This window comes from Leiobunum rupestre, chromosome 4 (assembly GCF_980474605.1).
Source record: "Leiobunum rupestre chromosome 4, qqLeiRupe1.1.hap1, whole genome shotgun sequence".
Lineage (NCBI taxonomy): Eukaryota > Metazoa > Arthropoda > Arachnida > Opiliones > Sclerosomatidae > Leiobunum > Leiobunum rupestre.
Window position 1 is genome coordinate 5434711 of NC_143387.1, and position 72089 is coordinate 5506799.

Sequence of the window (72089 nt, forward strand, 5' to 3'; positions counted from 1 at the left end):
GTAATCTGCGCACGCGTCGCCTAGGTTATCAATTTTTACATCATTTCAACTTTTTCCGTACGATAAAACTTGATAAGATATACGTTCAAGTATCTTTCGAGATAAGCGTAGATAAATGAACAAGTTGGTCTGGACACAATATGTTGATATACGAAAAAACAAATCGTCGCGAGAAATATCATAAATACATTGACTTTTCGACGACTTTACCCCCATTTCACCCCTTAAATCCCGGATTTCGATCCCGAACCCAAACCCGAACCCGGGACTGACGGGTCGACCTTACTTTCCATCTACTGGGGGGGGGGGCTTGAGTGCGCCCATCAACAGTGGGCTACGCTGTCGGGAGCTCGTCTCCTGGTAGGTCCACCCAAGGCAGACAGGCCGCTGCGGGCGTCAGACTAAATTCAACCGCTTCCACCGCTTGCCTAGCGGTTGAGAACTGCCGTATGAATGTTCGGGACAATATTTTTCAACTTTGAAATTCTTCGATTTTTCGCAAATCACATCACCTTAACCTTACCCCGCTTTTTTGGAATAATATAAAAAAACGCACCTTTTAATTTTGTTTACACTAGTATATTCCATTTCTTCATCCAGTGTCCAGGCGCCCCGCCAACGGCGTTCGAGATGGGGATCGCCTGGATTTTAGCTAAGGCACTCATCAATATTCCGAATACGTTATATGGCAGTGTAATTCCTCTAGTCTTGCGGTGTTCGACCCATGTCATCGCTGGGGTCGGGCTGCGTGCTGCGGCCAGTTGCTTCATTGCAACCCACCTCTTTGCCGTAGGTGGCGTCCTGTAGCTTGGGCAAAGGGTGTTCTGGTGGCTGAGTTAGACTGTGGTCGCTCTAGGCCCAGCTTTTCTAAAACAAAACGTCACTTTGACCCCTGAGTCTGGGGTAGTCAGGTATTTTCTACTGACCGGTATTAATCAATCGGCTCGCCTTCTAAGGTCAGGTCAACTGGGCTCCGGCTGCCTCGTGTTGGTCGGGTCCGGGTATATTCGTTGAGTACCCTGGACCTCAAATTTGAGGTCCCGTTGTTGGGCTCCATGGTGGGTGAGGGACGAGGCGGACGAACATTTACACTTTCACCATACATGAATCAACTCCTCAAAACCAGCCTTCGGGCAACCCAGCCGCGGAAGAGTTCCCACTGAACCTGGCTGTCCTAGCAGCTGTCAGTGGTGTTTCGGACACCATTGAGGCGGTGTTTGCCAACTCAAACAGCCGCGTTACCAAGGATGCGCAAAAAGAATTGCGAAATCAGTTCAACGTTCTTCGGGAGATCATCGGCAACCAACAATGTCAAATTTCTGAACTGAAAGCCGGAGTTGAAGAGAAGTCTGACTTTGTCTCTCAACTCTTAGCAACCAAAACCAACTTTGCTACTGTTACCCAACGCGGCGCGGTACCCACTCAACACACTGCTCCCAAGCAACTTACTTCCGGCAGTGCCCCCCGCCGACCGAAGCCCATTCCACGCACGGACCAGAATGACATGGCCGCTGTTTCTGTGGACAGCCTTGATACCACAATTCGTAAAGAGCTCGACCCACGTAAGGCTCATATTGGCATTAAGTCGGTCCGCAAAGGCCACAATGGATTAGTCGACCAATGCTCCACAGCGGAGGACGCCACTAAATTTAAGGACTCCGTGGAGAGATCCGACGCACTCGAACATGTAGTGAAACTACGTAAACCTAGTTTGGCTAAGCCTAAACTTCTGCTCCTCGGAGTTGAAAGCAGCATTCCACTTCGCCAGGATCTGACTGCTAAATACCCTCTCTACGGAAAGGGTAAACGTTCCAACAATTGGGTACTGGAAACTACTCCTGCAGTCTACAAGGCCCTCTTGGAAAAGGGCAAACTCTTCATTGGTTGGACCAACTGTCCAATTAAAGAGTACATTTACGTACCTAAATGCTTTAAATGCTGCTTGGTCTGCTTGGACTGTCCCCTGAAGGATTCTGCAACCCAATTTTGCACTAACTGTGGAGAGGAACACTCCTACAAGGACTGTAAGTCCAAGACAAAGTGTTGCCGTGCTTGCACGGATCACAACGCCAAGAATGGTACGAAATTCCGCACCGCTCATCAGTCCATCGATTCTAACTGCCCACTATTTAAACGTGAGGTAGAACTCCGTAAATTACGCACTGACTATGGGCAACCCCCCGTATAGGTGGCTCCATTCGTATTTTCTTCCGCACTCCCCATGATTTCTTGCGCCCAGCTCAACCTGGCGCACTGTCGGGCTGCAACAGCAGCAGCTCGGGAGTTCGTTCAGAAAAAAATATTGATATCCTGGTTTTCCAGGAACCAATGGTCAGAGACTCGGAGGTCTTGGGCTTCCCCCTGGCCTGTCGCCTCTGTCATGCAACCGTAACCAAATGTGGTATAGCAATCTTTAACCCTGCTTTTGACGTAGTGGTCCTCTACACTGATGAACATATTTCTGTTGCCCAAATCGCAACCGGTGCTACCACTCTCATTGTATAAAGTGTTTACAGTCCGCCACCTGAGGACATTGGTCCGATCTTGGACAAACTGACTGAACTGACCAAGTCTTATGCAACTTCTAGGCAATGCATTTGTGGCGATTTTAACGCTAAACATTCTCTTTGGGGTTCCCCGACGACTGATAACCGTGGGGACTCTGTAATAGAGTTAATCAATCAGACGGACTTCTATATACGCAATGACCGCAACTCTATCTCTACGTTTTTCCACAGTGGTCGTTCCAGTTGGATCGACCTCACCATGGTGTCCAATGACCTAGCCCCTCTTATATTTAATTGGGAGGTCTTGGATGAGCCCTCCCTAAGTGACCACCGCTACATCACCTGGTCAATCGGAACTTCCACGGTTCCATCCGCTACCGAATATCGCAACCATCAATATAACCTTAAGGGGGTGGATTGGATTGCTTTTGAGGCTTCGGCTAAGGAAGCCCTCTTTCCACTTGATCTCCTGCCTCTTTCCACTACGGTGGAACTGGACTCATTCGTTGCTACATATACAGCTACCACGCGTCAGGTTTGTGATACGCACATGCGTTCCAAAACTGGTCGCCGGTTCAACTCTGTCCATGGTGGACCCCTCAACTGACTGCTCAACGAAGCAAGGTTCGAGACCTTCGGCGGAGAGCTCAACGGATCAATGATCCTCTCCTCCGCGCTCAGAACAAGCTTCTTTATAACAAAGAAACAGCTGTGTACAAAAAGTTATTGAACACTTCTAAGCAGGCGTCTTGGCGCGCCTTTTGTACTAATGTCAATGCTTCGAACCCATTTACATTGCCTTATAAAATGGCTTCGCACAAATTGCGTTGCAAACAAGCCTTACAAGCTGTGAAACGAAGTGACGGTACTCTTACTGAGACCGCTGATGAAAATTGTGCTGAGATTCTCGATGCCCTGTTTATAAGTGATGATTTGAGCAATGAAACTGATGATCAGACTTTTATACGCGATGACTCTGCTTCGGCTCCTACCACGCTCAACGACGTTCCCACATCTCTCCCCGAACTTGAGAATATTATTTACTCCATGCCACCTCATAAGGCTCCTGGCCTCGACGGGCTTTCCATAGAGATCATCCTGGTGCTCTTTCGAGGTATGCCGCTACTCTTGCTGAACCTGTTCAATGCTTGTCTGTTGCTTCCGCACTTCCCTTATGAATGAAAAATTGCTCACGTGATTTTGCTACTGGAAGAGCAGGTTCAAATGTTTCAGCAACGGTTCAGCAACTCTACGTCACACCGGAAATTGAAAAAAGCGTACAGTAGAAAACCGGTTCCAAAATACTGAAACGTTTAATTTGTTGCAAGCTACTTAATGTAGCCCTTAGCTTTGTGATAATTTTGGTAGAATTTCTTCGATGGTCGATAGTTGATATTTGGCGCGTTTGAGAGCGTCATTTAAATCTTTAGAGTCTAGGCAAATACGCATATTGTTCGATGTTTTAATAACCAACAGGCTTGAGATCCAATCAGTAGGATCCGTGAACTTTTGTGTAACACCTTGTTCATGAGTTCATCCAAACGTGCTTTAAGAGGTTCGCTGAGGGCTACTGGAACATCCTAGGAGTATGTTGTACTGGAGGAACGGATTTATCTATTTCGAGGTGGCAAAATCCAGCTAAACATCGTAGTCCCTGGAAGACGTCTGCGTATTCTGAGAAAATATATTCTTCGGTCAATGGACTTGGAATAATAGATGGCTTAGATCCAATAGTCTCCGTAGATACTTCGTAAATGCGTTCGAGAGGCTGAACATCAAACTTGATTAGACCTAGGGCTTCAGTACTTCACATGTTGCACCGGAGAGTAAATGCGTTTTGTAATTATTGGTAATTAAAATTTAAAGATGAAAATGCGTTACTTAAAGCTTTTTGCGTCTAAAATTCGTTTAAACTTTTGGCGTCTAAAATCCTTGGTTCAGAATGCGCGCTTACTCCTGGCCGCAGGGCGTCGCTGATGCTAGGATTATTCATGTCGTGGTTTCGGTGGAGTTTCATATCTCGATATGCGAGGATCTCTGGCGAGACATCTCTCTATACTCTACCATGGAACTAACTAAGCGTAATTAGTTCCAGGACTCTACACTCTCTGTTTTTACCATAGATATAAGAAATGTATATAAAGGTCTAGATAAATTTCGGGGCGTCTAAGCCTAACAGAAAATACGGAATTGACACCTAGCAGACACGGAGGAACGCACGTGACCAAGAGCGCGAGCTCTCTTAGCATTTTAGTACTGTACTAAGTGCTCGACCTTTCCGTAGGTGACTTTTAGTATAATTTTTAAGCAGTAGACAGGAGAAAATGGCTCTCGCGACGATAGCATGAGCTTTCTTACCGATAGATAGCGCCTTATAAGGATAGCTTGCAGAAATTACGCGTTTCTGCTAGCTGTCACTTCCGTATTCACTCTCTTTGAAATATTTTATCTAGACCTTTATATACGTTTCCTATAACTATGGTTTTTACTCTAACCAGCCTATTTATGTACAATTTTAGTCCTAAATAGCAACTCCGGAGTGTCTATTTCGACTCGCTAAGTAGTTTAAAATAAAATCAGGTCGGCTGTCTGCTGTTATGATAAATCATTATTCGGAAAGAAGTCAAGTTATCCGAGAATAAAATTTACAATTTTAAAATAATGTAAAAAATCTGAGATTGTTTGATATATTCAAATATTTTCTAGCAGTTTTGAGCTTTAGAGAATAGAGATGCCCAATGAAGTTTGTGAAAATAGATCATAAAGTGGGAATTTCTTTAAACCAAGGCTTAGTGCTTCTTCAATCTGTCAAAGTATGTGTGGCAGTAATGTACTATGAGATTTTTTTATAAATAACTTTTGAAGTTAAATAAATTGTTAAAGACCACTGAAAATGTTCAAGAAACTGAAGAAAAAGCTGGAAGATGAAACTAATGTTGATATCACACCTGGCCTTCCACTTGGGTCATCTAATTCTTCTATTAACCTCTCTGGTCGGTATTTTGTTTTATTTAATCCAATCTTTTTACACCTTATGGATTTCATTATTATAGAGTAGTATCACCCCGTAGCTTTGGCCATGGCCACCATTTTAGGCGCGTATTTTTTCTATACAGGAAAAAGCATGGGTGACGTTGCGTTATGTAGCACTGACACTACTCTATTGTTATTAATAAAAAATTGCTATAGTTATGAATAGCATCCACTAAAAGTAGTCAAGATAAAATTATTCCTTGATACTTAATTGAAATTAATCTTATCTAATAAGAATTTTGCCAGTTGTAGCTCGCAAAATATCCAGTTACGCATTGCAGTTGCACAAATGCATGCCACCATCTTATGTGTAATTATTTGTGAGTGTTTTACCAAGTTGAGAAATTCACAAAACAAATGAGGTGCCATTTATCTCCACCATTGGATTTGTTTTGGCTGCCTGAGATAGTTATTTCAATTATTTTAAGCTATTGAAATATTACAATTTCAAATCATTTTAAACAAAATACCATTAAATGAGAGAAAATACTTTTATTTTGTTATGTAGTTCCCCTTAATAAATAATGGAATTGTTATTTGCAACACAGAAATTGCTTAGATTGGCTATTCTTTTCTATTATTTGCCCACAGCAATAAATGTTTATGTTAATATTATCTTAACTCAAGCTCCTGCCGATTTCTAGCAACCCTTTTGTAAAATATTGATTTTTAGCAACCCTTTTGTAAAATATTGATATTGATCGATTCTAAATTTCGGGATAGAAAATGGTTTACATGGTTTTATTAAATTCTTAACAAATTTTGGATCAATTAAACCCAGTAAACTATTGCCGTTAATTCTATAATCTGAAGAACGTAAGAAATTTGATATTCACAAATGCAGCGGTAATTATATAGCAGAAATTTATATAGAAACCCCAAAAACCAACAATGTAAAAAAGTTGGAATCCTAGCTTTATTTTCCGAGCTATCTTCCTTAATAAAAAAATATTAGAACACCCTAAAAAGAGGGTCAGTCAGTCAGAATGTATAACAGTTGAGTTGAATTAACGTGTATCAGGACTGGGTCCTGGGTTTTTTTTATTTCATGGGGTAATTTTTTAGTTCTTAATAAATTAGTTGATTCATCATTAAAAACGGTTATTAATTAGTGTGGTAAAAGTGAAGATTGGCAGTGTTTGTGTGCAAATGAAAAAGAGATTAAGAAATAAGTTATGTGTAACAACACTGTCGTTGAAGAAAACTTGTAAGCTGAGATCTTCGATTTATTGTATTATTGGATTTAAGTGAACTTTTGGTTACATAAACCTTAAGAGCTGAATGTTAAATTAATGAATGGAAGTTAGTCTAATATTGAAGTTGATTCTTCAGAAAGTTTGGGTCAGGACTTGGTTAAGTCGCAATAATTGGGATGATTTAAAAAAAAACCTGCTTTTGGTCTACTCAATTACAGGGGACTAGCGGAAACGACTTAGTAGCGGTGAAATATTTTGCAAGAGTCAATTAGTCTATTGTAATATGTTCTAAAGTTAATAAGTAATAATTTGAAATAAGTGAATTGCACTCCTTAACAATTATAAGAAAGAATCATTGACAGTTCCAAGAAATAAACTGCTATCACATGTCAAAAAAGTTGCGCTTTTTATGTTTTCTATTTTATGCTCCTACCAAATCTCAAACCAAATAAATTTTTTGTGTAGCGGCAATGGGAATTAAATCCTGTAAATTTATCGTGTGGGGCGTGATGAAAAATAAACTTTAAATTACAATTGTTTAATTTTGGTTCTAATCTCTTTAAATTTTTCATCAAAAAAGTGAATTGAATGTTATATTACATTTTGAAAGTAGTGATGATTTGCAGTTTCCATTTTTTCTTATAGGTTCGGAAAGCAGTCCAACTAAACTAGATTCTTCACAAAATGATTCCGCAACTGATTATCTTCCGGTTCTTCCAACTAGTCAAGCTAAAGACGTTACCCTTAATAGTGAAGATATTAGTAATGAAAGATTAAAGGTAAACAATTGAAATTTCAGGTGAAAAGTCAATATTTTATGTCTGTGATTTTTACGCAGCCCAAAGGTTTGAGCATCTCGGTATGCGCAGGTTGGAAACATGCGATCCATCCAATATTTCAGTTTAGCTTGCGCATGTCCAAGCTCTGTGTATTAATATCTTCCTAGTGAATTGCTGAATCAGTTTTATTGGTGTACTAGTGAAGTTTCCAAATAGTGGATCATTATTAATATTTAGCAAAATTGAGAAGTAATTTATTGTTTTACTAAAGAGCAAAATGAAAATTAGGGGAGAGCCACCCATGACGCATTTTGTTCTGTACCAAAACCTTCAAATTGAATGAAAAATGTGTGGATAAAAAATAATTACTCTGTCGGAAAATTGTTGCACCATTAAAATTCTTGAGTCTTTAAGAACTAGTACATGTGTAATTTTACTTAAAGGGTCTTCAAAGTTCGGTGGCAAAAAAAAAGAAAATTGAGCATGCTTTTCCTTCCCCCCAACCCATCACTCGGCCTTGGCAGAGGCGGATAGAGTTAACCGTAAATTTTGCACTTTAATGACTTTACACACATTTTGCCAGCGAACTTTGGAGCCCCGTTAATCTCCCAATTGAAATCTGAGCCACTGTTGTATTTTTGTATTATTTCCCTCTTCGTTGATGAAATTGAGGTTACCAAAATGTAATATCAAATACTTATACATGAGTTAATAAAACCTTACTCTTTGGATATGATGTAAGTTACATAACTTCATGAAGAAAATAGCGTAATCAACTTAAGAGGCGGAAAAATTAAACTAGGGAACCAAATTTTTTAAATGAGCAGAATTTCTTGCACATTTTTTTGAAAAACTTTAGCTTAGCTCCTGGTCACGAGATTTGGTTAACCTTTTTCAATAACTCGAAGAATATTATAAGTTTTTGTTTACGTTCCACTAATTGTTCGTTTCAAGGGAAACAATTACATAAAGGCATACTTTGAGTGATAGGGCATTTTTTATCTAATTAAATTGCTTTTTATTCTGATTTAGAATTAAGGTATCATTAATATTTCTATTTTGTTTTAAGAATCCTTCTAATGGAGATATTTTGACCACTAAACTCAAGGCAAAAAGTGAGAAGATATCTGTCTTAGAAAACACTGTTAAAGGTGAGAATGCGTGTTAAAAACCCAATTCAGTTTCTAAATAGCTGCTAGTAATATGAAAGGCTTTCTCATGATTGCTGAACGTTTGTATTATATTTTGCTTTTAATATTAGTTTTGCATTTATCATATTAAATATTCTTCAATATCATTGTTTTAAATAGGATAATGTTTAAATTTACTTTTTTATCTGGATAGTAAAGTTGTATTAAAACTAGCCTTTTATATCTTTGAGTTCATATATAATGTCGATTCAAAAACGTATTCCCTTTCAAACTTGATTTATAAATTAATTTCTCTCTAAAATAACATTGCTAATGAACAAACTCTTATAATTTATTCCCATCCTGAAAGAGAACTTTCTTGATAGTGATATATTTTAGTTGCCAATAGAGCCGAACTCCCAACTCTGCTCCTTCTTTTTTGGCACTAACATGCATACTCGTTATTCTTCTTTTACTAGTAACAATTGTAAATATCTGAGTTAAAATGGTAATTGAAATGATAACCTTACAGGCCCCTAATATCCCTTTTCAATGTGGAGCATGGTTGCTATTGAGCCCTTTGAATCTGTTTCATTCCATTAATTTCCATTTATTCATGATCTGGAAGCAAATAATATGTCCTTACTACACTTATTAATTTCACCCCCTTTTGTGAAATTAAAGCTCTTAAATCTTACAAAACTGAATCAAAATTCTGCTGTCGGAGCTCTGCTTTGGATTTGACTGCAATGGTTTTATGAATAAGAAGAAAAAAAAATATTGGGTTCTCAAACTTCCATGATTTGTATTTTACAAATATTTATTGAATTTTGTTGAAATTTCAGAGCTTACGCAACAACTTCTTGTTGAGCAGAAACGCAATCGTCATTTATTGGAAACTGAATCTAATGAGAAGAAAAGTAGGAAGGAAAGGGACCTATTGTCTCAAATCGAGAGCCTAACAACGGAGAAAGCAGACTTAGAAACTAAACTGGGAGAAGCTATGCTTAAATCGGAAAGATTAGCTGCTCAGCAGGAATCAACTGAAGAGTTAGATGGTTTCCAGAGCCAAGAAATGGCCAAAGTTAAACATTTAGTAAGTGCCTTAACTTTTTTTAAATTACATTGTTGCTTCAGCTGCGTTACACAGTGTGTAAACTCTTCATCTTCATCCCATGTATAAAAGGGAATTTATAGTTTATATATTAATATATATGATATATAGACTAAGACTTCTAGATATCAATGCTGGTGATTCTAAAAATTTTAAAATTAAATAAAGCTGATCTTACAAAAATTTGCTTCACATTGGTTACTCTTCCCCATTGAATTTCAATGTGTACCATTAATTATTAAGTGACTTAATAATATCTTCATTAAGCATTAATTACTTATGTAAATCAATCAATAGCTGCATTCAGTAATATAATGCTCAATAAATTATCTGAAAAGCTATTTTCGTTGAAACCATTTCTTACTTTGAATCCTTTTTATGCTTGTTAATTTTGTAAAATGTCGTCTATCACGGCGGTTGCAACTAGCCTTCTTCCGTGCTGCAATGTTACGTGACCATTGAGCAATATACTTTGTTGCTCAATGGACAGGCAACGTGACGTCAAAACCAGAAACGCCAAAAACTGTGCAGTACGAAGCTGAACTCAATGTACAGTCAACGGTGAGTCTGTTGAGCATTGCTGAGCGCGGCCAATGATCAGGTTTTTATAAAAAAAATTGTTTTTCAGTGTGTATAAAATGTTTAAAAAATATTTTATGATATTTTACCTGACATTTTGGGAATTTGATGATTTGATGCGTTTGAGCGGGAAACTATACGTATACACTTGGAATGGCAAAGGAAGCCTATTCTAACTCTCAGATTATTCTCATAGTACAGGCATGTTTTATAGGGGAGATCTTCCTCGCAGAGTTCTAAAGTTAGATTGGACGCCAATTTATTTTAAAATCTAAATATATCTTCGGGTTTTAGTATTTGCATTTTTAATTTTATTTTAAGCTGTTGAAAAGTCAGCAAGATCTTAGTCAAAAACAAGAAGAAGTAAAACGCTATTCGAATGAACTTCTAATAGCAAATCAGAAAGTCCGAGAATTGGAATCTGAATTTCAGAAGTCCAAAGATGACATTTCTTCAGTGAAATCACTTCAATTGGAAAAGCGACATTTAGAAGCAGAAGTAGACAGGTTGAAGCAGGAAACATTAAAAGTAATTTAAGTTTATTTTATTGAAAGTTTTTAGTCTTAGTAAAAATTTAGAATGATTTCATATATTCTTTAGTGCTAATATAAAAATGAGACTTAAAATTTGAATACCTTTCGCAATTTTTCAAAATTTTACCAGCTGTGTTGAAGTACAAATTTTGCTGATGCAATTTTTGCATTAAATATCATGGCAATGGTAAAATTATTGATGATAAGATTAAGTTTACAACACAGGATCTAATGTTTTTTTAGGAAAAATGTACCAATATAGTTTTTGTAGCTATTCTATTTTTAATTAAGAGGTTAGAATCTTTGTTGTCAGGCTCCAAAGGTTTCAATACAGGCGTAATTGTGTACTGCGGCCCAAATGGTGGTATCTTTGTAATGGCATGTTCTAATGACCATTATAAAAAATTGGTTTGCCAAAGCTACATGTTCTTTAATCATTTAATCATTTGTGGGGGTCCTAATAATGAAAGGAATAATATGATTGCATAGATTAATGAATATAGTTTAACATAGGGAAGCTTCCTCTCTAGCAGAGTAAACAACAAGACAGAATTTTAAAAATTGGTTTTAAGCATTAAAATCCCCTTGCTCTCATGATTAGGTTTTGTAATAACCTAATAAAGTTATAGAAAGAGGATAGATGGTCTAGCTTTCCATTGCCGATGGGATGAAACTGGGGATTCATTCTAAAAGATATCCAATTATTTTACGCTTATATTAATGGCGCAAACTGACGTCCCTAAGCAATGCTATTAATTGATATGTACTTATATCAGTTATGGCTAGTTGATTTATTGCCTTAAAGAATACTTTCTAACTTATAATACATAATATGATACTAATTAATTTTATACAGATTTATTAAAGTTTTAGCTTTAAATAAAGAAAGCAGATAGTTAATATAAAAATAACATCTTGAAATTAAAGTTGGGAGGTAGGGAAAACTGCTTTGGAAGACTTCTCTGAGAAAATGTTAAAATTACGTTGGGGATGTATACTGTATTATAGAAATACGGTGGTGCTCCTTTCGAGTAACAGGGAAGTCTCTTTGTTAGATTACATTACTGATTTTGGGAAATTATTCATCAATTTGGCAGGAGAATACCCTTACCAAAAAATAAGTTGGCTTTTAGTTTGTATTTAGTTGGTATACACATTTTAGTTGGTATTAAGTTGGTTTTAAGTTGTCAGCATTTTTCAATAAACTAGTTAAAGGGGTAATAAGTGGATATTAAGTTGGCAGTATGGTTTTAGTTGGTAATAAGTTGTTTTTATGTATGGTTTTAGTTAGTATTTAGTTGGTATTTGTCCCAAATACAAACTTAAAACCAAGTTCCTAGACCAATTAATTTTGGGTAAGGGTAAGTCATCAAATGATTTAAAATGAAGTTAAAACTAAAAAATCAACAACAATTATTCATGGTATTGGTATATTTAAAATAAGTTGAAACAGAAAACTAGCGTTGACCCCAAACTCATACATAACTTTACGTTGTTAACCATTCCCGAATATAATTCTCGCACCATACGAATTCTACTTATATAAACCAAATCCTTGAGGCACTTAAGGAATTTAGGTGTCTCAAATGTTTTTTCTGATTGTTATATGGACTAAAAATTTGGCAAGAAATTGATAATTCCGTAATAATTTTTGGGCAAGTGAGGTATGTTTTCAAAACTTGTCATATTACAAATGTAGATTTTAATTAAATTAGGTTAATTTGTATAAATTCAAAATTTTAGTTAATAAAAAAGCAATAGACCCATAAAAAAAGAGGGGCCGCAGATGAGGCTTAAATGAGACCTCTGGACAGAACATCCTGTTTGTGACGTTTTGAACCACGTGACCGCCATTGAAATATACAGGCGGAAGTAAGGAAACGGATTTTCCGTCCAAATGCTGAGTTGCCAGGTAAAAATGTTAATTTTAGGCCCCCCAACTTTCATCATGGGTCTATTACAAAATAAAATAAATTTATCACCAAAATAATGCAAAGCTTTATCATTCCATTTTAAAGTTTAACTTAAGGTACCAATCCTCTTGCACTCCCATTTGTAGGGCTGTTATATGTTCTATATAAATCAGCCCTCAGTAAATGACCCAATTTGTTTAGGATTACGGAACTGCTATCGTCTTCCATCTAAAATTAGAAAAATATACCCCAAGTCTGCTTTGAGGAACGCATATAGTTTCCAGCTTGTAGAGCTAGAGAAAACAGAAGCATTTGTTCTATCAGAAAAATTACACTCTAATTTTAATAGCTTCGTAATTATTTTCAGCCTAGCGAGAAGTATTTGTAATTTTTAAAATTTACAAATAAGATTTCAGTAAGAGGTTTTGTGGTATTTCCAGTTTATTTTAACTAATTTTTTTAAAATCATTTGCTACGTCGTTTCTGCTTTGTACTTGTTTATTGCTTTGTGTCCAATTATGCATATTATTCTCCAATTTTGCTGCCTGTTGTGATGTGATCAGAGTGCATCTCGATCGTCACACATGGAGAAGACATTGGGAGACCTAACTGATGAACTCGATGCCCTGAAACACACTCATGAAGTCTACAAGAGTAAGGTAGTCATGACATATGGATTGTATTTCTTTGCTTAATTAATTGCATTGACAATTGCAATACTGACTCATTAATTTTTAACTTCCTGCACTTTATTTGCAATAACGCTTGATAGTGGATTGACGTTTTTTGTTAAATCCTTGAAATTTATTTCCAATAGCGCTTGTTGGTAGATTGATTAAACTATAGTGTCAATGTCCTAAAAATAGTCTTATTACGGGATTTTTTCCGAAAAACTTAACCTTTTGAAATACTTTCAAGGGGGACGTGTGAGGAGTCGGAAGTCGATACAGAAAATCGTCACTGTAATGTCATCAGAGTGTAAATTTGTAAATTTGACAAACGGCGACCGAATGACGTATTTTAAATGGACCTCAACCCCCCACAGCTCTCCCTTGAAAGTCCCTTTGAGCCAGGTTATAAAAAAATTTCGAAATCATGTTTCCAATTTTCATGTTTTTCTTTTCAATTTCCTCAGGATTGTGTTTAATTTTATTGCTTTGTTTGTTTTTGAGGTGCATTAACCTGTAATGAAATTTTTTGAAAATTTTGCTGGTCATTTTGTTCTTTTGAAAAGCAGTTATTAGCCTTCTTGGGTGGAAAATTTTTACACATTTTGCTTTATATCACAATAACGGCTTATTAAAATTTCTGCATTTTAGGCATTTGGTGTTAAATTTTTACTCATCATAGAAAGTAGGAGCAATCAGTATAAAAAGCGGAGAAACTTCAGATTGTTCTGAAATGTAGTTTGTTTTGTGAAATTATCTGCTGCTTAAAATTGGGTTGGTTAGAACCTGTAAAGAAACACTATTCAGATCAGATCATGTATGTCATATACATTTCGTCTTTTTTGCATCTACTAAATATCACGATAATAATAATAATAATAAAAAGCTTTATTTCAGGATATTCCTATCAGTTAGATACTGGTTTACATAGGAGTCAGTGTTATTAATTTAAATTAAATCTAAAATTTAAAACCAAAGAAAGGATAAAATACTACAATTTTGTCACCAATTTTCAATTATATAATTTTTAGGTTTTTTCAAAAAATATCTGGGGCATTTTTTGTTATGGATTTTGATAATTGAAAATATTCTAATTTTATAAACAATGCATTTTGTTATGATGTTTATTCAATTTTGCACAAAACATTTTTGATATTTTACTGATTTGTTGTGAATTCTATGTGGATTTAACAGCTTGCTAACTTTTTTTAATATTTGGCATTTATTCAGTGACTCCATTGCTTAAGCTTTTTTTTTGGAAATACACCTCACTTTTCCTACAAGCATATATAAACTTTTACCAGCTTGCATGGGTTGTGTGACCTTATAAATCTTAAAATATGGTATTTGCCTTAATTTTTACCAAAAATACTGCTCCATTCTTAGAACATGTATATCAACAAAACAATTTGTGTGTTAAGAACATCTGTTTGTTGGTGTTTAAAAATTGTTTCAGCAATTGGGTTTCAGTTATTGAAATGTACCTAGTCCTTGCACACATTAAGCAGGTTGTTAAATAATACCCACAAATATTGTTCTTAATTCGATGCTCTAATATTATATTTTAAATACCCTGCTTTATAAGTTTATGGGATTTTTTGGCTAATTTTTAAACCAGAAAAATATCTGCTATAAACAACTATATAGGGTTTAAAATGTTATGTTTTTCTAGCATTAGCAACCTGCCTTTTGTTTACAAACTTTGGGTTTCGGTTTTTAAACATTTAAAAATTTTAATTAAAGGGGCTCCTAACTTTAGTGGCACAGGGAGGGTGGAAACTCCAGGGGGGAAATAGGGCGGGAGGAAATGAAGGTGCCTAGGCATACTGGGCTCCCCAAATGCCCCAATAATTGCGAATAGAGATTTAAAATAAATTACTTTACTTTTCCCTCTTTCCATGAAGTTTCAACCGCCCTGTGCCACCGAGCGTTTGACCTATTCATGCAAGAAAAATTAAAGTTTCTCCAAAAGTTAATAAATATTATTTGCTTAATTTCTTTTGTGGTTAGCATATTGCCAAATAAAAATGATACTCTTGTTGCTCCACTTTAAAAATTCAAATATAATTGTTTGAATAAGTGTTCCAATTTAAAAACTTGTAATATTTATGTTTATTAATACCAAAATTGTATAGCTATCATAAATTATTTTATTGTGATATTTATTTTTGCTGTTACTGATTAATTTAATTTGAACTATTTTATACTTACTATTTTTAATGTATCTTTAGAATAGCAGTCTGCTTGATGAAAAGGACAACGAAATATGCCATTTGCAGGAAAGGGTTGAAGTTTTGGAAAAACGTTTATCAGAGTCAGACCTTGGTGGTGATGAAAAGTTTGAAGCTTTGCTAACAGAGGTAAGACTTTTTTATACTGGAATATGAATGACCAATAATCTTATCCTTTGTTAAATTATAATATAAAAATTGTAGTCTATACAGATTTGACTTTTTTTGATTTTACTAAATATTTTAAAACAATGGAAAGGGTTCAAAACTTTTAATCTTTCAGAAACGTTGTATTAAAGTAAAGATAAAATAATTTTCAAATTTCTCTCATCTTTATCATAAAAAGGAAATAAACTGTCCTGGGGGTGGGGGGAGAGTATTCGTCAAAGGCATTTGACACGGTCAACCCTACTTTCCATGTTACAAACAATACAAATGGATGGTTCAAGTCTTATCTAACGAATAGAAGTCAAAGTGTAGCTCTTAATGGGCATATATTACCAGCTCTACCAATCACCCGTGGAATTCCACAGGGTAGCGTACTAGGACCACTTCTTTTTAATATCTACACAGCTGATATTCATACAAGTCAAAATACATGTATCGCCGATGACAATGCCCTACTTAATTCTTTGATTAACGTAAACCACTTAAATTCAACCACTGAAGACGACATCTAAGACCTTAAAACCAAACTTAACGGCCTTCTATAATCGTACCTAGTGGCATCGTAATTAGTGAAATCTTATCAACTTAAATAGTAACAAAAATGAGAACAGGTTTGAAGCATTTAATATACAGGAAAAGGTACAAGAGTTTCAAGGGTTGGGTGAATACACCGAAGCCGCAGCTTTCAAAAATGTCAAAAACACATGTTTCCCTTGATGTTTACTCCTGGTTCTGAACATGACGGTGGCGACATATCCGCGGTGTAGGTGACAACCCGACGAAGATTATTACATCCAAAACACCTAAAAGACGTAACTAAATTCACCATATTGGTGCCTGACGCACTTTAAAATTCCCCGTATTGGCGCCTCCCCAACTCCATACTAAAAAAAGCATGTGGAAATTATTAGGATACCGAAACTGTGGTGTCGGCGAACACACGACGGAAATAAGTACAACGAAACACGTGAAAATGCCCAAAAATGTGAAATTTTTTAAATTAAATAAAAAATTAAATAATGTTTTGCGGCCAAAATAAAAAAAAAATCGGAATCTACATGACAAGGTCTATCAGGCGCAAGCAAAATTTTTATAAAATTCAATGAGGCCGCCGTAGTTCACTTCACACCGTAGGGGATATCCAAGTAGTGTAATGGAAATAGACATTTACTGTCATAAACGTTTTAAGACTGACTCTTAGTTCCCTTTTCATCCCACAATTCTAACCATTTTATTATAGTGGTTGCAAATCTTTCTCACAACAAATGCAATTTTTTTTACTTTTTAAATTTAAATTTTCCCTTTATAATAGAGGAAGGCTTTGGAGAAGAAATTAGAAGAATCAAGGCAGCATTTAGGAGAAGTCAAAACAACATGGAGCGAAAAGATTCACAGTCTAGAAAACCAGGTGGTTATTTTTTATGTAATGCTCAGCTCCACACTTTTTCATGTATTTCTTAGGATTTTATGTATGAAAAGTAGCTACACCCCATTCGTTTCAAAATACATTCCCCGAAAACTTACATGGAAATCGTAGTAAGGGCAACATAGCAACTTGTATGTTGGTTGGTGTCACGAATTATTGTAATCAATATAGCATGTAATTGTAGTCTAACAAACTGAAACATATAATTTGTAAAGTTCTTAGCTCTTTATTTTCAGTTGGAAAACTGAGGCAAATCTTTTTTACTAGAAGCGATCAAGGTTGTGGCTCTCGTATTAGGGTTCATTCCATGACAGATGAGAGCACCGCGTCAAGCCTACCTTCTTACTCTTACTGTAATTTCATCTGAGGGGTTATTTTATTTGAAAAGGTCGGGAGTTATTTTTTTGGTTTTTGAAAAGTTTTAGAAACGGTAAAACATCAACTAGCCAATGTTTTACAAAATTGGTGTTTAAGTATTTTGAAATTGGATTTTTTTGCATAAAATAACCTCTAGCTTAGACAATATTACAACAAATTCTAAGGGGAGGTACGGTGCACATCTGTCACGGAATGACCCTTACACTTATTTATCAAGGTCTGGGTTTTGTTGGGTGTTTTATATTTCTATTTAGAAGTTATTCACAAATTGCATGTTGTGAAGATTCTACTGTAATAACACACCCTCCCTCATTTCACAGTAACAATTCAAAAGATCTAAACTCCCCTGAATACTTTCTGCTATTGGGTGTCCTCTTAATTATAATACTAAATTAAAATTTATTAACTCTATACAAAGTCAAGAGCGGCCAGAGCTACAAACGTTGGTGTTCCATTATTCATACTCAAACATCAAACAACCGTTACCCGTTAAATGAGTATTGCATATTGTGGTTCGATTCTTGGGAATGCACTCCAGGCTGACCTTAAGACTACCATTTTCTGATTTAAAATTGTTTAAATTATCGTATAATGTTAGGTCTTTAAATAATATGTGATATGTAGTAATGAAGAGTTTATTTATTTAAATGGTTTTAATTTAACTTAGAAGACCAGTATGTAAACTAGCTTCGGCTAATATTTATATCCTCAATAAAGATGTTTTTATCATTATTTATCATTTTTAGTATTAAAAATATATAATTTCAGATTTTCCACTTAAACAAGAAGATGGCTGAAGACAGTGAAGATTCTGGTCAATTTGAGAAGCAGCTTGAGGAAGCTCAAAACCATATTGGGGCACTAAAGAATGACAACTTTAGGTTAGAGGAGCAACTTGCAAAAACACAAGAAAAATTAAAAAAAATTGAGAAGGATAAAGATGAAGCCATTGAAGAGTTGAAAGAAAGACTTTCAAGTAGAGAATGTGAACTTGGCAGTAAGGCAGCCCAAACGGAAGCTTATTTAACAGAACTTAAAAAATCTACCTCCAAAGAAATTAGTGAACTTCAAAACAGAGTGGTAAGTCCTTTGGCCAATGATTTTATAATTATAGCTATAAGTATTATATTTGCGTAACACGCCTAGTGTCTAATACTCAACAAAGTATCACATAGGCCATTTTTTTTTAATCTCAAAATCCCTTGTCAAATTTCCAGATTTCAGATTTGCCATTAGCTAAAACATGACCTTTATATTAAAAGATATGTTGTTTAAATTCAAAGGCTAGGGATATTTAAAAATGTTCAAAGTTGCAAAGCTGTAAAAAAACCAATTATATTCGGTTAAAAATCTTGTGTTACTAATTTTTAATAATAAAAATTTCTTCTTGTGCACTTTTAACTATCGTTGTTTTTCCTTTATTTTTATATAATATTTCTCGGCAAGTTAGCTAATAGTGTTTAATAAGTAATGGTTTTTAAAAATATTACCTTTTTTTTTTCAAATAAGTTTTAAAAATCGATTCGGCGCTTTTTGGAATTTAATATTCGACATTTGATTCTTTTAATCGTATTTGAAAACTTAGTTGTACACTCAAAATGTAAGGAACTAATTTTACTATTAGCAAAACACACTGAATATAGCAATTCAGAAAAACCTTCAATAACAATACTCACTACTGTGGTCTGGTCTGGTCTATGGTGTTGTTGAATCAGGGGGCGCTCCCATTATGGTGCATTTTGGCGTTATGTCAACCCTGGGCATTAAACTACTAGTCGGTTAATTTGAAAATAGAACAAACGAGTCGGGTAATTTGAAAATCATTCTAATGAGTCGGGTAATTGAAAATTAATCTCACGAGTCTTGTAATTTGAAAATCATTCTAATGAGTCGGGTAATTGAAAATTAATCTCACGAGTCGGGTAATTTGAAAATTTATTTCACGAGTCGGGTAATTTGAAAATTTATTTCACGAGTCGGGTAATTTGAAAATTTATTTCACGAGTCGGGTAATTTGAAAATTTATTTCACGAGTCGGGTAATTTGAAAATTTTTTTCACGAGTCGGGTAATTTGAAAATTTATTTCACGAGTCGGGTAATTTGAAAATTTATTTCACGAGTCGGGTAATTTGAAAATTTATTTCACGAGTCGGGTAATTTGAAAATTTATTTCACGAGTCGGGTAATTTGAAAATTTATTTCACGAGTCGGGTAATTTGAAAATTTATTTCACGAGTCGGGTAATTTGAAAATTTATTTCACGAGTCGGGTAATTTGAAAATTAATTTCACGAGTCGGGTAATTTGAAAATTAATTTCACGAGTCGGGTAATTTGAAAATTAATTTCACGAGTCGGGTAATTTGAAAATTAATTTCACGAGTCGGGTAATTTGAAAATTAATTTCACGAGTCGGGTAATTTGAAAATTAATTTCACGAGTCGGGTAATTTGAAAATTAATTTCACGAGTCGGGTAATTTGAAAATTAATTTCACGAGTCGGGTAATTTGAAAATTAATTTCACGAGTCGGGTAATTTGAAAATTAATTTCACGAGTCGGGTAATTTGAAAATTAATTTCACGAGTCGGGTAATTTGAAAATTAATTTCACGAGTCGGGTAATTTGAAAATTAATTTCACGAGTCGGGTAATTTGAAAATTAATTTCACGAGTCGGGTAATTTGAAAATTAATTTCACGAGTCGGGTAATTTGAAAATTAATTTCACGAGTCGGGTAATTTGAAAATTAATTTCACGAGTCGGGTAATTTGAAAATTAATTTCACGAGTCGGGTAATTTGAAAATTAATTTCACGAGTCGGGTAATTTGAAAATTAATTTCACGAGTCGGGTAATTTGAAAATTAATTTCACGAGTCGGGTAATTTGAAAATTAATTTCACGAGTCGGGTAATTTGAAAATTAATTTCACGAGTCGGGTAATTTGAAAATTAATTTCACGAGTCGGGTAATTTGAAAATTAATTTCACGAGTCGGGTAATTTGAAAATTAATTTCACGAGTCGGGTAATTTGAAAATTAATTTCACGAGTCGGGTAATTTGAAAATTAATTTCACGAGTCGGGTAATTTGAAAATTAATTTCACGAGTCGGGTAATTTGAAAATTAATTTCACGAGTCGGGTAATTTGAAAATTAATTTCACGAGTCGGGTAATTTGAAAATTAATTTCACGAGTCGGGTAATTTGAAAATTAATTTCACGAGTCGGGTAATTTGAAAATTAATTTCACGAGTCGGGTAATTTGAAAATTAATTTCACGAGTCGGGTAATTTGAAAATTAATTTCACGAGTCGGGTAATTTGAAAATTTATTTCACGAGTCGGGTAATTTGAAAATTAATTTCACGAGTCGGGTAATTTGAAAATTAATTTCACGAGTCGGGTAATTTGAAAATTAATTTCACGAGTCGGGTAATTTGAAAATTAATTTCACGAGTCGGGTAATTTGAAAATTAATTTCACGAGTCGGGTAATTTGAAAATTAATTTCACGAGTCGGGTAATTTGAAAATTAATTTCACGAGTCGGGTAATTTGAAAATTAATTTCACGAGTCGGGTAATTTGAAAATTAATTTCACGAGTCGGGTAATTTGAAAATTAATTTCACGAGTCGGGTAATTTGAAAATTAATTTCACGAGTCGGGTAATTTGAAAATTAATTTCACGAGTCGGGTAATTTGAAAATTAATTTCACGAGTCGGGTAATTTGAAAATTAATTTCACGAGTCGGGTAATTTGAAAATTAATTTCACGAGTCGGGTAATTTGAAAATTAATTTCACGAGTCGGGTAATTTGAAAATTAATTTCACGAGTCGGGTAATTTGAAAATTAATTTCACGAGTCGGGTAATTTGAAAATTAATTTCACGAGTCGGGTAATTTGAAAATTAATTTCACGAGTCGGGTAATTTGAAAATTAATTTCACGAGTCGGGTAATTTGAAAATTGTTGGGTTAACTTTACCTTAATAATAATAGATTAAAAGAGCGTTACCTTATAGATATATCGCTTAAGGATGAGACATACTAGTGTATGTATATAGTGTGTGTAATGTACAGGTAGTTGGGTTTTCTATGAAATGATCTGTCAGCGCTGTAGATCTGGCAACCTGACCCTCCCCCTCACATGACTTCCTCAGATGCTTTTGTAGTATGCGCTTAGTAATGTTCACTTGTAAATAATGTATAATAACGTAACCAAGTTTGATTAAATTAACCATGCACTTTATTGAGTGTTTTCATTCTATACACCACATTATCAAAAATTAATCTCACGAGTCGGGTAATTTACATTTATCTTAATGCACCGATAAAAATGAAGTTGGTAATCATTGCCATAATTTTTTATTTATATCATAACCTCTATTAAATTAGAAGTAAATTTATCAACATGTTATAAAACTAAAATGTAAAATGTTAAAGTTAATATTGTTTAGTTTTGGCCTTAAAAAGGTCAGAAAACTCTAAATATGGTCATATAATGAACAATTAATCACTAACCATATGAAATACTAATGATACAATTTGTTTAGAGTGAGCTGGTGTCCTCGCAAACTGAAAATGTCCAGAAAGAAATAGAAACGGAGCAAAAACTTACAGACTTAGAAGATGAAATAAAAAAATTGAAAGTTGGTAATTATAGTTACATTTCAAACTGACATGTTGGCAAACGCTCTAAGTTTTCAATTTCTAGAGCGACTTTACTAAGGAGGAGGCTGAAAAAGTAGCCACAACTGAAACATTGTCAACTGTAGCTGCTAAATTCGAAGAAGCCCAGAAAAAGGTTATTTACTTATTTACCTTTCCATTTATGTGTTAAACTGTGTTCAAGAATGTATTTATTTATACCTAGGGAGAATGTCTATGTCGAGATGGTTTTTAGCCTTTCTCTCAATCCACCCGTTGGTCCCCCCAGTACGCTCCTCCGCTTAAAATAAAACTAATAGTCTCGGTATTTCATTGGCTGTTTAAAATTTACGTCACCTAACGCGATGGAAATCAAACGCCAGTGACGTTTTGTCTTTCCCCCCGCGTGAGATGAGGGAAAGGCGTTAAACGTGCCCTGCGATTGTCGCAACATAATCATTATTCCTAAATATAAATAAATACATTCTTGCTGTGTTAAGAAAAATGTCTAGGGTTATTCATAGAAAAAACAGGCGTTCAATTTATTTTACCATATAAATACTCCAAATTAAATTTTAAACTCTTAATTTTGTTTAGTTGTATGAAACCAGAAAATATCGAGCTTCCAAGTAGAGAGTAGAAGTGACTAAGCCACCAGGGCTGTGACCAGGGGGGAGGCCGGTAGGGCCCGGCCCTGCCTAGAATTGGTTTGGCCCTACCTATAAATTCGCGAGAAAAACAAATTAAAGCCCTTGGCCCTACCTAAAATTTTCGTTTTCCTACAAGGCTCCATGTAGCTATTTTCAAGTTTATAACGAATCTTACCCGGGTAAGCTGTACTGAGAGCTAGTCCGACTATAGTGTAGTAGACTACAATACAAGAAACGTTAGCCTATATTTGGTCTATTGCCTGGCGCAATTTTCTCTCTTTGACTTACTCGCTCGTAGACATACGTTCTAAACGCCTCACTTCGCGGTGCGCTGGAGAAAATTTCGAATTTTGATGAAGCATCAGTGTTCAGCAATTTGGTATCTAGGTAAAAGAAAAAAGATACTAGGTAAAAGATATTTGTACCTAAGGTTAAAGTATCTAGCGTATCTGTTGATTGTATTGGCTTATTAATTGAAGTCAGCAATAAAACACAAAGGCATTAATAAAACTATAAACTATTTATTATTATTAATTAAAAGATCAAGGAAAAGTTAAACACCTTATTAACATCATGGCTATTAGCGGAGTGAGAGTTGGAGAGTTAAAAAAAACAGGGCAGTGTTGCCTAGCGGTTTAGTTCAAAACAATTCAGTTCAGTTCAGTTAATATCAAGAGGAACTAGTTAATTTATGATAAAGCAAACATGAACTACTAACAGATTGTTAGTGGAAAGATACTTTTATCTAGTTCAGCTATAATTATCGTAACGTGCTATACTGTTTATCTTATTATACGTATTCAAGAGTTATATTCGCGTATTGGATATTTCCTCGAACACCTATTAACTTGAAATATAGTTCCCAGAAAAAAATGATTTTATCTAAAGGTAAAAATATTTGTATCTAGATAATAGGTAAAGTTTAGGTATTCAAAACGATTCCTATGTACTGTGAGCAGGTTGAGTAGCGACACGAAATTTAACAGAACAGGCAAAGAAGAGCAGGCAAAGACCGAATATCAACAAAGCTAATTCAAGACGTTAAATCGACCGATAGGTAGATTCAGAAAGCCAGTGGGTGAGAATTTGGGTGAAGTGAAGTCCAACTTCGCCCCTCAGGCCCTTCGCTCAACGCAATTGAAGGAAAAAAGAGGGGGCACACCAATAAGTGCCGCTAAGTACGGGGGGAACCTAAAACACCCGCTAAGTGCGGGATCCCAAAACATGTCGCGGGCAAGTGGCGTAGACCAGGGGTGTTCCGGGTTCAGACTTCGGCCACCCCCCTTGACGGATTTATGCTGGCCCCCAATAAGTGCCGCTGAGTGCGGGGCTCTAGGCGGTCGCCTTTGTCACCATGCCCTAGCGCCGACCTTACTTCCCCTATGTCAAATCCTCGACTGCTTCGTCGTCTTCCTTTATGATGAGATAGTAGCGGAAAGATGGAGAAACACTGAACTTTCCGTATTAATAGTACCGACACATTTATGCGAAATACTAATTAAATTACATTCATGACGGCAAACGACGATGTCCGTCATGTTAAGAGTAGGTGTTTCTATTAAAGTCTGACCAGGGGTGGATTGGGCTGGTGGGCTGTTGAGCGTTATCTCACGGGGCCTTGACCAAAATTACCCTTTAGTTCGACTGGGGACCGCTTGAAAAGTGATTTTTGGGGGGCCGAGAGCCTACAGTACCCACTTCACGAAAAAGGCTGACTCTTGCGCTACAAACGTTAATAATGCTCAGTGTTTCTCTCAGAAACGTTTCCAGACAAACGTGTGTGTGATGTCCATTGGCAAGCTCTTAACGCCCGGGAGGTAGACATTCCCCCCGAAGAGATGCCTGATAGAAACCCAGATAATGCTTATTTAAACTAAAAACATAATTACGTTCGTTTTCACTCTTTGTACCTGGTATATATTTTTATTGATGTATTAAAATAAAACTACCAAAACAAGAAAGATACAGATAACGTCGCAGATATAGCCCCTCAAAAAAAGATAGATACCAAAGGGCAATAATTCAGATACATAAGATACATTCTTTGCAAACAGATACGGAAAAAAAGGTATGTGTAAGAGATTTTTATATATCTGTGTTCGCCTGAAAAAGTTAGTATCTTTTACCCACAATAGTATCTTGTACCTAAAAAAGTACCTAAAAACCTAGCTAGATCCGTATCTAAATATCGTGTATCTTGATATCGCTGAACACTGACGCATATAACCAACATTCCCTCTTCCAGAGTTGCCAGATGTACAATCTGGATCGTATTTGTACGATATTTAGGCGGTCGGTACGATATACGATCGGAAGGTGGGATCGTACGTCTATAATACGATCCCGACATAAAATACGATCCGAGAATTAGGCCCGTATATCCGCCCAGGCATGCTTAGTAATATATCGGCAGATCTCCGACTTCTACCGGAGAATTAGAGAAATTCAGGCATAGCCTAGTTCCAGGGATCGGAGTAAGTGTAGCTCGTGAAAGGTAGCCCGGTAGTCGTTGGTTTATAATTAAACTATTAAAACGATTGATCTATCTTGAAAACTGATTGTATAATTATTGTACATATAGGAAAATTAAAATATTGTAATTTAAAGTGTCATTGCTAATTTGCGTTTTTTTAAAGAGGAAATACACGACGTATGAATTCAGTTATTGTGCATACTTATAAAAGTCGTCTTTACTCTGTGTAGCTGCTGAGCGAGCGAAACGAGCTCGGTTACTGTAGACCTCAAAATGTGCCCTACTATGGCCCTACCTAATTTTTTGGGCTGGTGACGGCCCTGTAAGCCACCCAACCTGGTCTAAGAGCTCAATTTGTAGTTTCCAATAAAAAAATCAAATTGATTCTCTAACAAACCAAACTCCCATGGCGAAGAATTCAAACTGGCAGAGAACATCTTCCTCTTTTCAAAACGCGTTTTTCGTCATGGTAACAATTGTGCAACATGTAGTGAAATAATTAACAGGCTAATTCCAAATGAGATAAGGCGCTCCTCTGAAGCTGCCCGTACAAAAACGAAGCAAGGCTTTCATGAATTTTGCACTATAGCTTTCATCATTCCAAAATCAATGAGTATAACACTTCATAGTTTTATTCTAAAACTACCAGTTCTACCGAAACCAATAAGCAACCTAGGGAAATGTGGATAGTTAAGCCAAAGACAGGAGAATATTTAAACTATACTCTTGTAGCGACTGGGGTTTCGGTTACAGGGCCAGCGGAGTAATGTTAGTTTCAGTGAACCACGAAAATTATACTGGAGGCTAATAAATCTGTACTTTTCCAAGACCCCTTGGTTGAGTTTTCAACACGGCTATCTTTGACCGAGTAGAGTAAAATATGTAATATCGCCCCCAATTTTAGGCGGGAGGGCGCTATCTCAGTAAATTGTATTTTCATAAATGTTTGAGATTTTTTGGTAAAATAAATAATGAGTTATTATTATTAAGAGATGTGCTCATTCGCGCACTTTGACCAGAGGTCCATTAACGAATGGGTTAATTGAAAATCAGAGATATGATAATGTCCAAGAATCAATATCGTAGTTTCAGATACACATTAAAACGATTCTATCAAAGACCAAAATATATAAGGCCCAAATGGAGGACGTGAAGAATTTTAAATCGCATTAACGTCGTTTCAGAATGCATTGACGAATGAAGGAATCATCGGTCTCTTATTATATTGATATTTTTCTGTGTAATAGTTAAGTCACCATAAAAAGGCAGGGTTGGAAAAGTACCCCAGTTTTTTTTTATTTAATTTCAAACATTGGTTAAAATTAAATTGTACCTTAGAACTGTAAATGCAGCTTAACTATATAAAACCATTTGCCATTAACTAAAAAATTTATTTTGCAATAACTGAAAACCTTGTAATAAGGTTATTTTCTAATAACTTATTTTTTATTCCAAATAAATTTTTTATAAATAAATGGGATCTTGCAAAGGCATTTGTATTTCAAATGAATTACATTCGTAATTTATGGATGTTGCATTCTTTCATATAAGGGATATCTTCTATACTTCTGATACATCTTGTAGAAGAAAAGCAAAAACCAATTAATATTTTTACATGGATCATTCTTTGTTGGGTTAAATTACTAATGATAACCAAAATAAATTTATTATAGATATCAAAACTTGAAAATGAATGCAGCGAGTATGCTCTGAAGCTTCAGGATTCACAGTCATTACTCCAGAAAGAGCAAAGTAAAAATGAATGTTTGAAGGCAGAGCTTGACAAGCTCATGATGAGAAATGCAGAACTTTCTCAGCAAATCGAACTTATTCGAAGAGAAACTGAAGAAGAATCTTCGCTAAAAGAGCGTGAAAAAGAAGATTTAGAAAGACAAGTCTCAGTACTAAAAGCTGAAATTACAGAGTTAAATGAGAAGGTATTGTGGGTTATTTCTAATAGTAAATATCTTTTGTGAAATGTTTAAATACTGAAAAAAATTGTCAATCCTGATGCTGTAAATTATCTGGCCGAGGTGTTTTCTTTTGTTGTGAAGCACACAAAATTTAAGATTTTTTATAACTATTTTTGGGAGGTACTTTAATTCTTTGAAATTATGGTTTCCTAAAATATCTTATAACTTTAAATCCAAGCATGGATCTATACAACCCAGAATTTAACCTAGAATAAAAATACAAAATGAAGGAATGTAACTCCGATCTTTTGAAAGCTATTCTAACGAGTGCATGCGAGGTTTTTAACAATTTAAACAAATATCTCTGAAAAATTAAGCCTTGGTGATCCTTTGGAAGGAAACCTGAGTCAACATGTGCAATATTATTATTATTTAAAAAAAAATGCTCTTTTATAATTTTATTATAATAATAATAATAATAATAATACCTATTCTAATAATAATATTAAATCTATTTCATCCTATGTTGGGCATTTTCGTCAAAGAGCAGCTCAGCTTTCTCACCGCTTGCACTCGCTAGCCTAATAATCGGCGCTCTTTTTTTGCTCTTTTGTTTCGCGTTAATTTAAAAACATTTTGCCACTCAATTTCACTCGCAATGAGAGGAGAGGTTCCCATCACTGATTTCATCAAATAGATTAATGACAAATACTGAAAAAAGGAAACCTAACCATAACGCACCATTTTAGGAACTAACACTTTGACTGCTTATAAATAACAGTGGAGTTCTTCCACTACATCACTCTAAATTTTTTCTGCCCCACGCGTTGCTGGAGGTTACCTAGGGTATTGCAGTTGAATATTCATGGGTTAAATAGATTCATGATCCAAGATATCTCAATTTTGATAGATTTTATAGTCCTGACTTATCTACAAGAAACACATTTCCTGAAAGGGGTTTATTATGTCATTACAAAGATGTTAATTGTACTAAAAATTCGATTTACTTAATTTTTTGCAATATGTAATGTATGTTGATTTTATTAGGTAGCCAATCTTGAGAAAGAAGAAACTGAAAGACAAACCCAAAATGGTTTAAATGAGGAGCAAAATACAACAATTGTTGAGTTACAAGAACAACTAGCAGATAGAAACAAAGTAAAACTTTATAATAATCTGGTACTAGTTAATAATGTTGAATGTAAAAATGTAGAATTTATCATAAATACATTCTTTTCCTGCATGTTTTTTAAAAATCTTTCATCAGAGTTGCCTTATTATGAAAAGAACCCACTTAATTTGAAATTGTACTTTCTATTAAAACCCACCCAAAAGTTGTGCTTTAATGCAAGAAAACCTTTAGAATCTTAATTCTTGAGCCAGAGGCGTACCGATAGGCGTTTGATAGGTTAAGATCAGTTAGGCGATACCCAAGGCCACCTTAGGCCCAAGTTGTCAAGCGACATTTAAATCCTTTAAACAGGTGGCCAGGTTACAATGCCTAGAAGGGTGACGGCAAGCCCTTCATGTCTCGGGAGCCAACAGCTCCCTAAACTAACTATTACTGGTAACCTCAATAATTTATGCCTATGGTAGTGCCTTGGGTATTAGCCTAGCTAATTATTATTATTATTAGGGGTTGTTAATCGCACCAGGTGTCACACAAAATGTGTGGAAATTGCTTTATTAAATAACTTGCAATCCAAAATTAGGTGCTGTTCTATATTTTTCCTTGGGCGTGCTACAAATCCTTGGTATTTCGCTGCATGCAGGGAACTAATAAAACTGACTTTTCAGTGTGTTAGCTAATTTTGGGTTTCAGTAAATTATTGTAATTGACATCTGTATTTTTCCTGTTTGAGGAAACCATTAGATTTCTTTATTTCTCTACAATATTGGTAACATTGAAGTACCAGTACTAAAACTGAATTTTTTCTTTTAAGACTATCAGACTGCAACAACAGAGACTTGGTGACATGAAGAAGACTCTTCAAAGAGAACTAAAAATTCAGTCTGATAGTAACAGAGAAATTTCATTTGAAAGTACCAACTTTGTTGGAAACTACAGTGCCATGCCTGCAATTATATCTACTACTAATTTACTAACACCAGATCCTAAAAGGAATCATGGAAACGTCAGTCCAAATGGCTTAGAAGGTTCTGGTTCAGTTCTTAAAGATGGAACTCCTTACGATGATGTAAATTTCAGTTACTTACGGCACGTTGTTTTCAAGTTTATGACCAGTCCTGAGTATGAAGTAAGAACCCTTTCTATTAGCCCAACCATAAGTCTATAATTATGTTAGAGAAGTGTGTCAGTTAATTAAGATAATTACTGGTAGCTGTTTGAACATTTCCTACCTTATTATGCGTCCTGACAAAGGGGCATACATTTTAATGACACTACAACTGTTTTATTGCTTCAAATTTACAAGACATAATAAGAGGTTTACATGTAGTTTTATGAACTTATTCAAGTTAGGCATTTAATTAATGAAATGTGTCCTTGCCTTTTCTGGAAGAGAACCTAGTGCTTAGAATGGGCCAACTAAAATGCCAGAAATATAGAAATTTCTGATACACAGGCCTTTAAAGCAATGTAGGTGTGAGAAAACCTGGTGGAGAGAGTCAGATTAACCCATCTCTGCCATTTACAAAAAGTCGAGTAAGTGTTGTTTTAGTGTATGCAGGCACTTCCAACAAGGTACATATTTGGTCACAGATAGTCGCTGTCATTGTGTGACTAAGCACGTAACGCGTGCCTGCGAAGTGCTAGGAATTTTTTTAAGTCAAAATGAAGTTGGGTTTATATTGTTGAGCCACCTTTCCCTGTGAGTTGTGTTCTCTGAATTTACGACATACAAAACAGCTGTTATTCAGTTAAATTTAAGCATTTAATGAAAGTTACATATTAGTATTATTTTTTTATAATGATATTTAATAGGAATATAACACCATTTCGAATGGAAACCTTTTATTAATACTATAACGGGTAGCTCTTAAACATTGAACTTATTCTTTTTCACTTTCAAAGGCTCAACATTTGGTGCGTGCTATAGCGGTATTATTACATCTAACTCAAGAAGAGGAAAAATTTATCAAAGACATTTTGGAATGGAAGATGTCTTGGTTCGGTTCTAAACCTCAACCTGGTAGTCGTTATTATCGAACCAAACCAGCCAAAGCACCATTACTACTTTCTTCACCAAGGTGATTACGGTTTTGAGATGAGATTGGTACTTGTTGAGAAGTTATAAATTATTTAATATATCTATTGCAATTTTACAAAACCTACTTGTTACACACGGCATTTACAGTGGACCATTAAACTATATGCAGAGCTAATGTGATTAAGTTTTCATAGGGAATAAAGAAAGAGTACCAGTTTAACTTAATTTTATTAGACATACAAAATAACAAACATTTATATTTAATTAAACAAGTGTACCTTGTTAATGTAGGTATAGTGTAATTATTGGTTGTATAATGGTAAATTTTATTATTGACATTGTTTTATTAGCCCAGCTATTTTATAAATCACTACACAATAAAAACTATTCTTCCAAAAAACTTCGTTTTATTTCGTACAATGCTACATTAACAATAATTTAACTATTTCAAAATAGTATGCGTAAATACTAAATTTGGGTATTAATATCTGAAAGTTGATTTAAGTAACGAATTACATCAACCTTTTAAATTAATTGTACTATAGTTTTAGCTACCCACAAAAATATGTGGTAATGTCTACACCAAAGTCGTTGATTTTTTCCTTGTCTTGTAACAGTACGACCATTTGCTATATTGGTTTTTGTAGGTGAATCAGCCTTTTCAGTTTATATAGCACCCAACGCAAGAAGCTCTTAGGCTGCTGGACCTCAGTAGCGCTGCCAGGATTTTTTTCCGGGTAGGCACTAGTTGATATTGAGGCCCCCCTATATATTTTTAATTTAAATTAGATTATTTTTTTTGAGTTCGGGAGTTTTATGACCAGTCGTTTAAAATAATTATACTTTATAAATAAAAAAATCTGTTAACATCCAGAGAACTGTAATAGAAGTTTTAAATCTAAACGAAGAAGGACACTCTTCGATTTGACCGTTTTCCAAATTCATCAACCACTAACATTGGGTTAGCTTTCAAATAATTCGATATAACACGATTAATCGACTATGTGGCCAGACTAGAAAGTCTAGATTCTTCCATTGTTGAGCGTAGACAAGTTTCAATTCTTTTAAGGGAACTGAAACTCTTTTCTGAAATGGTATTGGCCACAGGAATGCGCAAAACCACTTTATAGTACTTGGCTAGGTCCGGAAATCCATTGTCCATCGTCATCAAATAATTAAAGCACTCTGTTACGCTGTTTAAATTTTTAGATTTAATCAAATTTCTAGATATTTTAATATGACCCTTTAAGGAATCTAGGTCAATGTTAAACCGGCTGTATGTTTAGCAATGGGCTAAGACGTCATTTTCGTTAAAAATGTTTTCTGACTCGGGATCAGAAGTCATTACATTCTTCAATAACCCACTGTTTTCCAGTAGCCGAGTTTTCATTTCCGATAGAAATTTATCAATTAATTGGTAATAGGTGGATCTCAACTGATTGTTTATGGTATTTGCTTCCGATTCTCTACTTCCCATCATGCATGTGATTATACTATGTTTTAGCCTTTTGTTGGGGATTATTATTCGTTTTCTTAAAGCTAAAAGTTCACTGTTGCGATCTAGTACCGTAATATTAACGGACTCCGCCAACTTCGAAGCTTCTTCCCAAATTGAGTCGCAGCGTTCAGAGCTCCTAATTTCCTCTAAGGTCATTACAGTAGCTGAGCAAATGACAACGGCTTCCGTATAAACAACTTTCAAACTTTGTAAGTATTCCGACAGCGAATTTGTAACACCTAAAACTTTCTCTAATTCAACAATCAAAATTAAGTTGTTAAAATTCTGTAATTAAGAAATATATCCTCGACATTCAGCTGCTTCCTCAGGTTTACCTTTCTCAACCAAATTTTCTAATGCTAAAACAACAGGTTTGAACCTATATCTTAAATAATGAATTCCTTTCTTTTTACTCCATCTTGTATCGCAACTTTGAGGCATTTTAAGGACAACGTCATAGCCCAACTCTTTCTGGGATTCCTCAAAACATTGGCTTCTAATAAACGAATTGCTTTGGAAATTGTAGATTGCTTGAATTAAACCAAGCAATTCCCTCACTGCCAATATATTAGAGCAGCAATTAACCAAAACGAGATTTAACTGATGAGCGTAGCAGTGGACATACGGACAGTTACCACCAACTGCCCCTTCTATTCTAATTATAAGACCTGATCCGTGTCCGCTCATTACACTAGCCCCATCATATGTTTGTGCAACACAATTTCCAATTAATAAACCACTTTGCGTTAGGTTTATAATAGCTAAACTGATGTTTTCAGAATCAAACATATGCAAATCTGTGTACCCTAAAAATCTCTACGACGCCTATTTCATTTTTAGTATCCTGAATGCAAACACTTAATTGCTCTACACCTGCATTATCACGAGTGTCATCCGTAATAACAGAGTAAAACTCACCGGATTCATTAACTTCTTGGACAATGGTTTTCCTAGCTAAACTAGCACTATTATTAATTAATTCGTTTTGAATGGTACTATGCATATATTTGGCATACTCTCGCACTTGGTTCTTAAATCAGGACATTTCCTTTTCAATAGATCTAAAATTTCAACGAAATTCCCTCTATTTTCATTTTTATCGTCTGACCTATGTCCCCGAAGCGCGAGATCTTGTTTCAGCGCATAATAAAACAATTTCCACGAGAGTAGCTAACACCTCTCTATTTCGAATAACATCCAGTTTATGGTGGTCATTAACCTGAGACGCTTTTGTGCCGCGGGATTTCAATTCGAAAAAGTCTAGGTGCTTTTTGTAGGATTGTTGGTGGAACGATTTAGGCGAAGTAAAATGTTCTTCGAATTTTTTGGCCACATTTTTCCAATCCATATATCCATCAATAAAAGCTGTATTACTGCCGCTGATAAAATGCCGGCAACAAAAACAATAAACTTTAATCTTTCCCTACAGAGTACTCAAGCATTGGGTACTTGTTGTACCACAAGGAATTAAAGCCTCGATTTTTACCACCAATCAAAGTTTTGGGAAAGGAAGTGAGCGTAGGTTGAACAGGCAAACAATCTTTATCCAAAATAATATCTAAAATGTTGAACGGTCTAATACATGTAGATAAATTAAACGAGGCGTTGGGGATTTCTCCCATTTCAATGTCAAAGTTGCTTTTGGGGTTTTCAATTTCAACTAAATCTGTAACATTAGGCTCGATATTAATTGGTATTTCCAAAATCTCGCCAGCAGTTGGATCGATTTCCGTAGCCATACTGTCATTTGGTACAACTTCAACGCTATTTTGAACTTTCATGATATCGGAATCGACCTTCTTTATTTTGACCGACGATTGCAGAAAAAGATCCATCGCGTCTTTCTGATTACGAACTAAGTTATCTTCTCTCTTCCAATTTTTGGCGTTTTTGGGCCCCGATATAAACTTTCTGGTGTTCATTTGAATCACTTCAAATACCCGTGTTCGATAAAAACGCAAATTAATTTTTAAAATTAGTCAATAGCTTTGAGTTTGAAAAAGGGTGTTGAAAAAAGTATGATCTACTAATAGCCTTGAAAAAGGCTGTTAAATAAGTAAATACTAATAACCTTAAAAAAGGCTGTTTGAAATAGTAGTAGCCTTTTAAAAGGCATTTTGAAAAATTACACTAACTACTGACTGAGAGACTTGAAATAGAGAACTGTTCCTTTCTCGTGAAAAAATCGAAATGAAGACTTGAGAATTCTACGATAGAGGTCCAACGAGTCAAGGAAGCCACTTTCGTTCCATGTTGCAATCCAAAACTAATATGTACAACCCGTTCTCCCTCTACCCCCCGAACAGTTATTGGCCGTTTGTCAGAATTCTGAGAAATTCACCTTTGCTCTCCATGACCATTGCAGGTTTATCTTTCCCCCATCCCACTGGCCCACGACGGGTTGGAGTGTGCAATAACTGGTGGCTTTACCGGGGAGTCGGGGTCCGGCTCTTGTAACCCAGCACGGGCGGTGGCGCACTGGGAGATGTTAGCTCCGTCCAATTGGTCCTATCTCCACCACTGACTTCGGTCCGGTGTGGGCTGGTAACTGAGCTTCGGCCCAGGCTAACGGAGAGGGGCCGGGCAAACTGGCCGTCTCGGCGGATTGCGTTGCCTGCTGTGGGCCTCCGTATGAGGGCACTGCGGACCCATCTCCCGGCCTTTTGGAGTTCCACCGGGATATCCGGTGCCAGCTGTGCCGGGTTATGGGGGCTGCTGTGTGCCCGCCGTTCTCCTTTAGGCGCTCTCTCCAAAGGGCTTGGCTCTCTACCTTTCTAGGTAGGGTGTCGGCTGGGTTGAGCGGCTTGCGTCGAGGGTGTGACCATCAGTAGTAGGGTTCTGCTACCCATGCTGGTTTTGTCACCTGTCCGGGCGTGTGGACGCTGGCGTAGGGCATTTGATGATGGACCTCCGGTGGTGTGGTTTCAATCTTACCGGTACACCGGGATATAAATCTGATGCATGTCCCCCCTCCCACTATCCCTCATTTTGCCTCTTAACAGGTGCCAAACGTCACCAGCATGCTGGAAAATTTTGGTGGTCACTAACAATTCCCAGGAAAAAAAATATTTTGCTATATAGCGCTAGATAAGTCAGTGAGAAAGAGGAATGAATTATACTGAATTCCCACCAGCCTCTGTCGAAAGATCTTTTGGCGGATTTTCTTTCAACAACAGTACTCAATAGGGGGCAACAACAAATGGTTTCGCGAAATAATTCTACACCTTAAGTGCAGCCTTTCCCCCCAACATCTCTCTGCTACAATCTTAAGTTGTAACCGGTGTCTATTGAAAGCCATATGTTTCCGAAAAACCTGCGATATGTTTTGTAATTTTGAGTCCATAAATTCTGGAATACAAACTTTTTAAGAGAAGCGACGAAAAATATCAGAATTTCAGAAAACAAATACTATAAAATTATATTTTCTTAAAAAAATGGAGGCCTTTTTTCCCAAATTTGGAGGCCCCCGAAATAGGCACAAATATTTTCAACGTAGGCACGTGCCTACTTGTGCCTACTGCGGCGGCGCTACTGCTGCATCTGCTAAGGAAACCGTAAAATATCAAGCCTCTGCTTAGATGAAAATACTGCAGTTTGAGTTTCTAGCATTAGCCACTTTGTGGCTCTTATGTAAATCGAAAAGGATAATTCAAATGGTTATCTGTAAAGAACCAAATACCCAAGTGTTGTTACTTAGTTGTTAACTCAGTCATAAGTTATGGTTGAGGCTTAGCAATTAGCTTGTATTATCTCTGGTCAATATGTATTATATATATGTTAAGAGTCAGATATATAAGATTATGCCCTAAATTAAGATAATGCCCTAAGGTTTGATCATCTCGGCTTCATTACATTATGTTGGTAAACGAGAAAGAGGTAATCTAGGAAACTTTTTGTACATTTCTCCTTTAGACTTACTTGTAGAAATCGCAACTGTATTGAAGGTCAAAATCTTGGTTGTGTTTATAATTCGAATCATTGAAGATAAATGTATATCCTGAGTGAATTTAAATTGTGATGTTTTTTTTTTCTTTTTAAGAGTAGACATTTTAAAATTTGATCCATTTGTATTTCGGTACATTGTTGTTCCTGCCATTTTATAAACTTTATAATTAAACACAAATTTCAAAATACGAGGACTAATTTTGACTGTTCCTTAGAGAATGACTCAGAATTGGAGCAAGACTATGGATAGACTTTCTAGTAAGTAAATAAGATTTGACTATATGATTAATTTATTTATATTTTGGAACTTCGCGAATGAATAAAAATACATTGTTTCACCTTAAGTTTTGTTGCCTGAATTCTCTAATAATCTAAGCATTGCCGGGGGACTCCTACTTTTCTATGACCGTAATTTTAAGTGTATTCCATCTTATTAAGATATGAATTGGAATTGACAAATGGTTTCAAACTAGTGGCTGAGATTAAGTGCGTTAACTAGCTTAGTTATTTACTTGTGATTCCTAAATAAATAAAGCGTTTCTGTGGCCAACAAGGGTGTGGAAATGTTTTCTCCATTCACACAGAATTGGTTTGCAACCCATATTGGCCAACAGTGCTTTGAAAAAATGTTGGCTCATGTTAATAAGTGGGATTGAATGACTGGCCATAATCTAAATTAAGTTAAAAAAAGAATTGTCACCAACAATTAGCAGTGCTGCTGACCCCACAATGACCAAAATTGGTAAAAGTTAGTAGGTTTAAAGTGTTTTCTGACCACGTCTTCAGAAAATTGAAGAAGTATGAATGAAATTGGAATATTAATGGATTCTGGTGTATGAATTTAGTAAGTTTATAAAATGAAAGTGACATTATTAAAGAAGATTTTAAAATGAAACCTAAATTAAATTTTATTTCTATCAGATTATGATGAAACCTACACTTCAATGTTGGTAAACATTACAGAACAATGTACAACCATAAAATTTATAAACTTTTAATTTTACAGAATTACAAAAATTTAAATTCAAAAGAAACACCAAAGTCAAACTCTTTTCTTATCAGTTAAAACTCTAACAATGCTTCCAACTCCTCCAAGTGCGTAAGCCTGAAATGATAAAAAGTTCATTTTCCCGCCAGTTATTAAATATAACAGAACCTGGAGGCAGAAGACCATAAGAGTTGGCCGCATGAAATATTTTCGTTTTTTTAATGTTAAGGGACTGAGACTGCTTATCCTTTCATAGCATTTTTAACTCCATGAAATTTGGCTCTTCCGAATTACAAAAATGTCTAATCCCTAAAGGAAATCTCCAGAAAAGAGATGGGTTCCAAAATGTATAAAATAAGGTGATGGTGAATAATATCTTGGCAGTTTCAACAAACACTACACCCCACACAAGGATAAATTTGTACAAAACACTGCGTTAGCATGTTTAAAGGTTAGCTGCGTTCTCCTTGTGTATGTTGCTCCTAAGTTTCCACATATTTGGTGTTATGCAATTTATGCACTATGCGTAATATTTGTCAACTTTTATGGGCTTCTAGCTGCGGAAATTTGTCTGTTACCTTTTCATGCCATGCTAATAGGTGGGCACTGCTCTTTTCTGATGGATATTCAAAACCCCTATATATGTACTTCATGAGCACGTCTAAGAGGTCTCTGTCTAAAGCCTTAACAGCATTTTCCATTTCACTTGTCTTAATGGACAACAACACTTTGATTACTAAGAAAAACGCTGAATCCTACAAAATAATTTTACGATTAATGGATTAATAAAAGTGAACCAACATCTTAAGCTAAAATATTACTGGTATTGGGTAGTGTATCCAGTACTAATATTGGAACCATTTATTGAACTAGTTCTAAAACTAAAGTATGAGATTTTCACACATTTATAATTTCTTGAGCTAATTTTTTAGATTTTAGAACTGATATTCACCCAGCTCTTACCAAAAAATAAGTTGGATTTTAGTTTGTATATACATTTTAGTTGATATTTACTTGGTTTTAAGTAGGCTCAAGTAGTCAGCATATTTCAATAAACTAGTTAAAGGGGTAATAAGTTGTTATTAAGTCAGTAGGAAAATCCTTTTTCATTTTTAAGTTTGTAATTAGTTGGTTTTTAGTAGTCAGAAAATTACATGTTGGTTTAAAGTTTGGTTTGAATTAATATTTAGTTTATATTTGTCCCAAATATATATACAGACTTGGGCCTCTTTTAATCACTATTCGTTATACTAGGTTTAGGAATAACCACTTCCGATTTTCTTACCCTGACTTGAACATTTTTTGAACCAACTGGGGCTGTTCGGAGTACAGTTACAAGAGCATCAAAGTTTTTTCCTTTGATAAAATTAAGTTAAGAAAAATAATTAAAATATACTTAGATAGAGGAAGTTTGATTTCTATGCCTTTGAATTTTAAATGATGCCGAAAAAGTTTAAATTACAACAAGGTTTGAGCTTGGATTAATAATAGAAGCTAATGCTTCCTGGATATGACACTCTAGCCTTTGGTAGACGATTTTGGTTTGGCTCACATAAGCCAGTGAAAGAAGGGGAAGAAAAAAAGTAGGGTTTGGACGACTTCCTTTAAAATGTTACCTTTCTGGTTTTCGCAAAGCATGCTCCTTTAGCAAATCAGGAGCCAATATTGTAATGAAACGATAATAACGATTTGTAGTTTGAAAAGCCAAGGGTTTGAAATCCCTTGCTCTTAGTTCTTTGAAATGAAAGCAAAAATTAGGGTTTTATTGGTTATACAATCAATTTTTTTTGTTAATGGGTGTAAAACAACTAAATGTACAAGTGATTCAAGATACGCTGACCGTGCTAATATTCAAAACGTAAAACTATTACCTTTTCCTAAGCCTTTCTCAAAACGTGTTTGTTCGCGTATGCACGTGCTCCTTGTTTGTCCGTTGTGCTTCTTAAAATTCCCACTCCGCGCGCTGGGGTCGCCCATTGGCTTTGTGAGCCGCTTTTTAGAGTAAGTGTCATATCCAGGAAGCGTTAGCTTCTATTATTAATCCAAGGTTTGAGGTAACATTTCTTTAAAATTCTACAGAAATTTATTCTTGGGGGGGGGGGGGGAATAGTAATTTAAATATTATTGGCATAACCACTGCTTATTACATAGAATAAATGACAAAATTTTGATGGTTCACCAGAAAAAGGCTATATCTATGAATAGATGAACTAAATATTCTACTATTAGGGACTTGGGGTCCATCAGCCTTGTAAGGAGAAAAACGTGTGCCCCCCCTAGCCAGTCTTGATTTTGATTACCGCCACTAGAGGGCGCGTGTCACGCTAAAAGAATGTACGATGACTGCGTAGTATTCCTCCACGAGTTTACCAGCCTGTTTTAACAATGTTGAGCAATGAAATTAGTAGTAATAATGAAATATGTGATAAATGAAAAACAAATAGAAAGAGATCGGTCAAAAGTTGAACAAGAACAACTTTCCATATTAATTTTAATTAAATTCCAATAGAATCCAACTAGGCAAAGGTGACAAAAACTCTGTCCTTTACGACCGATGTCGAAATCCAAATTTCCGAAATTACCACGTTTTGTAAAGTTTCATATTATCAAAAATTTGTCTCATTCTATGTAAAAAACGTGCTATTCCCTCTCCCAACTGTCATCCCCTTATGGGACTGATGGAACTCTTTAAGGTAATAAGAAATGTAAGGAGTGGCACCTTATGCAATAAAAACAATTTAACACCGCAGCTCCTAGACTTGTTTTCGAGAATAGGCACTTTCAAATAATTAAAATTTCAATGAATTATTGAGATTGTTTCAAACTAATTAAAAACTTTCCAAGCAATATCTTTGAATAAGGTAGGTAGTTCTGAAGTGCCTTCAGAGTTGCGCAACAATTCTATCAAGTTCTTAAGTTCAGTAATAGCTTAACAAAGGGTCGAAACCCATCACGTCAAGACAATAAAATGTTTAAAAAAATGTTACTCGTACATGTCCAGGCACTAAGTCTAGGCACCAATTGGGAGTGTCAATAATTTAAAATTAAACGGTAGTTTAAAATGTTTAACTCAAAATTCATTAAATTTCAAACAAAACTAAAAATATAACCAATGAAAAAGGATATTGGTTAAGTAAATTAGTAATCTCATTGTCATCTGGGCCCCCTTGTGGAGATTGTGCTTCACTTCCTTCTTCTTCTTTGTAGATATCTTCAGAATACTGGTCAATGTCTATTTTTCTAAACGCTGAAGAGGATGTATTCTTGGCCATGTTTTAATAATAGAATATATAACTATTTTAATAAAACGCTATATCTTCAATATGAACGATAAATATAAATTACAAATAGGAGGAGTAACTATGCCTAGGCCTAAAATATGGGGGATATTAGTTTATTTAGCAGAAACCATTTCAGAAACCTCATTTGTAACAGTACTGCCTGTCTTAGTAAGTATACAAAAGCAGGGCATGAAATAAGCACAGGACACTGGACATTGTCCGACAAATTTTGCATATGTCCGATAACTTTTCAAAAATTTAAGGGGTCATTGGACAATTGTCCGATAACTTTTTCAATAAACTGGGAATGTTTTTTTTTTTTTAAATATTAACAATTATTTTACAAAAAATATGAGTAAGTAACGAGTTACTCAGTTACTGAAGTTGATACTTGATAGTCTATTCTGCAACTGTGAGTCTGTGCTAAAAAGAGAGGGATGGCCGCCTGGCATCCCGGGGACCGGGGAAGCTGTGTTGGAGCCTCAACTGCCGAAGCAGAAAGAGGCTTCAGTATTATGAATAATATAAAAACCAATAAACGTGCTAGTATAACTAATGAACATTTAAGTCAATGTATGACTATTATTGGTCCTTCCATAACAGATTTTCAGTCAGAAAAATCTATTACACAGTGGTACAAAGAAAAAGGAAGAAGACTTGCCTGTAAAAATTAGTTCATATATTTATCAAATCTAACTTTGTATAGATCTCATTTTAAATAAATATTGAACTGGTTTTTCAAACGTTTTTACTCTTTTTTTAAAGGGGGGCGGTCATTCGACAATGTCCGATAAATTTTTGGAAATGAGGGGGTCACTGGACAAATGTCCCATAACTTTAATTTATTATTTCCTACCCTGTACGAAAGTTGTTTAATTGACCAAAGGTGTTGACCAAAAGCCTTAGACACCAAGAAACACCTGCAGTATGTTTTTATTAAAATCTTTAATAATATTGGTCCTGAAGAAGGCCAAAGTAATTTTAATAAAAAATAATTAGATTAATTTTGGACTTACTAATACCATATGTAACATAATCACTCATAAGTATGCCATAAAAGCATTTTCGTTAATGAAACCTTGTTCACGGGATATGACGTAAATTACGTCACTTACAACTCCGTGACGAAATACGCGTCATCAACTTTACTGATGGGAAACGGAAGTTAGTGAGAATTCCTCGCGCGTTTCTGGCTTTGCCCATGTCAAGTTTAGCTCGTGCCTCGCGATCACGTGATTTCATTTCCATGGTAACCTTTTCAAAAGCGCAAGGATTATAAGCATTTTTGCATTTTTGGGTCCGCTTAATGTATGTTCCGCGTGAAACAAGGTCTCATTGAAATTTTTTCAATGGAAATGTTATACAGGGGCATCCTTATGAGTAATTCTGTTACATATGCTAATACTGGGACTTTTCCGTGTGACTAAATTAATCTAGCAGGTGCGCCTATTCCAATTCCTCTGTGGGGGGCAAATACCCTTAACGACGACTGCGTATATTCGAAAGTGACACAACTTAAAGCAAAGCTACGTTTAGAAATGACGTAAAAACAGTCGCGAAAAGGAGGGTATTTCTACCTCAAAATATCACTTGATGTGGAAAGAGTTTGGGGTACCTAGCGCGCTTTTTTGTGATATTCCCCATAATTAGTTAAATGTTCGCTATGGAGCAAGCGATGAGAAATCACAAAAAAAACCCCCAGTAAGTCCGCTTCCAAAATTACATACTGGAGTCCCAAACATAGACATAGGAACTATACTTATACCTAGACAAACTGCTGGATCTACGAAATTGAGGCCGGTTTTGAGCAATGGCGCTTTCTTATGCGTGATATGGACAAAATTATGTGGCGCCGCCTACGGCGTCTACGCGCGGCTAACTATACCTAGGCTATAGCCTTGACTATACTAAAAAAAGTAAGTCAGCTGTAAGATGTAAACAAAGGAAGTATGGAGGAATGTACCAATAAATTTCCAAATTATATAATGAAATGTGAGTAAATATTAATGATATTTATCTGTTAATGTAATACTTATGAATATATTAGTTTCAATATTAATATAAATAATAGCAGAAATACATGATAATAGGAATAAAAATAAACAGTGTCTGAGTATTTGGCTATTGACATTGCAATCACAGGATGTAAAAGGGAGGTATAATTGTGGAAGGGATTCTACACACACTGATAAAGGATTAAAGAACTCTTATTGCCCTTGAAAAAGTATTAGCTTGGTGAGTCTTTTTCGAATAGCTTCTTTCTTCATTTGATTGTTTATGTCTCTGCTTATTTTCCTCAGCCTTATGTTAACGTATATTTTGATAATCTTTTTCATCAAAACATTAACGTGGTGTTGTGATCCAAGTTCGTCATCAAACATGTGTTCAGTAAGAGTTGGAAAAATATTGTCCGTTACTAACTGGCGCAGAACCAAACATTCTATTTTTAAGTCAATGTTTTTAGCCACAGTTTGAATTGATCCAAAGTATCTCACTGCCTTCTCGGTCAAGCTACAAATCTTGAGAACACTAGCTGTCGGATGACATAATCCACCATTGTCCTTTAAAAGGAGAAGAAGTTTGGTTGGATCACCCTTTACATAGCTTTGACTTGATAGTGAGGAATGCCTTTCGTCTAAAGCGTGTAAACATGTTTCGAATTTTAATTCTTTTTGTAATTTCTTTACAACAAAACCAGCCATATAACGGATTATGTTTTCTCGTAAGATGTTGGATGTTGATGTTTCATCAGTAAGAAACATAATAAAGTCATCCATTTCTTCCTCTAGAGATTCTTCTTTAATAACTCTAAGTTCGTTGGTTGGAACTGGCACCATGCACAAATTTGGAACGTGAGTGTTGTCCAAAGCAATTACGTGGCCACTTTTTTGATTTTCAATTTTAGTAACCAACGTGTTTTTGTATGCAGCAGTGAAGTTTCTACAAGTAGGATTGTTGTTCCAACCTCCTCGCTGACGAATTGTGTTAAAAACTTAAAATATAACTCTAAATGGTCCTGCGAAAGTTTTTAAGTTAAAAGGTACCTTAAAAAATAAACAATTGTTTGCAAAATCTGGTATTTTAAAAAATATACTTCAGTGGTCCATCAGGGGGAACAATGTACTTCTCTCCAATGTCCAAAACACTGTGAATTGTGACACCAAAACCAATAATGGCTGTCTTTCTTTGGCTTTAAAAAATCAAGTTGCCTTCCAGGTCTGTTAAATTGAATAGAAGTTCTTTAGTCTTCATTATGTAACATTTGGTTATTTCAAGGTTGGAAAGCCGAATTGGTGCCTTGTAACCTTTAGCCCATGGATTTCGAGAGTTCAATACCTCAAACAAACTGCAAGGGACAGTGAGGTAAGATACGGTGTCAAAATTGTGGAGAAAAGTTGCTTAAAAATTGTTTTTTTGTAGATACCGATCAATTTTTGATATAAATTTAGATGTTGGCCCGCTTCCTTGAAACACTGGATCACCAGCCTCTTTCAAAAATTCTATGCTTTTTGCCACAGAACTGCTAACTGTTTGTGCGGCCAAGTTGACTTTCATTTTTTGAGTTTTAAACTGTATATGAAATTTTGATAATTTGTTAACCAACGTTAATCCTTCATATTCTTGATACCTCTGAAGGATGGCAATATATGCCCATTCGAATTTCTAAATATTTACATCAAATGTTGTTCAATTTCCTTTATAAATTTTTAAGGTGAATGTTAGATCACTTTTTCCGCTCGCAAAAACCAAAGGAATTGAGTCTTCCTTAAGAATTTTCCGCGTGAGATCTTTCGCGTTTTTGCCAATATGATAATCTGATTCTTTAAAGTGTTTTCCACAAACAAAGTGATACTTTCCGGGTATTAAGTTCAATCGATTTATTGCCTTAAGATATTTTGAGCACAAGTTTAAGTTAGATTGAGGTAATCTTTATTGTGAAAAATGGACAATACAAGGTTTTAAACAAAGACCTGAAATTGTTATGATAAAAACAAGAAATACTTGTGAAATGGTATTTTTTCCTTTGGTGACCGACTTTGACGATTGGAAGCCACACAAGTTTGTACCATTTTCAATTGTTTGAAGTTTAAATTTACGTAAAATATTTTATTTCGCGTTGTATTTTACCAAAAACTAACTTTATTTTCGAAAATTAAACAATTTTTACAAGTCTCGGTAAGCAAAGACGTTTTTGCGTCCAGCATTAGAATTTTCCGCTTTTTATAGTTTCTCCATTCTCCACCAAACGATTTGGTGGCGCCACGGAATTTTGTCCATATCACACATGAGACGCGCGTGGGACTGAAAACCGGGCACAAAAAGCTAGTGCCTTCAGAATCTGCAATACTCCGTCTAGGTATAAGTATAGTTCCTATGTCTATGGTCCCAAATGTATCGCGGTAAGCACTTCATTGTCTGGCAAAGCTCGCTTCCACAAAGAACTGATAAGTAGTCGCCGAGGTACAAGGTTAGTGATGCACGTAAACAATTTATGTGGGCATCTTCTATGTGAAAGCGTCACAAACGCCCAGAATTTAATTATTTTCTAAGTTTTAAGGGTGCCTTATTAATTAGTCTAATACTCCATTAAACGACCCACGACACCTAAATCATAGAGCGACAAAAGGCGGTAAAATACTTAAAAACATACATTTCTAGGCATAAATAAACTTTAAAAAAAGTTCTTTAAACAGTCGCAAACGGATCAAATGCTTTCCTTGTTATGAGCTATAAATGCACTTATAAAGGTTTGAAGTTTCTTCCCCCTTTTGACTACGTATGAAGACTGTCCCCCCTTTTGAAACTTTCTGCGGGCAAACCAGAGTCACTATAATAATCTATAATGCTTAATTTCCTGACCAAGCGTCATCAAAGCTGGCCGGCATAAGACAATAGAGCGACCGATGGAGGCCGACATTTTGGAGGTCACGTGCTGTAAGTGGGTAGACGCTTCGTTACAAAACCGTCAATCAGAATTCGAATCTAGGGAACGAGGTTTATATCGTCTCTGGTGGCCCTCAACCATTAATGAAACCGAAACAACAACCTTTACCTGATACACTACAGCTGTGGTTATCAATGAAATGTTAAGCCTTAGTTCACGAAGCTATAAACTGTTAAACATCATCGAAACAGTACAAAAATTTTCGATATTATAAATATATAAATATCCACCTTTTATGACTAGTTAAGTAAACGATATACTTTTATACTTTAACAATATTTTTTGAGAGCAAACTTATGGTGTCGGCCAAAGACCTAAGCTTAGACACCAAAACTTTCACTTTAACAATCTCACTGGGATAAATTTTAATCCGCCGTGTTTTTAAATACCATTAAGGTAGATAAATTTTGGGGCGTCTAAGCCTAACATAAAATACGGAATTGACACCTAGCAGACACCGAGGAAGGCACGTGACCAAGAGCGCGAGCTCTCTTAGCATTTTAATACTAAGTGCTTGATCTTTCCGCAGGCCGTAGTCTTTAGACACCATCTGTTGGTGACTTTTAGTATAATTTTTAAGCAAGAGACAATGGCTCTCGCGACGATATCACGAGCGTTCTTACTGATAGATAGCCTGCAGAAATTACGCGTTTCTGCTAGCTGTCACCTCCGTATTCACTTCCTTTGAATTATTTTATCTAGACCTTTATATACGTTTCCTATATCTATGGTAAATACTTGCACCTAGTAGCATACGACATACCGAGCTCAAGAGTCCAAGAAGGGAAAAAACAAGGACTTATATATATATAGTTGATTTAAATCGTCCTTCTTCCCATAGAAATCTCATAGTTAACTAGAATGCTGCCGCCTACGGCCCAGCTTGTCGCCAGTTTTGAACCTTCAGCCAATGAGAGGCCGTAGAGTGGTTCCGCCAAAGAGGATAATAATCCTCCTTGGTTCCGCTACTATCGCGGGAGCTAGGCAGAACCACTCTTTGAGCTCTGATTGGCTGAGATCTGGCTATCGTCTGCCATGGCGTTTGGTCCATTTGCCAGTTACACGGCAGCACAGTGTTTCGAAATCGACTTTTTAGTGACAAAATTAAATATCAACACAATATAATAAATGTATATATATTTTTAATTGATGTTTGAAGTTGTATCCGAAAATATAAATTATATTTCGCTACCTGCCACCAGAGGGCCAAACGTTCCCTACATGGAATTCTAATGAATTTCTTTTTGCAAAGCGTGTATACAATTATGTTATACATAAATTTTAAGTGTGGTGAAATTCGGTTGGACAGATCTTCTGTACCATGCAATCAAAGGGCCAATTTTGACCAAAATACAGCTTTTTCTAAAGGCTTTTTATCCAAAAGTTGCAAGTTTTTGCAAAATATTTCATCACAGTCTTGTAGAATAGTTCCCGTAGGATAACTTACAAGAAACCCAAGCACCAATTACCTCCAAGTTTTTAAGATATATCAATTTTTATGACGTTTAAAAATATTTCTTGAAATAGCTAATTTATGGTGTCTCTGTACATCTTGTTTACCTTTTCGTTATTATAAAACCTACTACGAAGGAGAAACTCCTAGCATGGACTAATTAATGTATACACAGGGATGGTCTGCACAACGCTACTCTCTCATAAAATCGGCGACTAAGTCTTGTTAATGCCGTTCCCTCTTTTCCTCCCCCCTTAAGCAAAGTTAGCCGAGTCAAAACGTCCACAAACGGAAAAACGATGCTGCCCTCTATCTGCAAGTCTTGGAGTCTATCGATGTTGGCGTCTGCTTATGATTTGAAAAACGAACGGTTTTTTTCGTTCATTTGAATAAGGTGTATGATTTAGGAGCTTTAATTTATTTAAGTAGTTTTACAAATTAATTATGAGAAAAAAGCTGTGTGTTTACCCTTCGTGTAAAAGTGATTCGAAGTATTGTCATAAAGAACACACGAAAGATTTCTTTATACCTTTCCTGTTCATCTTTTTCTAAGCCTTGTCCAAAAATATCTTTGATTTACCATTATCGGAATCACTTAAATCCACTTTTTTAATCTTCTTTTTGTCTGGAGAAATTGAGAATAACGTCTCGAATGTGTGGGCCGAAAAATTAATATCAATCAATTTAATTGTTAATATAAATGAATTCATTTACCAAATGCACGTGGAGCTTACAACATCGCCGGCAAGGCAACTGCTTTTTTTTGTTCCCTTAAACCTTTCCTCCCGTTTCCATCCCCCTTGACTCAGTTTGTCGTTAGTTCGCACAATCGCCGCTCGAGGGCACATTTAGCAATCGCTAGCCGCTAAATTTCCTATGCGGACCGTCCCTGTGTATACATTAATTAGTCCATGCTCCTAGCTCATTCTAATATTAGTAGGAGTTTTCGTGCCGGGCTTCAAATAGGTTCGGCGCATGCGCAACTGTTTGAATGTAATTTCGGAAACTTGTACCTGTGAGGTGCAACGGGTACGCTAAGTAAAAATAAATATAAACAATTTTAACAAATGTCCTCGTGGCTTGACTATGAAGTCTGAGCCGCTTTAAAGCAATTAGTCGTCAAATTAAAAACGTTTTATTATACTTCTTTATTTTAAATATAGATAATCCTTTTACGAAAATGAAACATTTTATAGGAAGAAATGTGTATTCTTCTTACCGTGATTTATTTATGGATTTTGAAAAAAGAACACTAAATTTAGGTATTAAATAGTATTTATTTAATAAAACAAATGAGCGCTCGCAATAAAAGCAAGTAATAAATAATAATGTAACTGCATTGCATTTTACAAAATAAATACTTCCATAACTGCAAATAATTTAAAAAATAATAAGCTATTATCGGAAATAAAATCAATTAAATCTTCCTAAATATGATCGTACAATTCCGGGTCGGTGACGAGTCAAGTTGAAATGGTTCGACTTCTTTCAACAAATGAATAACAGCAAAAGGTAAAGGCTGCTTTCGAATTTTCCTGTTCCTTTCAATGAGAGACAAATTGGAAATTATTGGGTCGGAAGAATCCAAAGATCGGTTAAATACGTCTAGCAGGTTGTCTCTTCGGATAGTTTTACGAGCGTGAAACTCCCTATACTGGCGATATAATTTGTTCCTCGATTCCGCAGCCTGTTCACTTAACATTCCCAATGCTAGACAAGCTGCCTCAACTATATCTTTCCCGTGAACTAGAAGCTTGTGGACAGTCACGGAAATGTAGAACCATCCATATTTATCAAGATATCTGTGTAGTAAACCACGAAAATAATCTCCAAATTTACCTTCGTCTATTGGTAATTCGCACGATATTGTGACGATAATTACTTGCAGTTGTTCAACCAGCCAGTACTCTAATCCAACAATGTCCGCAAAAATTCGGCGATTTTTTGTTAAAAGCTCTACGAGCTGAGTATCCGTCATTCGAAGATCCACCTCCACCTGGTTTTGGAAAATCCACCCTAAGTGCCAATTGGTTCTTCAGTTTTTCTTGAATTTCCAGTTTTCGCTTCGGAAAAACTTTTTTTTCGACCCCTCTACCCTCCAACATCTTAATCCGTCGCAGTTCCGATAACCGAGGTGAAGACAGAATTCTAAACACCGTATCCACGCGTGAAGGGGGTTATTCCGTATTTTAGATTATCGCGCTTCGGGGTGAACTTGTTCTTAGTAATCTTGTAGAACTGAGATGGCGTAGCTCCGCAAAGAGGACAAGATTGTTGCGATTTAGTTCCAGTTACGATATTTAAGACCTTTCCATCAATAACAGTAAACGATAGATCATATTCAACGGATATCTTTTTATTCGTACCGATGGAAATATTAACTGGTAAAAGAGTTTATTTCTTCATCGATCATACGTTTTTCTCTTTAATTACTTGCGCAGTCACCTTGCAGAATATAAGGTCGACAATATCGCACAGATTGAAGAGTTTAATTATTCCATAAAACGTGCTCATTTTCAGACCTTAGCTGCAGGGGAATGACGGTGGTGGCGAACAGACTCTGGTCTTCGTTATTGCGCCTTCTCTCAAGCGGTTATAAGTTTTAATTGTTAAGCCTTCGTCAATTATTAGAGCGAAGGCTTCGTGCGGGGAATATTTCCGAATAATATTAGTATTTTTATATTTATTAAGAATTCTCGGAGGCCTTGAAGGACTTTTCAGCGCCTCTTAAAGCAGATTCGAAAGGTCTATTTCCCCATCGCGCTTTGCGGACAACTGGACCGCCTTCAAAACCTTGTTCAAAGGCTGCTCAGACAAGGTATTTGATAGGACTGCAATTTTCCTTTTCTGTGACTGAAGACACCAGTGGCCAGTCCTTAGTTGGTCTTCCGACGTAACTAGTGCTATACGCGGAACCTGAATCTTTGCAAACCGACATTTGATTTCGCGTGATTTTTGGGAAAGTCGTATTTAACCACTTAGAGAACTTCGCCAGGAAATGTTTTTTAAGGTGATGCCTACTTGAGTAGTTCTTCATGAACTCTGATTTTAAGTTCTTAATTTTTTTAATTATCGTCGTATTTCCAGATTCATCCAGCTTCGAAGTTTCGGTATCTTCAGTGAGCTCTAAACAAAGACGTAATTCCTCTTAAGGGTCATGTCTCTTCATAAAAACCTCAACCAAATCTCTTTTCTTAACAACTTGTTCGAAAGTAGATGAATAAACATTATTAGTTGTTGGTTCTGATATTTCACGATTAGGTCGGGAAAATATCTTTGTAAAGTTATATACCTAAAGCGAAATTATAGAACGTATAAAGCAGCTCGCCATGTACTTCTAAATAGTTACTATATAACACTTTAAACTTGAAATTTTTAGGTGTAATGGGTACTTGATGACAGTAAGGAAATTATATTCTAAATTAAAACAATACTATAGACCAATATCATTTATTCCTTTGATAATTACGCTGGCTCGAGACGCCACTTGCTTAGTAAAGCTAGTTTCCTCTAGCCCAGAAAGATAACGACGTGAGCATTCGTTAAAAATAACGTAGAATGTCAAAATAAAACACTCTAGACATACTGTTTAAAAAATATAAAACAAGGGAAAATATTCGTTATTCGTACACAGTAGTTTATATTTAATTATTTCGTAGCGTACCCGTTGCACCTCACAGGTACAAGTTTCCGAAATTACATTCAAACAGTTGCGCATGCGCCGAACCTATTTGAAGCTCGGCACGAAAACTGCTACTAATATTAGAATGAGCTAGGAGTTTCTCCTTCATAGTAGGTTTTATAGTAACGAAAAGGTAAACAAGATGTACAGAGACACCATAAATTGGCTATTTCATGAAATATTTTTAAACGTGATAAATCTTGATATATCTTAAAAACTTGGAGGTGATTGGTGCTCGGGTTTGTTGTAAGTTATCCTACGGGAACGGTTCTACAAGACTGTGATGAAATATTTTGCAAAAACTTGCAACTTTTGGATAAAAAGCCTTTAGAAAAAGCTGTATTTTGGTCAAAATTGGCCCTTTGATTGCATTTCACCAAATTTTAAATTTATGTATAACATAATTCTATTCACGCTTTGCAAAAAGAAATGCATTGGAATTCCATGCAGGGAACGTTTGGCCCTCTGGTTGCAGGTAGCGAAATATAATTTATATTTTCGGATACATCTTAAAACAACAATTAAAAATATATATGCATTTATTATATTGTGTTGATGTTTAATTTTGTCACTAAAAAGTCGATTTCGAAACACTGTGCTAGTCAAGCCGAGACTTACGCCAACGAGTTTTCGTTTGGTTTCGGCGGTGATTTTTTTATCTTCAACTCACCGACTCCAGGTCACTCACGTACGCCATAGCTAACGCTTTTGCAGCAATACCTCCACCACCACCTTTTTCTTTTGATAGGGATAAATACTGGAATTGGAAACTCTAAAAAGCACAATTCACAAATTATGAGACGGCTGTTAAACTTTCTAAAGGCGGTGAAGATGTACGTATTGGTACTTTTCTTTCCGTTATGGACTTTGCATGTTTTGAAGTGTATCAAAGTATAAATTTGTCCGCTGCGGACCAAGTGGGATTGCAGAAAATGATTGCAGCTCTAGACGATTATTTCAAGCCTCTACAGAACGTAATTTATGAACGTTTCGTTTTTAATTCTGCAAATCAAAAACCCACCGAAGCTATTGACAAATATGTCCCTCGCTTACGTCAACTTTCTTTATCTTGCGATTATGGCAAAATGGTGGATGACTTTATTCGTGATAGACTTGTCCTGGGAATAACAGATTCACCCTCAAGAGCCCGACTCTTAAGGGAACCAACTCTGACTTTGGCTACTGCTATTGATATCTGCCGTACAAATGAGTTAACTGCTCAGCAGGTGAAACACAGGCAATACTGAAGATCCTACTGAAGTGAATTACGTCCACATATCCTTGTACTCTGGTGCACGCTCCAATACAAATAAGGCTTCACAATCCATACATGAAAACTAATGTTTCTATTGTAAGCGACTACATCCACAGTCAAGACAGTTATATCCAGCTTTTGGGAAAACCTGTAGAAAATGTAAAGGGCCAGATCATGTTGAAGAACAATTTAAAGCCAACAAGACGAACGACGAAAAGTCACGCAAAAAACCTAGTAAATCTAAACCTCGTTCGAAGAAGGCGAATAAGTAGGTAAACTATGGAAAAATCAAATACGTTATCGGACTCTCATCCGAACACTGATGACTCATCGTACACATATGGACTATTTTACTACTACTACCTCGAAAAATGGTAAGGAATTCTTCACTGACCTCTACATTTTAGCCGGTAATATGTGCGAAATAGTCAAGTTTCAACTGGACTCAACCTGCAATATTATAAGTAAATCAATCTACGATTCTCTACCTCACTTGAAGAAAGAAATCAAGTTGGATTCTTCCAAACTTAACTGTTACAATGGCACGGTTCTGAAATCTACGGGAACTGCTAAAATACGTCTTAATTACCAAAACGAACCTTTTGGTCTATCGGTCTCTCCAGAAGAATTCCAACGCTGACTTCAAGAAGTACTCGAAGGGTTCAAGGGTGTAGAAGAAATGACTGATGATATATTCTTAGTTGGATGTGGAGAAACCATAGACTTAGCATTTTCTGACTATGTTGGAAAGAGCTAGAAAGGTCAACTTGAAATTGAACCATAATAAAGATAAACTGCGTCTCACAGAAGTACCTTATATTGGCCACATACTAACTTCGAATGAATGTCGCCGGGTCCGGAAAAAATCGCTATCGAATAATCTCCAGTTTTTGCAAAGTTTCATAAGATTTGTCACGTACCTAGCTAAATTCCTACCAATCTTTCCGATTTTAATGAACCTTTACATCAACTAACTCGCAAAGGCGTATCTTGAATATGGAAGAAAGAACACTCTGACTCTGTTGAATCAGTGTAAAAATTAGCCTCTAGCGCCTGTTTTACGCTATTATTACGTAAATGCACCTGTGACAATTAATTGCGATGCCAGCGAAGTTGGACTAGGAGTGACTCTCCTACAGGATGGTCAACCAGTCACGTTTGCGTCTGGAACTCTTACGGAAACAGAGATAAAGTGCGCTACGTTTTCACCATTAAGTTTGCGGGAAAGATTTGATTGAAGTCGAATCTGATCACAAACCTGTAGAGAAAATATTTAAAAAACCTTGACTGTCAGCTACAAAGCGACTACAATGTATGCTGATGAAAACAAAACTACAACCTAAATGTCAAATTCAAGAAGGGCTCAGTTAAAGTTGGTGGCAAAAAGGAACGGTGGTTCGAAAAGTCGCGGAACGATCTTATATAGTTTCGATAAATGGGAAGGAATAGCGCCGAAATCGAGTTTTTCTAATACCAAAACCTCAAACTGCCAACTCAACTACGAGCTCTTACTCAAATCCAATATCGACTACAAGTTCTGTCGCAAATCGCGTGCTAGCTCCGTTGCCTCAGTTTGGACAACCTATTTCAGCGCCACCATCGCCGAACGCCGAACACCGGCAGCAGAACGATTTTCCCAGCACGACGCGGATCGATTGAGTCTCCGAAACTCTAGAATGAAGATTCAGCCCGAAGATCTGATACTCCAGTGCGAATACTTAGACCAGAAGTACGTTTAACCAGATCCATGCGAATAGTGCTAACCCCGAAGAAATACAAAAACTTTTCAAAATAAACTGACTGTAAATACGTAATATTCACACTGTATACAGGGTGTTTGGAATTGCTCTGACTGGGCATTTTTTCAGAAACTGAAACTGTGAAATTTTCAGGGTATTATTTCTAGTGTGGGATCGTTTTAAATCCTAAATTTTCGAAAAATCGGAAATAATTTCGGGTTTTTGAAAAAAAAATTTTTCACCGGTAGGTGCTAAAAAAAACATGAAATTGAGAAAGTTGTAGAGTGCTGTCGAAAATGTTCAAAGAAATTGGTTTCATTGGTAAAGAACACTTTTTCACGAAGATATGAGCTGATGAAAAAAACAAGCCGTCCATAGGGGCCAATAGCCTTCGCATTTTTGTACGTGCCACTAAATTATTCTCGTGATCAGCGTGCTTTTATGGTCGAGTTATATTATGGTGACGCCAATCGTAATGTGGATAGGGTTAGTGAAATGTTCACCGTTCGATATCCAGATAGAAGACCAAGCCACAACACCGTTCTTGGAGCTGTTCGTGACTTTCAGACTTATGGAAACGTCAAGCCTAGATTTCGTGGACCAGGTCGTCAAAACATCAACATGGAAGACACTGTTCTAGCCTATTTTGTTGCGTATCCTCAAGCGAGCGTCAGAGGTGCAAGCGACTATCTCGGATTGTGTACCACTCTTCACAATCACAACTTACGTCCGTATCGAGCAACCCTCCAACAAGCTCTGCACGAAGGAGATATGGAACGTAGATTTGATTTCTGCAACTTGCTAATAAACATGTCTGATGAGAACCCAAATTTCATCAATCAAATGTTGGTGACTGACGAGTGTTCCTTTGGGAGAGATGGGCCTTTCAACCATCAAAACACCCACATGTGGTGTGACGAAAATCCTCACTTGGGTTTTCCTCACCATCATCAACAACAACTCCGACTGAATATTTGGGCGGGTTTACTCGTGGGTCGAGTTATTGGCCCATTTTTCGTCCCAGCTCGTCTTAATGGACAACGCTACTTGGCGCTTTTGCAGAACGAAATAGCAGACGCTTTAGAAGATATTCCGCTGGAAGCTTACAGACGGATGTGGTACCAACATGACGGCGCACCACTCTACGTACCTAGATGTGTAGTGGAGCATCTTAACAACGAGTTCCCTCAGCGTTCGGTTGGCAGGAACGGTCACGTTCGATGGCCTGCGAGGTCTCCGGACCTAACTCCGATCGACTTTTTCTTGTGAGGGTTCATCAAAGCACAAGTTGACGTGACGCCCGTTGAGAACATCGAAGATTTGCGTCACCAAATTATTGCAGCCTTCGAACTTGTCACTCCTGATATGATCAGACGCTTGTTTCAAAACATGCTTCATCGTGCCAACATGTATCGCGGCAAACGGAGGTATCATAGAACCTCACTTGTCAAATCTTATGTTTATTCGAATAAAATGTTCAATTAAGTCTTTCAGACATTTCTTTCATTTACGTACAAAAATGCGAAGGCTATTGGCCCCTATGGACAGCTTGTTTTTTTTTCAGAGGAATAGCGGAGATAATTAAAAAAAAACGGTTTAATGTGATCTTTTTTGATACTCGCTAGTCATAGTGTTAAAAAAGGCAGGTAAGATTTTTTAATGTTTATGTGAGAAATTAGTCAGAATTAAGAAATATAGTCTTTAAACATATTTTCGTAATAAGTTATAATTACAATCATGCGTTGAGTACTGTGATAATACGGTTTTTGTTAAGTGTTAAAAGGATTATGAAACTGGGAAACAATTTATAATTTGTTATCGATTCGTTACCTAAAAATATTGACATGCATATATCAAAAACTTACCAAAGATATTTCTATAATTTAAAAAAATCAAAGTTTACTATTTCTTCTCAGTTTACCCTATTTTAGGGCTGAAACAGGGTAATATGAAAACAAACTGTCAACTTTGGAAAATTCTTAAAATTGTCGTCCGCAGCTAGACTTCCCGCGTGCTGTGACGTCACGATTCCGTTTAACAATGAAGAAACCGGCTGGAAGAGCAGGTTCAAATGTTTCAGCAACGGTTCAGCAACGCTACGTCACACCGGAAATGAAAAAAAAAGCGTAGAGTAGAAAACCGGTTCCGAAATCCTGCAACGTTTAATTTGTTGCAAACTACTGAACGTAGCCTAAGTAAGCGTAGCTTATATTATTAATCGAAGGTGGATTAACGAATAGGGATATTCTGGTCTCGTTGAAATTTCCTTCGCTGGCAGAAAATCCTGTGATAATGGCGCTCTATCGGGAAAGATAAGCGTGACAACTAGCGTCTGCGCATCCCCGAAAAACAGGGCACACTTTTTTCTACGTAAATTACACCACCCGTTAATATATCTACTTTCAAACTGGATGCCAAAACTAGTTTGAAAAATAAACGCCAGGTGCCCCTACTTTATGAATATATTTCTGCCCCGTTTTTCGCGCTTGCCCAGATATAGCTTTGCATTTTCTCGCTGCTAGAGCGCCATTAGCATAGGTTTCCAGGTTTTTGCAACACCGGAATATCCCTATATAAAGTTGACACATCGTATACAGCAAATGCAAATATTTTATTGAGCGCCTGCAGTTACAGCCCACTCTCTAGAGGGCTTCATTACTATGGACCAAGAATCTAAGGGAACTCACTGCTCAGGTTTAAAGGCGGATGCACACATAGCCTCTCTCGAGAGGAAACGCGCTGTTATGTGACACGACATTTAAAATTTGTCAGCTGGTAAGTACAATTATATGTTAATTTTCATTATAGTTATTAACAAATTTTGGGTTAATGTAGTTTATGAAGTAAATAAAAAAGTATAGTTCTTATAGTTTTTCTAAACAATATGTGCTTCTCTTAAGCCTATACATCATGATCGGAATTAAGTGCTGCGTGCCTGGGTGTAAAAATGGAGTATTCACAACCAAAAATAAAGGGATATCATATCATTCATTTCCAAAAGATGAAAATTTGCAAGCTCTTTGGCTCTCAAGATCTTCATGTTCAGCTTCAAACATTAAACATGCAAGAATATGTTCAGCTCATTTCATAGATGACGATTTCGAAAATTCTAAACTCAAATCTGAACTTCTCCAGATTAAAACCAGTAATTATTTAAAGAAGACAGTAGCACCTACTCAAAACTTAGTGGATGTCAAAAATTACCAGAAACCAAATTAGAGGATGTGTCTCGAACCTAATTCAAAACAATAACTGACAAGTTATCAAAAAATAGACCAGAAAGAAATGAAATGTGGATTTGGTATGCATATAAAAAAGCAATCCCAAGCTTTAGATAAAATGTGACGGATGTTGACTTTAACGAGGCGTGTTGGAAAATTCGAATATGCTCTTCAAATGTTACAGAAAGGAATAAATATTTCTATTCAGTCGTTGGAAGGACTTTACCATTCATTAAGAAGTAATTATGATAAAAAAATATTTGCTAACTCACAGACTCAACCAAGACTGTTTAGAAAACTTTTTTTTCCGAACTATGATCTCGAGGAGGACTGGACGATCATCCGACACCTTTAAATGACTTATACCGGGTAAGGATGATCAGATTGGGTAAAAACCCAGGTGTTGTTCAAAGAAACTCAAACACCGTTTCTCAAGGTGTGGAAGAGTATTTTGTCGCTGATGTCTTCAAAAACGCCTTTGAAGAAAAAGATCTGAATGAGATAAGTGAAGAATGGTGTCCAGTCAATGTTTGAAGCAATACCGAAGCAACTGAGAATAGTTTAAATCTTGTAAATCCATGCTCATCTCCCTGCAAAAATAATCCTAAACTAATGTCACCACAAAAAGCAGTAACATTTTCAGAGTTGGAAAAAGGGGCATAGAATATTTATCTGGATGGGTTGCCAAAAACTTTTTAGGTAATTTTCCAGATTTAGATTTAAAATGTGGAAATATTATTGCCAATGAACATAATTATGTTTTACCTTCTTGGGTATCCCAATTAACTTTAAAACAACTCGTTAAACCGTCATAAGCATTTCTAAAAGAAGCTAAATGTCTTTCTGACATACACAAATCAGTATTGTATAATCTTCCTACAAATATGAGTCGACCTCATATGACGTCAATTTATCTCTCTCTCTCTGAGCCGAGACGGGAAAAGTTCCAATCTCGTTCCTTGAATGCCCCCCCCCCCCTGGGCCCGACTCACCTCGACTATGACCCCGAGACCGGTAATTAGAGAGAAACAAAAGTTCGGGCTTGCGCAGTAGCCGTTATTTTGCCGACGGCCACTAGAGGCGCCAGCGTCGCGCACCAGCAAATTCCTAACAATTTTCAAAATCTCTCTCTCTGTTATGGAAGGCGTACGTCACGTGTCCAGGGTTTACCCGTTCTTCATCTATGGTTTGGGCCTTTAAAAAGCACGCGTTAATACTGGGAATAGGAAAACCATAGGTAATTGTAGTTCTATGTGGACAAACGGTAGGTGCTATAAAAAAGTTTCAATGAGAAAGTTGTAGAGTGCTGTCGAAAATGTCCAAAGAAATTGATTTCATTGGAAAAGAACACTTTTAACGAAGCTATGAGCTGATGAAAAAAAACAAGCTGTCCATAGGAGCCACTAGCCTTCGCAATTTTGTACGTAAATTAAAGAAATCACGTTAAAAGATAAAATTCTTTAAAAAAAGTACATGTAGTTTACCAAAACGCCAATTTAGGCCTACAGTAGGCCTAAAAACGTATCAGCCCCTGTAGCACAAATCAGTCGGCCTGACCTCGACTAGGCAGAGTCGATTAGTCGGTTAAGTGTCGAGCTTTCAACTCCGATTATAGGTCGGGAGTCGCCTGGAAAAACAGTCGAAATGTCCTGTCTGAATTACAGTTTATAGCGTGCTTTTTGCCGACCGCAGAAAGCGTTGACTACCGACATCCTAATATTTAGTTTTTTTCCAAAAATAGTCCTATTAGCCGACACCTTTTTATTTGCCTATTCCGAGTCGGTCATTATAACTTCCCCCCTCTTCCCCAATTAAAGAATAATACTGAATTTTTATACTAAAAATGTGGCGCAGTGGGAGCGGTTATGGGCCCAGCACGCTCCCACTGCGCCACTCTGCTGACTAAGATGATGTTGAAGTTTTGTAGCAGCAGCGCTTCGCAGTGATGATCAAGAGACTCGAATAAACGATAAACTGGTTATATTTATTAAAATAATGAGAACAAGTTACATGATTGAAAGCTGGTAAATTAGTGACACACTGATACGCAGTGTAAAAGGTTTTTATATTAAAACCCGAGCGGAAAACATTTAAAAAACAAATATAAAATAAAGCGGAGAGATAAAGTAAAGAACATCTCTCCGTGGTTTTGTTCTCTTTCCCGCTGTGTTGGAAAACAATCTTCGTCGGTTATCTTCAACAATAGCATTAGCCACTGAAGAGCTCAAAACTTGGGCAGCGTATCGGACTTTCATCTTACTGTAAGATTTTCGATTTATGAGGTCAATTGTAAGCCTCTAAGCTTCCCTACGGTTTCCCGGGGCCATCATTTCTCGATTGTAAAGTTGCATGATGGGAGACCACGTAATATCTTGCCCATTTATATGCATTAGTCTAACCAGACCACCATCTTGGCTTGAAAATAAAAAAAATTATAATTTTTTTCAGCAAATGTTCCACAATTTAATTTCGTAGGATGAAAAATGCGAATTTTTTGAAAAAACAAAGAGACATTTTATTTATCTACTTACAAACAAAATTCATAAGTACGTTTCGAAAATACCCCCTTCGGCTGCGATGCAGGCTTGGGCGCGAACAATCATATTGTCGAAGGCGGCTTGAATCATTTCCGGGGTTACTTCGCGGCAAGCGCTTACAATTCGTTGACGCAGCTCTTCAAGGGTCTCAACCGGAGTGGCGTACATCTTGTCCTTGACGAAGCCCCAAAGAAAGAAATCCAACTGAGTCAGATCGGGCGACCTTGCTGGCCAGTGTACGGGACCGTTTCTCCCTATCCATCGTTGTGGAAATTCGTTGTTTAGGTAATCTCTCACGGCTCTGTGGTAATGAGGCGTGTCACTGTCTTGCTGAAACCACAGTCTTCCTCGTTGCGCCAACGGCAGTTCGTCAAGTTGTTGTTCTAGCTCATTTCTCAAGAAATCTAAATAACTCTGGCCATTTAGATTTTGTGGTAAGAATACTGGACCAATTAACCGGTTTCGAACAAGACCAATCCAAACATTCAAGCGCCCAAATTGAAATTGGTGACGGTGTTCATATCCACAGGGTGGATTTGTGTCTTCCCAAACATGATTATTTTGGTGATTGTAAGGGCAAACGAGGATTCATCTGAGAATAGCATGTTGCGGAGGAATTGTGGGTCGTCGTGCACGGGATTTAGCAGCCAGTTGCGAAAATAGAGCCGTTGTTGAGCGTCTACATCTCGTAAACCGTGGTGAAGCGTTGCTTTGTAAGGATGGTACTTATGCCCATGTAAAATTTCCCAATTGCGACTGCAAGCCAAATCCTTACTCACCCCGGCACAACTACTACGTGGGTATGCGGCAAAATCGGCTAAAACGGTGTTTTCAAAGTCCAAATCCCGCTGACCAGGCCCACGAAATCGAGGTTGTACGTTACCCTACTGGTGAAAGTCATTTACAGCTTGCCTTACAGTAGTTATGGATGGTCTTCTATCTGGATGTCGTTGCTCAAAGATCTCACTCACTCGTCGTAGATTTCTTCCACCTTCCGAACGATCAGCTCTAGAATATTGAGGAATGATTATTAAGATTGATTACGACAATAATGTTACACAGTATGCATTACAGTTATTTAAATACTAAATAAATTTAAGGTTTTTACTGACCTTTAAGCCTGTGGTCTATTTATCTTCTCGCCTATCAGGGTTAAAATAGGTTTCGAATACGACTAGATGCAAACACAGGCCTATTAGATTAAAAAACTAATAGGAAAAGTGAATAGCTAAATGAGCCAGATTGTGGTTTCAAAAAGAGTGCCACGCCTCATGACCCCCGAAATGTGAAATACTGTATTTCAAAACGATGAATAGGGTGAAATCGTTCGGCACATTGGCCAGCAAGGTCGCCAGATCTTACGTAATTTTAATCTCCATTAATAATTTAATTAATTTATTTAATTTCTTCGCAATTGTCTCCTCGATTTGTCAGTGGTGTTTATTGCATTAAACACCAGATTAACAAATTTCTGACTTCCATAAAGTTACACTACTCTCCCAATTGAATTCAAAAAAAGTTATTTTAGCTTGCCCAACTTGTCACTTTTTCAAGTCGTATTGTTTCAGTGAAAAAGACGCCAACGCTATTTGTACGTTTTCGCTGACGCTCTTCAATTTTCTCATTGACAATTTTCTTATAGAACCTAGCGGTTAAAATTTAAATTTTCAAAAAACGTGAAAATATTTTTGATTAAGATGCAATTTTGGTAGAAAGTGTCCACCGGCACGTATAATGTACAGTAAAAATTTCAACTTTCTAGAAAACATAGTTTTTGAAAAAAAATCACTTTTTCGAGCAAAACAAAATTTTCTTTTGCTTTTAGTTCATCTAAGAGGATGTTAAAATATTGTTGATGTCCTTTTGGAGTTTCTGGCTTTATATCCTCTTTCATTTTGTTTAGCACCTCGTCAGAAAGGCCTAGACTTCGCTTGTCCTTTGGAGTGTGTCGGAAAAGAATGTTATTTGAAGGCAAACACAAGATTTTCGAGTGTGACAAGCTTCTGTATGCGCTTGGCGATTTATAGTATTGGTACAAGCACCAATTTATTACCAGTGGATGCCATCTACGACCATGTTTGTCTCAGTTCTTGATAATTTTCAATTGGGTGCGAAGGAATAGTGTTGCAAAAGATTTGTCTTCGTTTTTAGGTACAGCACGCTACAAAATTGCTTGAATGCAGTTATCATCCTCATCATCACGCGTTTTTCCATCTGTAGCTATAAACTTAGCGGCTCTTTTTGGAGGCGTTTTATTTTCCTTCTGGAAAGCATTTATTTTATTTTTGATGCTTTGATGAGTTCAATAAGTTCTTGTTTAGTTTTCAAAGCACAACTTCGTAATTTAGGCAGTTTTTTTTGGATAATTTTGTACACCTTTCGTCACGCATAACCCCCGAATCTAAGCAGAACTTTCCTCTAGATCGCACTTGTAACAATTTCATTAGGTCTTCTTCTGGAACTCCTCTACCTACTTTTAATTGATCGAAGTTGAATAAAACATCTCGTAATTCATTTTCACTACACACTTTCTCTGGCAAAATAATCCAATTGCGATCATTAAAATTATGGCCTAAAACTGACGCTATCTATTTAAATTCGTTATTTATGGTTAGTGATATTTGGATTTTTTTTCTTTTCTTCGTCAACTCTGAGCAGTTGTAGCCTCGTGTAATTTAATGTTGAAAACCAATTTGTTGCATTTTTTATTTTCGACCATATTCTTCGTTTTTGAAAAATTCTCTAAAACTATTGACAAGAGATATGTTAGCATCGTTTTCTGCGTGTTCCAAATGTTCTTAAACACTATCTCCAACGTTAAATTGGGGTAAGTCTGTCACAATACTGCTTATGTATGGGATTAGGATGTTGAGTTGTTGGGCCATTTTTACCAAAAAATGTTTAGAACACAGATATGTTTGTTTGGTTATGTTCTCCATTTTAATATCAGCTCTGACTTCTTTTAACCAATTGAACCACTATCTATTTGACGAAGTTTAGCTTGAGTGTGCGTGGTAGGTCGAATAACATGTTGAGTTAAAAAGTTTTGGTTTAGACAGTCCAAAAGGAGCCTGTGCTCCCTAGTGGCACTTTTAAGGGATGCCACTTAATATGAGGAAGATTGAACTCACCAACAATCACAGTATCAGGGTTGTTATAGGACTAGCTAGCGATATTTTGAAATGAAGTGACAGAGAAACAGGAACATTAGACTCAACATCTTCAATATCAATAACAAACGAATTATTTATATTGCTGTTGAGAGGATGGGATATTAGAAAGAACACTTTAAGAGCTGTACGTGGTACAATTTTACTTAATGGTATCCGCTAAACTACTGATGTTATTCTAGTTATTTAGGTAATAAAAGTGTTATTTAGGTATTAAAAGATAGAAAACTTAGTTACCTTTTGAATAAGCCACCGCTTTTGAGAATATTTTAGAAATTTGTTCCATTTATTTGGTTTTCTAATGCGGTGAAAACCGCTGCGTCGAATTTTGGCAATATTTCGAAAGATTGGTGTAGATGCACCAACGACGAACCGAAATTGAAGAGCTAGAGTGCACGATTAATATCGGGTTGACGATCCTTGATGCGTAAGGCTTGGTGCTGTCCTCTAGGTTGCGTAATAGATGGCCCATAGCTTTTTTTAGTATGGGGCCCGGGGCGCCGTGCGCACCCAGCACTCGAGCGAAGTGAGTGCGCGGTGCCAAAACTTAGTTTACTACATGATGTGTTATTTCCTTGGATTCCGTTATGAGTGCGGATATACCTGCTAAGAATTTGCTTCAACCTTTTTCTTTTTCGTCAGAAGTCCTACGTTAACGGATACCATTAAAGGGGCTCCAAAGTTCGGTGGCAAAAAAAAAGAAAATTGAGCATGCTTTCCATTCCCCCCAACCCCTCACTCGGCCTTGGCAGAGGCGGGCAGAGTCAACCGTAAATTTCGCACTTTACTGACTTTACACTGCAACGCTAATTTCCAGATGACGATTAAACGTGTCTATTGGTTTCCCTAGCGTTAGCAAAGTAGAAGGAAACTCGTGAAAAACAACCTTAACGTTAAGTAACCGGGTTCAAGAATGTCTAGGGGTATGATATAGGTAAATATATAACGAGAGTACGGGTGTCCAAACGGTTTTATATATTATAAACCAAAATAATAATAACAATACAAATAACAATAAAATACTTAAACACTTAATAATAATAACAATAAGCATGCAAAAACACGAAATACGCGGGGGGGGGGGGGGGTACGCGGGCTCTCTCTCTATATAACAATAGTTTGAAGCCTGTGGCTTTCCCTCACCGATTGATGAACCGGTCTGGAGTCTTCTGGCTGGTGGTCCGACTTTCCAAAGACTGGCTCTTCGGCGTGGCTAGCGAGCTCCTTTTCCTGGACTTGGTCCTCGATCGATATGTCGCTCGTTTTGGGTCTCCTTAACCCTTTGGCTCTTAAACTCGGTCCACTCTTTGGCTAGATTCGAACTCTGGCTTGATTCGGTCTCTGGCTCGATTCGGTCTCTGGCTCTGTCCGGTCTCTGGCTCTGTCCGGTCTCTGGCTCTGTCCGGTCTCTGGCTCTTCTGTCACTCAGGGCGCTGAGGACTGTGTGTCTCAATCTCTCCAACTCCCTGGTTTTGTTCAGCACCATTTCAGTAGGCGTGGTTTAATTACGGAAACGGACATTTGGTGGCTTCTTATTGGAGAGGTTAAAAGGTTAAGGGTTGCTTGGAGTAGGCGGCTTTTCTTAAAGATTATTGGCTGTAGAAGGTTTGCGTAGAACAATAGAAAGATGAAATCATCTGGTGTCTTTCCCAGGAAGAAGGTCGCACGACGGTACCACATGTCGCCACGTGGCTTTCGGGAAGGGTACACGTGGCTGTAGTTTTTATTTTTAAAGGTGGCCGTTTGAAATAACGCTTCTTTCAATAGTTTACTATTGACGTCCGAACGCTGTACAATAGCGAGCGCGAATCTTTAAGTCATTTACGATACGACGCCGAGTATTCAACAATAGAGAGAGAGAGGGGTTATAGCGCACAATGGATGAGTCAAGATGTGCGCGCTTTCCCAGCACCGAACGCTGGTTTGGGGAGAGCCACATGTAGAGGGGATACGATACTTTACACGGACAACAATAATACATTTTACAAGAAAAATACTAATGATACCTTTTTACGACTTCGACACCCGTAAGAAATTGAAAAATATAAAAGGGACTTAAAAACTAAATGCCATAAGTTTTGAATAACACTAATCTAAATAGGAAATATTTTAAATGCAATAAGTTTTAAATAACACTAATCTTTAAATAACACTTTTATAAAATGAGCGTTACACTACACATTTTGTCACCGAACTTTGGAGCCCCTTTAAGTAAAATCCTAACCTGTACGTTTTCTTGCTTTAGTTTAAGTATATGCATTTTTGGATGAAAAAATAATTGCCCGTGCCCCCACATAAATATTTTCCGATCGCCGCAGCTGTCCCCACTATTTCAACCCACCCCATTCATCCGTTGTGGGAGAATCATGTCACGAGTCAGGTAGGAGATCACCTCAACATTTCGAATCCTCTCTCTCCTTGGGTTAAAGGCCTATGTTTTCTTCTGCCTGTCACCATTTATATTTACTTTCCTGTCGAACAAATATCCTGGTGGTAGGCCAACTTGTTCTGCGGTTGGCTTACTTAAACAGGCGTGCCCAGTGACTGTCACCACTGTTATTCGGCTTGTACTTAAAACCACTGCATCGGCGTTTAACTTCGTCAGGCAAAGTTTTCCATTTACGCCACTCCTCTTACACCGACATTAATTTTCGGATACTGGGAGTTTTCTTTACGGACGATATCGCGAAGAGAGGTCCGAAATGCGTTAAATCATCAAGATATGCGGCGATTACGACTTGGAGTATGGACTTTGCTGTAGCCCCAGTAAATGTAAAATCCTCTGTTGGGGTAATGTGAAAACGGATGGAGGCGAGTGTTTTACGATTCAGGATTACAAAGTTGAAGTGGTACCGCAGACGGAGTACCTCGGAGTGACGTTACGTTCCGACGAGGACTATTTGTATAGTCACGAGCGTTTAAAGGCCGGGAAAGCAAAGTACGTGCAGGGAGCTATAAAACATAAAGGGTGTCACTCATATAATTTCATGACACCAAACGCGGCGGTGAACGGAGAGATGGCCTGGTCAACGTTCGTCGAAAAAGAGGGAGTAAGCTGAGGTACCTAGAAAGGCTCCGTTTTATGGACTATCGACGAGTGACAAAGAAAGTATACTTACACATTCGAAAGATGGGTCACCGACTCACCGGACGAAATGGGCAAACAGGCTGGAGTTCCTGGACAGGGAATATGAGAGTGGTACTAGACGCGCGGATGCCCAAAATATCCGGTCGTGGAACGAACTTGTCGACGATCGGTACTCCTAAAATCGGATGAGAAATGTCGAGCTCAATTGGACCGGCACCAAAGTTTATTACTCTATCGTTTGAAAGACAAACCGTCGACAGTCATTTTACTCATTCATTGCCATTCAAGTTATCTACTATTCCTCGCGAGGTACGGGGCGCTCCCTACAGCTCATCGACTGGCCTCCATAGTAATGGAGTGTGTCGGTTTTGAAGAACAACGGTCGCAGTACGACAACCTAGATTGCATAGAGGAAAGACTCGCGGAGCGTTTAGGTACATCGGTTAATTTCGACGTGATAAATGTTACGATTTCGATACTTAAAAGTTGGGATTCACGACGGCCAAAGACCTCTAGAAGAAACGTAGCCATTATGGTGACTGACCGTGACTCGCTGTTTATATGTTGTTAAAAGCAACAATAATATTGTTATTTGTCGGTTAGGGTTGAGATGGGTTTGTTTCAGTTTCAGTTTATTCTATTATTGTATTTTATTCTTTAAATTGTCATAAAAATGTAAATACGTTTAACATCAAGGTATTTGTTCGGCGATAAGTAAACTTAAAGGGTGACAGGCAGAAGAAAACCTAGGTTTTAATGAGGTTAAACCTTTAGGGTTTAACGAGGTATCCCCTAAATTTTGACATATGACAACACACAAAGAAAATATTTTCAAGCATTGGAAAGCAGTGCAATTGGAATTATGCCACTCTAAATTGGAATTCTTTCAACCTTCTCATTGCCCTCTCTACATGAATCCTAACTTTTGCAATGTCTCTACTAAAGTTTATTTCCTCCTCTGGAAACTGTTCCCTCTGAGCTAAGAAAGCTGGTACAACGAGTTCAATCTTTCTGGAATCTAGCTCATTTTTCAGATCAAACACCATGTCGGCCAAAATCAGGTCTCCATCCAATTTATCCAAAATGCCGCACTGCCTAATGATCTTTTTGTCTGAACATCTCCCAGCGTAAAGGTTTGAAAATAAAGTAATTTTTCCATTCGGTGAAATACCCATTAAAACTTTGGCAGTGTTCCGATGTTTGTAGGAACTGAAGGTCTCTCTTCGGGCGGAGGTTGAAGAAGGCATCTCGAGAAAGAGTTCGGTACAATCAACTATAATTCCTATGTTGGGAAAGAGGGATTTAAAATAAGCTGGCGTTGTTGATTCCAAATAATCTTTAGTTGGCCAAATTGGGAGGTATTATAATCTATTTGCCCAAAAAAATATCCATGTGTTTAGGATCTTGGAGACGTAGCCGTGTGACATGGAATATAGATTTCCCAAAACTCTTTCTGGTAAACCTTTTCGCAATCGCATCATTGTGATAAAAAAAACTTTTCCGTGGTGTTGAGCTGTCTTGGTGGCCCGGGTTTGCATTTCTCAGAAGGATCATTGTCGATAGGACCTTCTTTCCCAACATATATTTAAAAAAATGGCCTCGGGTAACAGATGCTGGTAAAAATTGCAAAAATGTTTACATGAAGGGAATCCTTTGTAGTACTTGATATAATAACCTTTGAAGAGTAAATTTCTCTTGTCCACTAATTGCACGGGTCAGAGTGTGCAATAACTGGTGGCTTTACCGGGGAGTCGGAATCAGGATCTTTTAACCCATAAGGGCGGTGACGCACTGGGAGATGTTAGCTCTGATCAAATGGTCCTATCCATTGAGTTGGGAATAATACTATCTAGAGCCCCAGTTCAAATTTTCCCCATAGGCTTTAACAGAGCATTAGTGAAGATAGGAACGAAAATCATGGGACAAAAAGCCACCCAAGGATCCTATATGTTAGAAGGATAAGTAGCCCTCCGGCCAGCCCGTGTTTTCAAAACGCCGGCAGCGCCGTCGATATTAAGAGAGCCTCTAAACGTGGGTCGTCTGGTTTCTATTCACTCAAGGACAAATTTTGGCGGTGCTTCCTCCGTGTTTTGTCCTTGACGGAATCTATATCTCTATCGCGCATGACCCACCGACGGCGCTGCCATTTTTCGTCCCTCGCCTCATATCCTTCTAACATATAGGATCCTTGACCCCGGTAGCACATAAAATCCGCTTTTTGGTCGGGAAGTGGTCGGGCAGTCGGGTAGGAGTCAGATTCCTTTTTTGGGCGTAACGCCAACCCTATGCCGCCTACAACTTGGTTGTTTAATTTTCAACGCAGTTGGGCCGACCGCATATTTAGAGTGAAATATATTTTTAAAATATATTTTCTAAAGCTTATATTTTGAAAAAGAATATGAATTTAAATAAAATTTATATGATAATACTCATTCAGGAAACAAATGTGAAAGTTTGGAATGAACGAAGTTATTCGTAGTTGGGCCAACCACAATCGTCGTCGGTCCGACTATAATAAAAATAATTTTACGGTCATCGGCATTGCTAGCCAGGTAATATAGGACCTCTGATAGCTTTTTCCTGTCACCTTTTAAATTATATTAGGCAACGTGCGTAGAGAAAACCTTTTGTAATAGTGTCGCCGCCCATACTTGCCAAGTTTGAAAATAGCAGCTATGTGAAAATTATACAAAAAATACCAATTTCGTCTGCAAAATTCATACATATATGCTTGACACGAATGGATATAGATGGCGCTACGTCCGGGGCGCTATAATATATTTCCCGCCAAACAGACATGTCTAGCGGCTGGCCTATTTTATCGATGAGACATCGAAGGAGTAAATGTTTCTGATGCCAGATTTTGCTAAATATTTGTTGATTGGGCTAGCTATTTTTATTCTTGGGCTATTTCATATTTTTTATTCCAGTTTTAAATAAATATTCGATGAAATCATGATTATTATTACTACATTTTAAATTATTTTCAATAGTATAAGAAAAAACAATTATTAAGTAAACAGAAAAATATTTTTAATTTTATATTATTTGGCGGTTTAAGCAATTAAGTCTGAAACATTTCGTTTATGTCAAGCCCATCATCATTCGGTGGCTCGGAGCGTACAGCCGTTAGGAATTAATTCTTTGTTCAAGTAGGGTTCAAGCTACAGCACATGTGGTATATAAATCTTTAAGGGTGTATTGTTTTAAGATATTTAACACTTTTAACACAGGTTTAATTATTTCTAAAAACTTTAAATAGTTCTCGATCAGTATTTCTGTCGTCTATTACATTTTTAACGAAGATAAAAAGCTTGTTTTCAAGGTAAAGTTATTTTTTCGTTAGGCCTGAGCCTGTTAGTACCATCAATATTAAGCCTTGATCGTAATGGATGGTAAAAGGAAGAGGTCACCTTATAAACATAAGCAGGATATTTCTAATAGACAAAGGTTGAGACAGAAACAAGAACTTCTTAAAAGTATTATGACTAAAAATGATTCATTTGAAGAGAGTGATGATTCTGACGAAGAATCTAATGTTATTCATTTAAACGAGAAAGCCAAAAATTTAGATCAATTGGAAATAAATGTGATAAGTGTAGAAGGAAGAGAGTTAATTAGTGATGCAGAAAGTTTAGATGTAGATAGAATGAACGAAGATCAAGGGCCTTCACCGCGAGATGATGAGTTAGATGATTTTGCAGATGTACCTTATAGTTATTACTCGAGTTCAAGTTCTGTTATGTCGGATAATGAATATGATATTAATCATGATATTCGAGAATGGGCAATAAATCATAATACAGACAACAGCAGTCTTAATGATCTCCTCTTAGTTTTAAGAAAACATGGACATAATTTACCTAAAGATTCTCGAACGCTGTTAAAAACTCGCCGTGACACTGGTTCAGATATAATTTCTATTAGTAATGGGGATTATTGGCACATCGGGTTTGATTTGGGCTTATCGCAGTTTTTCGAGGAACATCCAAATTATGATGAACCAATATCCTTTGCCGTTAACATAGATGGCTTGCCAATACATAAAAGCACGAATATGCAATTTTGGCCTATTTTAGTATGTGTTTTTAGTTTTAATAGCGGTATGATTGGTAAACCATTCCCAGTGGGAATATTTTGTGGGAATTCAAAGCCCGGATCCTTAATTGAGTATCTCGATAAATGTATAGCTGATTTGCAAACTTTGCATGAAAACGGATTTGTTTATGATAATAAACATTACGTAATCAACCTTAAAGGTCCATTTATTTTGGATACGCCTGCTCGAGCACTAATTAAAGGTACTAAAGGGCACACTGGGTACCGCTCATGTGACAAGTGCGTAGTTCATGGAAAACGGTATGACAATCGCACAGTTTTCCTTGAACATAACTGCCCTTTGCGCACAAATGAGGATTTTAGAAATAAGACTGATCCCAGCCACCATTTGGTTGGTGAAAATTCACCAATTTTGAATCTTGATGTTGATATGATATCACAGTTTCCCCTGGATTATATGCATCTAGTTTGCCTTGGGGTAACAAAAAAGTTGTTGCAATCTTGGGTATCCAAGGGTAAACGTGAAGTTCGACTTGGTACTTATTCTAAAACTATGCTATCTGCCAAATTAAATGAAATAAGAAGTTTTATTCCCAGCGACTTCGCTAGAAAACCGCGAGGTATTAATTATGTAGATAGGTGGAAAGCTACAGAGTTCCGTCAATTTTTACTGTATACTGGTCCTGTGGTTTTGAAACACATCATTTCTAAAGATATTTTGGATCATTTTCTCATGCTGCATTGTGCAATATATATATTAGCAAGTTCAGAGTTTTGCAAAATTTATACTGATTACGCTGAAAAACAACTTATTTCTTTTATTGAAACAGCGCCTAAAATATATGGTACTGCATTCGTCGTGATGAACGTCCATGCTTTATCACATCTTGCTAATGATGTGAGAAAATTTGGACCGTTAGATAATTTCAGTGCATTTGAATTCGAAAACCATTTACAGTTTCTTAAAAAAAAAATAAGAACTCCAAGTAACCCTTTGCCTCAATTAATGAAAAGGTTAAGTGAAAACTCTGCGTTCCCATTTAGCCAAGCACAGAAAAATTATCTTCCTATTTTAAAAACTCCATATTACACAACTGACCCAAATTTGCCAGATAATGTTCAGTGTTTTAAATCGCTTATTTTCCAAAACTTCAAGATATCTACACGAAAAGGTGAAAACTGTGTCAAACTAACCACGGGAACAGTAATCTTAATTAAAAAGATTTTTAAAGAAAAATCAAACGAAATATTTTTGTTTGGAAATACTTGCAAAGAAATTGGTGATGTTTATAGTTATCCCATTAGCTCACGACAATTAGGTATATTTGAAGCAAAAATAAATAGGCAACAGCAAATTTTTCCTTTTAATATGATTGAGCAAAAATGTTGCTTCTTTCCAAAGTCGATTGAATACGGTTTCATCTTTCCTCTTTTACACTTATCAATCCACTAATTAAAATCTTTCAAATCTATAAGAAATTGTAGCCAATTTTAAAAATTTAATTTATTTATTAATTTCCCAATCTGCTGAATGTTGTTTGATTTAAATCAATTTGATTTCAATCCAAATTTAAATTTGTTCATTTCCTAAACTGCTTACAGCTATTTCACTTAAACCTATTTGATTTAAATCAAGATTTAAATAAAATGTTTATTTTAAACATTGAAATATAATAGGTGTTTTAAATCAATGTAAATTTTAAAATTACTATCGAAGTAGCAATTTAAAATTTTCAAAGATACCAATTATTTGTTTTTAATATTTAAAATTAATTTTCAGTAAAATTAATTGATTTTCTGAAACTAACATTTATTTCTTATATAAAAAGGACCAAAAAAGGTGTTTTAAATCAATTTAAATTTGAAAATTTATATCGAAGTAGCAATTTGAAATTTTCAAAGATACCAATTAATTGTTTTTAATATTTAAAATTAATTTTCAGTCAAATTAATTGATTTTCTGAAACTAACATTTATTTCTACAATAAAAAGGACCAAAATAGTTTTTAAAAATCAACTAAATTCATATAATCAATTCAAATAGAAATTGATTTAAATAAATAAATCAAATGTTTTTTACGATAAGTTGGTTAGAGATTTTCAATTCTAATGAACGGCATTGGGATATTTCAAATGTAATTTTTGTGTTAACTTTTATGCTGATATTATTTTATGTTACACTAATTTGGAAAAATGTATATCCTTTCCTGATTTATAAAAAGATGTATATGGTAGTGAACTTTACCAAAGAAAACACATTGGCAGTGGTTCCGGAGTCGTGGTGCAATTCATTTGGCAAATGTCGTTGGCCAAAAGGTTACTCTATGGCTCAAATATCAAAACTAGCAAAAAATAAGAAAGAACCCAACAAAGGATGGGACACTCATCCCGTTAAAGTTCTATTTAAAAGCAGTAAATGAAATTTCGATACAACTGTTTAAAGATATGGCTTTGAAATCTTATGGAAATGTTTATTTAGTGTGTTACAACAGGGCTAGAGAAGCTTGTGCGAAAGCAGAGGACACATCAGATTTATGTACCGAGCCCGAAAGCCACTTAGGTCGTGGTAAAAGGGCCAAGAAAAGGAAAGCCACCATTTTTGATAGCGAAGAATCAAACTCGGATAATGGTTAGTTAGATATTTAAAGCTTATATTTATGCTTGAATTGTTTAAGAAATTGACGAATAGAGTTTTTAGGTAACAATACTCTAAATTACAAAAA

General features: G+C 36.3%; 3 protein-coding genes and 1 long non-coding RNA gene across 9 annotated transcripts; 2 read left to right on the forward strand and 2 right to left on the reverse strand.

Annotated features, from left to right (window-relative positions):
- Positions 1–5049: 5049 nt before the first annotated feature.
- On the forward strand, positions 5050–30870 carry LOC149945932 (golgin subfamily A member 1-like). Of its 3 annotated transcripts, XM_090172051.1 has the most exons (16): positions 5050–5320; positions 5391–5500; positions 7382–7515; positions 8585–8666; positions 9491–9741; positions 10660–10866; positions 13348–13443; positions 15684–15812; positions 17164–17259; positions 18424–18735; positions 22206–22301; positions 22367–22456; positions 27096–27359; positions 28383–28493; positions 29279–29593; positions 30370–30870. In XM_090172051.1, the coding sequence occupies exons 2-16, from the start codon at positions 5401–5403 to the stop codon at positions 30547–30549; spliced, it is 2463 nt and encodes an 820-aa protein (XP_090028177.1). In that variant the 5' UTR covers positions 5050–5320; positions 5391–5400; the 3' UTR covers positions 30550–30870. The 3 variants fall into 3 exon arrangements, with proteins under 3 accessions (XP_090028177.1, XP_090028176.1, XP_090028178.1); XM_090172050.1 differs by having other exon boundaries at positions 5050–5500; XM_090172052.1 differs by lacking the exon at positions 13348–13443 and having other exon boundaries at positions 5050–5500.
- Positions 30871–31787: 917 nt separating this feature from the next.
- LOC149945933 (uncharacterized) lies at positions 31788–32792 on the reverse strand. The gene is made up of 2 exons (XM_090170662.1): positions 32339–32792; positions 31788–32254 (listed from the first exon to the last, which is right to left on the reverse strand). Exons 1-2 carry the CDS (start codon positions 32790–32792, stop codon positions 31788–31790), a joined length of 921 nt encoding a protein of 306 aa, XP_090026788.1.
- Positions 32793–36926: 4134 nt separating this feature from the next.
- On the reverse strand, positions 36927–40370 carry Arpc5 (Actin-related protein 2/3 complex, subunit 5). The gene is made up of 4 exons (XM_090171761.1): positions 40062–40370; positions 38222–38293; positions 37515–37691; positions 36927–37053 (listed from the first exon to the last, which is right to left on the reverse strand). The coding sequence occupies exons 1-4, from the start codon at positions 40206–40208 to the stop codon at positions 36991–36993; spliced, it is 459 nt and encodes a 152-aa protein (XP_090027887.1). The 5' UTR covers positions 40209–40370; the 3' UTR covers positions 36927–36990.
- Positions 40371–42018: 1648 nt separating this feature from the next.
- Positions 42019–43864, forward strand: LOC149945935 (uncharacterized). Of its 4 annotated transcripts, XR_016480374.1 has the most exons (9): positions 42349–42452; positions 42518–42605; positions 42682–42834; positions 42916–42939; positions 43007–43069; positions 43147–43257; positions 43317–43433; positions 43494–43580; positions 43638–43864. It is a non-coding gene; the product is annotated as an uncharacterized LOC149945935 (long non-coding RNA). The 4 variants fall into 4 exon arrangements; XR_016480372.1 differs by having other exon boundaries at positions 42348–42452; positions 42682–42939; XR_016480373.1 differs by having other exon boundaries at positions 42348–42452; positions 42682–42939; positions 43150–43257.
- Positions 43865–72089: the final 28225 nt, after the last annotated feature.

Coding starts and splice junctions, on each gene's coding strand:
- LOC149945932 (XM_090172050.1), top strand. CDS start 5,401: ATGTTCAAGAAACTGAAGAAAAAGCTGGAAGATGAAACTAATGTTGAT. Junction 7,516..8,584: donor TTAGTAATGAAAGATTAAAG/GTAAACAATTGA, acceptor TTTTGTTTTAAG/AATCCTTCTAATGGAGATAT. Junction 22,302..22,366: donor ATGAAATAAAAAAATTGAAA/GTTGGTAATTAT, acceptor TTCAATTTCTAG/AGCGACTTTACTAAGGAGGA.
- LOC149945933 (XM_090170662.1), bottom strand. CDS start 32,792: ATGTTTGATTCTGAAAACATCAGTTTAGCTATTATAAACCTAACGCAA. Junction 32,255..32,338: donor AGAAAATTTGGTTGAGAAAG/GTAAACCTGAGG, acceptor TTGTTGAATTAG/AGAAAGTTTTAGGTGTTACA.
- Arpc5 (XM_090171761.1), bottom strand. CDS start 40,208: ATGGCCAAGAATACATCCTCTTCAGCGTTTAGAAAAATAGACATTGAC. Junction 38,294..40,061: donor TTACTAATTTACTTAACCAA/TATCCTTTTTCA, acceptor AATTTTATCAAA/GGAAAAAACTTTGATGCTCT. Junction 37,054..37,514: donor TATTAGCATGGCATGAAAAG/GTAACAGACAAA, acceptor TTATCATTTCAG/GCTTACGCACTTGGAGGAGT.